The following is a 72,089-nucleotide window of genomic DNA, read 5'->3' as shown; positions in this document are numbered from 1 at the left end:
TGTTCAGCAATAATCTGTATACAACACCTCTTATACACTTAAGTCTAATGCAATTAAAATTGAATAATTTATATTATCCTTTTGAGAGCAAAGACTATTTTGAACTTTCTATACAGAGAGGGATTTCTCTAATGTCTCTTTTCTAAACACATGCACACAGAGCTACTTAAATGTCTTGCCTTATCGTGTGATAGTTAATATCTTAAGGCTTACTTAGCATATACTTTTGATGGTTAACAGGGTTTGCAATAATAGATCTCTAATAGTCTTGATAATAACAAGACTTTTTGGCTGATTCTTCATCAGACTTGGTTATTTGATGGTTGATGTTTTCAACCTTATAAAATGGCAGGAGATACATCAGGTTTGCCCCTTTTTTGTTGTTCAACTATGCTTGCTTTATTAGTATTAATATTATCTTTGATCCAAGTTCCCTTTGAAGGCCCAACTTTACAACACTGTGTGTGTGTGGGGTCTTAAGTTAAAGGAGATAATGTAGGCTGGGAATCCAAGTAACCTAGTGCTTACATGGATTGTCATGAACTACAAGAGAGGAAATTCTCAAGGGCACTATTGTCAGCCACTCAGGGTCATGGAGCCACGTCTAATCCCTCAGCTCCCTAAATTTCCCCTGGATAACGTGTGTCTGTAATATTGAGGTGAGGGTACTAGTGTCAATTTGATAATTATAAAACCATGCATGTGTAAAAATCCATTCAAACTATATACCAATGGATTTTAATGTAACAGTATACTAAAAGTTTATCACTATGGTTTCAGAATTTACACAGCAGCTAACCTAAAAAGTGGACCACAATGATCTGGAAAGGCTACTGAAATATTCCTCCCTTTACCAATTATGAATCTATATGAACTCAGATTATCTTCATACACTTCGACCAAATGACATATCACAACAAATTAAATGCAGAAGCAGATATAAGAATCTGGTTTATTCTATTAGGCCAGGCCTTAAGAAGATTTGTAAAAATTAAAGTAATGGTTTAGTTTTATTACTAAATTTCTTTTGTGATTTTGAAAACACTGTTATTTTTCATAATATACGTTATTTATGTTAATATGCAATGGGTTATTTTTGTTATTTTTAAAGTGAATTAATAAATAAATATTTCAAATGATCAGATTTAATTTCTAATATGGTATCAACAGACACAACTTTCATAAGTAAAAGCTCTTAGACACCTCAATAATTTTAAAACACCAAAAAGTGGAGAAAATGAGTGTACCATCAACAACATGGATAAATTTTACTAATGTAATAAGGAGCGAAAATATGTTTTGTGACACTAGTATGATGTGTGTTTAAAACATTCAAGGAGTGATGTCAGCAGCGTGGTTTAAGAAGAGGTCCCTCATTTGTATCCCCTCCCCCAACAACAACTTGGCATCCATGGATAAAAGTGCCTTTGTGGGAGCTGTGGGATCTAGCAGCATACACTGAAGGGACCTGGGAGGAGTCTTGCCCACCTGTGTGTTGGGTAATAAGCACACAGACCTTGGTGCCAGCTGTGGACTCTGCAGTGGCTGTGCACTGGCTCCAGCCCTTACTGACCATGGTATGGGAGCCCCTGCAAAACACTGTCTTAGACAAACACCCACAAGTGAGAAAGCCTTTACGGAAGTCCAGGTTTCCAGTCGAGAAGATCCAGCATACTGTTGGAGCAAAAAATATGACTTTGGATCCATTGGAGAAGGCAAGAGGAATAGTTTGACTTTATCTGCATCACCTTGCCCCAAGGTGGCATAGCTCAGGGCCAAGAGAGATATTCTCCCACAGAGGGAAGAAAGAGAGCCTGTGAGTGAGCACCGGGCTTCCCCAGCTGTGTGGGGTGCTCCCAAAGAAGCTCGCTTCACACTGCATCCAGAGTACGGAATCTGAATGAATCATGAGCTATACGATTGGAGGGCAAGAAGAGGCTGGGAGAGCAGCAGATAAGACTCTCAGAGGTCATTAAAGGGATGCAGACCCTATTAACTGCACTGTGGACTCCATCAAGGAACCTGCATATGAGCCCCTGGGGACACCTTGCCCACCCATGGTTCTCCCAGTTGGCCCACACACATCCATAGTGTTCTGTGCTTCTTCTCCATCTTACTCCCCACCCCATAGCCAGTTCTCTGTGCAGTCCTGATGGTGAAAGCAAGCTTTGGCAGACAGCATTCAAGCATGTGCAGAAAGCCAGCCCCAATCTACAGACCAGAGACCACAAACTTGAGCTTTAGCACCACCTTTGGGAAAACAAAAGGGAGGCTGCCAGCACTAGCCTGGCGCATTTCAGTATCAAGAGAAGGTTTACAAGCTTATGGATTCTGCCACAAGAGGGAGCAAGAAGATGGAGCAAGTGTATCCATAGAAGTCCTGAGAAAGTCTCAGAATCCCTCGGTATTTTTCTCCCAAAGTCAGTTAGTAAAGACTGGGGGAGGTAACTGCTCCTTCAAAGCAATGCAAAACTTCAAGGACCATGAACAATAAAGGAAACATGACACCATGAAAGGATCACAATAATCTTCCATAACAAATTTCATAGAGAGCTGTGATTTACCTGATAAAAAATTCAAAATAACTGCTTTAAGGAAGCTCAACGAGTTACAAGAAAACACAGAAAGACAATTAAATAACATCAGGAAAACAATACATGAGAAAAATGGAAAGTTTAGCAAAGAGATATAAATCATAAAAAAGAACCAAACAGAAATTCTGGAGTGAAAGAGTACCATTAATGAAGTGAAAAATATAATAGAGAGCATAAACAACAGAATGTATCAATCAGAATTAAGAATCTGAGTTAGAAGACAGGAACTTTGGGGCAGCTGGATAGCTCAGCTGGTTAGAGCGCAGGGCTCTTAACAGGGTTGCCTGTTCGATCCCCACATGGGCAACTGTGAGCTGCGCTCTCCACAACTAGATTGAAACAACTACTTGACTTGGAGCTGATGGGTCCTGGAGGTGGAGGAGGAGGAGGAGGAGGAGGAGGAGAAGTAGAAGAAAGGAACTTTGAAATTATCCAGTCATAAGATAACAACAAAAATAAAAAAGAGTTATTTTTTAATTTACTCTAATTACTTAACTCTAGTGTAAAGGTTAATGAACAAGAGTATTAAAAATAATTATAGCTATAATAATTTGTTAATGAATAAATAATATAAAAGAGGCAAACCGACATCAAAAACAATATAAGGGGGGAACAAGAAGACAGAATTTTTGCATGTGATCAAAGTTAAATTGTTATCAATGTAAAATAGACTGTTATAGCTATAAGATGTTTCATGTAAGACTCATGGTAACTCCAAAGCAAAAACTTCCTATAGATTCACAGACATATACAGAACATTCCAACAGCACCAGGATATACATTGTTCTCAAGTGCACGTGGAGTGTTCTCCAGGATAGATCATATGATAGGTCACAAAACAGGTCGAGCAAACTTAAGAAGATTGAAATCATACTAAGTATCTCTTTTTACCGCAGTGGTAAGAAACTAGAGATCAATAACAGGAGGAAAGCTAGAAAATTTTTAAAATATGTGGAAATTAAACAACACACTCCTGAAAAACCAAAGTGGAAAAGAAGAAATCAAAAGAGAAATGAAAAAATATATCTAAATGAACAAAAGTGGAAACAACATACCAAAACCTATGAGATACAGCAAAAGCAGTTCTCAGAGGAAGTTTACTATAATAAATACATACATCAAGAAAAAAAAAATCAAATAAACTAACTTTACACCTCAAGGAACCAGAAAAGAAGAACAAACTAAGCTCAAAGATAGCAGAAAGAAGGAAGTAACAAAAGTCAGAGCAGAAATAACTGAAATAGAGACCAGAAAAACAATAGAAAAGATCAACAAAACTAAGAGATGGTTTTTTGAAAACATAAACAAAATTGACAAACCTTTAGCTAGACTGCGAAAAAAAAAAAAAGACAGATAAATGAAATCAGGAATGAAAAAGGAGACATTGCAACTGATACCACAGAAATATAAACGGTCATAAGAGAATACTATGAACAATTGTACACCAACATATTGGATATCCTGGAAGAAATGGATAAATTCTAGGAAGCATACAACCTACCAAGACTGAATCATAAAGAAATAGAAAATATGAACAGACCAATAAGTAAGGAAATTGAATCAGTAATCAAAAACATTCCAACAAGAAAAGCCCAGGACCAGGTGCGTTTTGTGGTGAATTCTACCAAACAGAGAAGAATTAACATCAATCCTTCTCAGACTCTTCCGAAAAATAGAAGAGGGAACATTCCCAAACTCATTTTACTAGGGCAGCATTACCCTGGTGCCAGAGCCAGATAAGGACACTATAAGAAAACTACAGGCCAATATCTCTGAAGAATAGTATGGTACAAAAATTCTCAACAAAATACTAGCAAATCAAATTCAACAGCACCTTAAAAGAATCATATACCATGATCAAGTGGTGCAATAAGTCAGACAGAGAAAGACAAATATTGTATGATATCATTCATATATGGAATCCCCAAATGCCAAACTCATAGAAATAGACTGGAATGGTGATTGCCAGGGGCCAGGGATTGATGGAAATGGGGAGATGTTGGTTAAAGGATACAAACTTCCAGTTATAAGATAAACAAGTTCTGGGGATCTAATGTACAAAATGGTTATTATAGTTAACAATACTGCATTATATATGTGAAAGTTGCTCAGAGAGTAAATCTTAAATGTTCTCACCACAAAGAAGAAATGGTAATTATGTGACATGATGGAGGTGTTAACTAATGCTACTCTGGTAATCGTTTTGCAATATATAGCTGTATCAAATCCACACATCACTTACCTTAAACTTACACAATGTTACATGTCAATTATATCTCAATAAAGCTGGGGTGGGGGAAAGTCAACTGAAAAGACTTATTAAAAGTGGTTGTATATGGGGAAAGGGAATTGAAGAGGAGCTGAAGGAAGTAGTGAAAAAATTAAACAAAAGAGGGGATTTGCAAGAATAATGTGAAGAGTGTGTCATGCATTGAGGAGAGAAAAATACCCCAATTTTATGTGGTTGAGGTATTTCTTTTAAAAAATAGTCTTTTTTTTTGAAGTCTTTTTTTTGTTTGTTTTTAAAGGTAGAGTTGTAATGTGGCCCAAGCAGGCCTAAGCGATCTTACTGAAGCAATATTCCTAGTAGATAAGGTTCTACTTGTTTCCTTATGCTTTATTTTTTTATGAGTCATATTCCTGTGGAAGGGAAATTTCAATTATCTTAAAATACCTCCCTTATCTCCTTATTGGAATGAAATTCTTTTAACAGAACACAAATCTCTTTCATTTCTCAAATGGAGATATTTAAAATGCAAATAACCTTGGGAGAGGTAGCCCACAAATTTAATTTATAATAAGGAGTAAATGATTGATATTAAATTTCCTTGTTAAGGGTGTGTTTAACGGGAAGCCAAAGGAACAGGATTTTCAATTTCTTGAAATGGCATGAGGATGGAGGGGATGGAAAAGAGAAGGAGCACAGAAGGGTGAATTAAGGTACCAAAGACAGATTAGGCCCCTCAGAATCTTGATCAAAATTAGTGCTAATAACAAATTTTATTTCGGGGTTGAAACGAAAAAATATTCACCTTGCACTCATGATAATTTAGTTCTTTTGTGTTCAAGGTGTACCACAAATAAATTCCCACCTATTAATTTTCACTGTGGTTAACAACTGTATAAATATTAATTTATTCTCTAAAAACATATTGTGTAGGCATACATATTTATGTGATAGACTATTAAAATTCATAGAGATGGTAACTTACAGTTGATGATAATGGTTACCTGGGGTGGGAGGAGGAAGGGGCAAATAGGGGAGGAGCATATAGGCAGTTGTAAATTACTGGCGAAGTTCTAGATACTATATGGAGGAATGAATAAATACAATATAACAGGTCCATGAATGGACTGATGGTATTGGTGCAATATGAACTAAATGTTATCACTAATCTAATTCCACGTATCTGAAAGTTGATGCTAGCCACTGCCTTCTTTTTTTTTTTCAAAATTTTCTTTTTTTTAGAAAACTATTTTTTTGGGGGGGAGGGGAACAGGACTTTATTGGGGTACAGTGTGTACTTCCAGGACTCTTTTTTTCCAAGTCAAGTTGACCTTTCAGTCTTAGTTGTGGAGGGCACAGCTCAGCTCCAGGTCCAGTTGCTGTTTTCTAGTTGCAGGGGGCGCTGCCCACCATCCCTGCGGGAGTCGAACCGGCAACCTTGTGGTTGAGTGGATGTGCTCCAACCAACTGAGCCATCCGGGAGCTCAGCGGCAGCTCAGCTCAAGGTGCTGTGTTCAATCTTAGTTGCAGGGGCCGAGCCCACCATCCCTTGCGGGACTCGAGGAATTGAACTGGCAACCTTGTGGTTGAGAGCCCACTGGCCCATGTGGGAATCGAACCGGCAGCCTTCAGAGTTAGGAGCACGGAGCTCCAACCGCCTGAGCCACTGGGCCGGCTGCCACTGCCTTCTTGTGTTCTCTTTTATTTTTGTTTATTTTTATGTATTTAAATGTTTATGAATAGGTAATACAATATCATATTCCAGAATTCAAAAGCAATAAAAGATTATAGAGGGGCCGGTCCGGTGGCTCGGTCAGTTGGAGCTCCGTACTCCTAACTCCGAAGGCTGCCGGTTCGATTCCCACATGGGCCAGTGGGCTCTCAACCACAAGGTTGCCAGTTCGATTCCTCGAATCCCGCAAGGGATGGTGGGCTGTGCCCCCTGCAACTAGCAACACTGGACCTGGAACTGAGCTGCGCCCTCCACACTAAGACTGGAAGGACAACTTGAAGCTGAACGGCACCCTCCACAACTAAGGTTGAAAGGACAACTTGACTTGGAAAAGAGTCCTGGAGGTACACACTGTTCCCCAATGGAGTCCTGCTCCCCTTCCCCAATAAAATTCTTAAAAAAAACACAACAAAACGTTATAGACAGTGAGAACGCTCCCCCTCCATCCCCAGCCAGTCCTTCTCTCCAGATGCAACTATTATTGTCAGATCCTCGTGACTACTCTCAGAGATTTTATATATGTATGTGTGTATATGCGTGTATCTCAACAAGCATATATTCTTTTTCTCTCCTTTGTACACTAATGGTAGAACACTATATACAAAGTTTTGTACTTTTTTCATTTATCTTGGGGATGTTTTCATATTAGTACATGAAGAGCTTTTAATTATTTTTATTAATCACATGATTTCCCACTATTGGTATATATCATAACTTATTTAACTAGTCATCTACTGATGGATATTTAGATGGTTTCTGATCTTTCAATATTGCAAACATGGCATAGAATAGCCTGGTACAGTATAATTCGCACGTGTTAGAATATCTGTGGAACTAATTCTGAGAAGAGGAAAATCCTAGGTCAAAAGGGATGTATATTTTTGGTTTTGATAGACACTGCCAAATATGTACCAATTTTAAGTTCCACAAGGAGTACGCGACACCTTGTTTTCTTGAATCTTTCCCAACCTAGTGTGTTATCAATCTTTTTTATTTTTGACAGTCTACTAACTTAGAAATGCTATCTTGTGGGGTTTTAATTTGTTTTTTTCTTAATAAGAGTGAAGTTGAGCATGTATTCATGTGTTTAAGATGAATTTTTATTTCTTTTCTGTGAACCATCTGTTCAAACCCTTTCTCTATTTTTCTACTGAGTTGTTTTCTTAGAGATTTGTATGTCCCTTTGGCATACACTGTATTTCTGGCATTTGTCTTTTGATTTTTCTTATGGTGTTTTGTGTGTGTAGTCAAATTTATCATATATGTGTGTATGTACATATTATGTATGTACATACACATATATTTTCCCCTTTTTCCATGGCTTCTGAATTTTTTGTCATGGAAAGGGATTCCTCACTTCTTATATTGAACTTTTTTCTCCCTTATTAATTCTAGTACTTTTATGGTTTCTTGCATTTTTTACATATAAATTTTTATCCATTTGTCATTTGTCTTTATGTAAGTTGTAAGACATGGGTGTCAACTTTACTTTTCCCTGATGGTTACCCAAATGTTGCAATAGCATTTATTAAATAACCCATCTTTTCCCTGCTGATTAGAACTACCACCTCTGTTACTACATTTTTGTTTGTATTTAGATCTATTTCTGAATCTTCTATTATTTTCCACTGATTTCAGTACATTTTTTATCATTATAGTTTTATGTTCTAATATCTGATAGGGCTCTTGGTCCCTAATTATTTTTAGCAGAATTCTTCTGAATTGCTTGTTGTCTTATTGTTAAACAAATGAAAACCAGCTTGTCTAGACATACCCATGCAGACAAAAGAAACCCCCCTCCCCCCAAAAAAACCCCATGGCAACGTAAGGAAATTGACATCTTTGACATATTGATTGATCCTTCTCACGCATGTAGTAAACTTTCATTTGTTCAAGTATTTCCTTGTGTCCCACAGGAGTAATTTAAAGTTCTCATGTCATGGATCTTGCCCTGGAATTCAAGTCTGTCACTGTGTGGCCACTGCTGGACCAGTAAGAAGGCTCCAGACTACATTAACCACTCACGGAAACATCAGTGGTATCTGTCACTTTAAAAACAAAAAAATCAACTTTATTGAGGTATAATTTACTCACAATAAATGTGTCATATTCATAAATTTTAACTCAAAAAGTAAAATGTGAAAAAATCTTGTTCTGAAAAATACATTGACACTGAAAAGGAGGGTGCTGGGAGGTTTTCCCAAACCCATGAGTGTTCAGTTTAATCAAGGACTACTTGCTACAGTCCCTGCTGTATTGGCTTCCTGCTGGTCATCTCCAACTCCTTTCTGGAGTCTGTGACCCCAAAGCACCATGGGCTTGGGAAGTTAAAGCTGTAAGAAGCCTCTTAGAGGCTGATGAGTCCAGCTGATCAGTTCAGTGTCGTGTAGGAGAAAGAACTGCATTAAGGCAAAGGAGACCTGGGCATCCTCGTCTTGGCTGACCCATTAGTCAGCTGATGGGCCAAGACTTTTAGCTTTTTGGGGGCTCAGTTTCTACAACTGTGACAGAGGGATAAATAATAACTGCTTGGTCTACCTCTAGGATTATTATGAGTATGAAATGAGATAGAGGGTGTGAAAATTATTAGTAAAGTCAAAAGATAACGAAAATATAAGGGGTTATTATTAAACAGATAAGGAAAATGAAATGCAGACATTCTGAAGTCCCCTGTACTCAGGATCATCTTCTTTTTGATCTGGTGGCACCAATCAAAAGAGCCTTGCATATCATTCAACAAACTCTACAGAGCTAAGCATTGTGTAAAGGACACAAACAATAAAAGAAACTCATCATCTATTGGGGTAATAGATTTCTTTTTCAAAAATAAAATAGATTCGTGGGTGCTGGTTACATGGGTATGTTCATGTTGTGACAATCCATTGAGCTGTACAATGATGATTTGTGTACTTTTCTGCATGTATATTAGGTTCAATAAAGAGTTTCCAGAAAAGTAAACTAGATTCATTTTAACTTTGTGTTTTGCAAGATGCATTCACAGATTTGAATGTAGCATACAGTGTTTTCCCGAAAATAAGACCGGGTCTTATATTAAGGTTTGTTCCAAAACACACATTAGGGCTTATGTTCAGGGGATATCATCCTGAAAAATCATGCCAGGGCTTATTTTCCAGTTAGGTCTTATTTTGGGGGAAACACGGTAGTATTTTATCAGATGTTGCACTGAAATTTATTTACCCATTGTACTAGTGATGGATATTTGGGTTGTTTATAGTATGGGGAGATTGTGAACAATGCTGCAGAGAATATCCTTGTATGTGTCTCCGGGGGCGCATGTGTGTGAGTTGCTGTGGGAGAGGAACAGCTGAGTCATTGCTTATGGGTATCTTCAAATTTACTAGACAGTGCTAATTGGTTTTTGAAGTGGTTGTGCCAATTCTCCTTCCCACCCGCAGTGTCTGATATTATTCCAATTGATGTTGACAGACATTACAATTTTTGGCATTTGGACCAGTGTTTTGTGATATCACATTGTAGTTTTACTTTGCATTTTCCTGATATTGAACACCTTTTGATATGCTTATTGACCTTTTGGATTTCTTCTTTTGAGAAGTGCTTCCTCAAGACTTTGTCCATTTCTCTACTGGGTTTCCGGTTTCTTATTGATTTGGTTGGAAGATTACTTAAGAATTCTAGGACTCTTCTAGGTGGACAGATACCCTGGGGCATCCCAATGTGACCCAATGGGAAGAAGATACAGCTTTGATATCTCTGGAGTCACCAGCTATGTTTCTTCTTTCAACATGTCACCGGGAAGAATGGATTTTCCATTATGTTTTTATTATCGATTTCTATCTTAATTGCATTATAGCCAATCTTTGAAATTGTTGAGATTTATGGCCTATGTAGTCAATTTTTGTAAATATTCCATGTGAAGTATGAAGGATATATATGAGGTTGGACAATTAAGTTTGTGAACTCATCCTAGAAAAAGTGTTACATACCTCATTACTGAATATCATTATGTTTACCTTCGAAGTACTCCCCTTGGGAAGCTATGCACCAACCCCAGCGCCTAGTCCACCCTTCAAAGCAATTGTGGAACTCTTTTTCTGGAATGGCCATCAGAGCTGTCATCGTATTACCCTTGATGTCCTGAATGTCATCAAAATGTCTTTCAATATTTCCTTTACCTTCAGGTAAAGAAAGAAGTCATTGGGGGCCAGATCAGGTGAGTAGGGAGGATGTTCCATACAGTTATTTGTTTACTGGCTGAAAACTCCCTCACAGACAGTGCCATGTGAGCTGGTGCATTGTCGTGATGCAAGAGCCATGAATTGTTGACGAAAAGTTCAGATCGTCTAACTTTTTCACGCAGCTATTTCAGCACTTCCAAATAGTAAACTTAGTTAACTGTTTGTCCAGTTGGTACAAATTCATAATGAATAATCCCTCTGATATCAAAAAAGGTTAGCAACATCATTGCAACAAGTTTGCGAACTTAATTGTTAGACCTCCTATGTTGCAAGTGGTTGTTGCAGGTCTATACATGTGCATTATGTCAAGTGTGTTTCTCATGCTATTCAAACCTGCATTCCTTATTGATGCTTTTGTCTGCTTGTCCTATTAATTACTGAGATGAGTATATTAATATACCCCATTGTATTACAGATTTGTCTATTTGTTCTTGTAATTCTTTCCACCTTTGCTTTACATATTATAAGACCATGTGATTAACCCAGCTTGCCACTGCAGGAAAACAAAGCCCCTATATCTACCTGATAATGTGTCTGTATTCCAGGTATCATGAACCTTTTCCTTCCATCTCCCTTTATAATCCTATTACTCTCATTTTACAAAAGGAAGGTACCTCACTTACCCATTTCACTTTTTACTATGCCTCTTTGCCTCTGGAGCACCAAATAAAGGGTACTCTGAAATATTAATTATTAATATTAATCACGACACCATAAATTGAAGGCAAAGCTTTGTGTTTTTCATTGGTTAGACCTATATGTGTGAAGAGCACAGCATAAAATCATTATGGAATTTTTTGACATATAACTCAAGACCATTTAAAGAGTTGATGACATTGCATAACAAAATTCCCTCCATGTTCACCCACTGATATACATAAGCATGTTTTCTAATTACTTACACATATAGAAATGGAAACAGGAATAGAATTTATGCTGAACCTTGTCTCATTCTAATAATCAATAATATTTATCAAAGATAGATGAACTAACTGCAAAACAAAACCACACTCATTACATTAAGAAATACATATATAATGTAATATAATTAAAATATGTTTAATATAATGTAACATTGTGTTTAAGAAATACAAAAAATGTATAATTGTGATGTTTTAGTTAATTTTATACTAATAATAATTGCAATGACAACTCAATCTAGAATTTTAAAAAACCATTTAGAGCTTCTTGGTCACATGAAATTAAAAAATTAAAATAAAAATTTCAATACTTTAGTTGTAGATAAGGATGATAAGGTAATCAATTTATAAAAACCTTTGAAATATAAAGATATATTTTTGTAGAAAATTCTGAGGAAAAAAATTATGTAAAATTTTTGACTGTTAAAGATAGGTTAGTTCATATATGCTTTAGATGAACAGCAACATCAATCAAAATGCATGGTATTTATTTTCCATTGTGCACATTAAAAAGAACAATGTGAAAGATTTCTTTAAAAATGTCAATTCCTGTAATGTACAAAAAATAGCATGATAAAAATCTCTGAGGTCAACTTTTAAAAAGTGTACAATTATTTTAGGGCTTATTGGAGCAGAACCAGTGAGGAGTCTCATGCGGGCCCAGTCCACTGACTAACTTTTAGGCATTCAAACCCCACGGGATACAAGAAACCATATACTTCCTGGGAAGAAGTTTCCTCCCTTGTAGAAGTGTTTCAGTGTCTCAGCACATTCACCATCTGGGAATTAATACTCCTCTTTACATCTAGGTGAGGGAATGCATAAGCAAGGGCTTCATTGTCTAACCAGGGAAGGAGTGGTGCCACGAAGCAGTAAGTGCCCAGAGCTGGAAGTATTTGAAGAAGACAGAACAGTGGACCATTCTCCCTTTCAGAGCTAATACCTGATCATCCAGCTTCCTCCAGTTGGAAAGAATAAGGGAGGAAGGAAAGATGGATAGACATATTTATGAAGTGCTTACTGTGTTTGAGTATCTTACTAGCTGTTTTCCTGCATGTTGTTTGATTTCCATAACAATCCATCCTACAGATGAGGAGATGGAGCCTCAGGAAGATGACAGGCTTGCCAAGTGTGTACAGCCTGTCAGTAGTGTAGCTGGGATTTGAACTTAGGTCTGTCTGACTTGGCTACGTCCAGGGCGTCAGCATCAAAAAATGTGTGTGCCCTCGGGCAAATTACTTCACTTCTCTGAGCTCAAGCTTCCTCATCTGTAAAACAGGATAGTAATAACTGTTTTGCAGGGTGGTATTCACAGTCTAGGGAGTTAATGTGTGGATGAACTCAAATCGTTAGCATGGAGCCTGGTCCACAAAAGGCACTGAATATATGAATGTTGACCATTTGGGCACAAAGTTGGGTATTTTGACATAATACTTCTGTCAGCAAAGGAATGGTTGGTATTTGGGACATAAACCTTTGGGAGTACAGCTGTCACTTGAAGGTAACAAACTGAGCAGTGATTTGCCTTAAACTTTGAGACCAAGCAGCTGAAACTGAAGGCCGGATTTTGACTTGGGGGTAGCCAAAAGGAAAGATGGCTGTTGTCTCCCAGACCTGTCCTAAGAAATCTGATGCGAACAACTGTCCACTGCAATCCCTTCTAACTGAGAATTTCCCACCACCCACATGTGAAAACAGTGCAGCCCAGAAAGCTATGGGGGTTGAGAACGAATCACCCCAAATGTGCCTCTGTGGCAAGCAGATTGTTTTGAGCTAAAGGCAACTTTAGCCTCTGACTCAAGAGAAACTTCTGCCCTTCCCTTCACTACCTAGAAGAACTTGAATTAGGGGCCTTGCCCATAATACGAGATTATTGGAGATAACCTCTTGTGACCTACCTATATGGCAGGACAAACTTCTATTTACTAAGCATCTGTTCTTCTATCATCCTGCAATGACCCTTTGAAGCCCCCAAGGCACCTTACCTCATCCCTAGCTCAGGATGTCTTATGGGCCCAAGTTCCCTTTCTATCTCTGAACCTCTCATGCATGTGGGGTCTCTGACTCTCCCATGTATGTGGGGTTCCCATACATATGTATGTATCAAATTTGGTTATTTTCTCTTGCTCATCTGTCTCATGTCTATTTGATTATTAGATCAGCCAGAAGACTCTTGAGGGTACAGGAAAGTTTGTCCCTCCCCCACAGAGTCTATTCAATGTTGTGCAGTAGAGGATGAAAATTTCATGTTGCCTCACCCAGACAGGGCAGCAGCCGCAATGGATACCCTGCTCCCACTGTTCACTTCCACATTTTTTATATTACAAAATAGTTTCAGCCCAAAAACCATCCGTGGTCTAGCTGCAGATGGTAAGCTTTAACAGAAATGGCAAGGAGAAAAATTCTATTTCAATATCCTGGAGTAAGGCAAATCTCACTTAGAGAGTGATGGCTATTCTTTATTATTTTTGAATCACTATTCATATAACCATTGTGATCTTTGATGCATTTGTTATTCAAAGTGTGTGTGTGTGTGTGTATGTGTGTATCCTACAAAAGCAAAACATGATGAACAGACCCGTGTCGAAACATTTCACTGCAAAGATGAACGTATCAAGCAAGGAGAATCCTTAGGTAGCTGTGTGTTCCTGGAGCTATTGGTGTTGAGTGCCGCCTGTTGGTCAATGACCTTCCCTGTCAGAGAGGTTACTGGCACTGGTCATCAGTTTCTTAACCGTGGCTACATGTTAATAATCACCTCAAGCTTCTGATTTTAAAAGGTCTATGGGACTTCTAATTTCTGGTTCTACATGTGAGGAGCTTGGAAGCCACCACTCTATCCTAACAAGTAAAAATCTGAACAGATTGAAAAACCAACTCTTCTAGGATCTGTAAGAGGTGATGACACAGGGCAAACAGCTGCCCCCACAATTGGAGAGACGACAGGAGAATACAGAGAATAACGACTTAATAGAACAGACACTCACTGTAGGAACCAATGCTGGGTAGGAAACCCTGGACAGTAATGGATGAATTACTGGAGGCTTAGTGTTGGGAACGCCGAGTGTTAAAAACTCCAGGGGGACCCAGTCATAGGAGGGGGCAAAATATTGTGAGATTTACTTCCAGGAGCTTGACCAGATTCCCACAGTAAATATAAAAGAAAAATCCTCTCGTGCCTCCAGCAGGAGGAGGGGGAAGAACCATTTTCATATATGCTAGAGCAGTCTGTTCTTCTTAATACCTCCCCTCAGGAGAAACTAGTTAAGCAGAGACTACTTGCTGGGATATTATCAGAGCCTATCTGACCCGGGGGAAGGGAAATACCCAACTCCAGTCAGCTCTAGCTTTTCATGTGGGAGAACAGAAATACCTAACTCCAAACCATTCTAGCCATCCTCTCTCACTTAAGAGGGGAGGAAAACATTTTTTAAATACTTGTGAAGTTCATAGTCCAAAAGCATAGGTTCACTGAAAGACTGAGATTTAATCATTGGACTATAGAATGCTTTCCTTCCCCCAACACACCTCACCACCATATTAATAAAGGCCAATTTACAGTAATTCCTTTTATCTGGTACATCACATGCAGCTACCAAGAAAAAATTACAAGGTATACCAAAAGGCAGAAATTTGAAGAGACAGAGCAAACATCAGAACCAGACATAGCAGAGATGTTGAAATTATCAGCCAGAAATTTAAAACAACTATAATCAATATGCTAAAGGCTCTAATGTATAAAATAAACAGCATGCAAAAACATATGGACAATATAAGCAGAGATGAAGATACTAAGAAAGAAAAAGAAATGCTAGAGAAGATCCAAGATGGTGAAGTAGAAAACACTTTGCATGCTTCCTTCCATGAACACATTAAAATTACAGCTAAATTATAGAACAATCAATTTGGAGAAACATCTGAAATCTAGCTGAACAGAAGACTAAAAATATAAAGAAGCCATGCCAAACTGGTAGGAGGGGCAGGGATGTATGTAGAACAGGCCCCAGACCACCAGATCTCCGTGTGGTGGTTGAGAATCAGGAGGGATATCTAGGCCACGGAGGTTCCTCCCAGAGGAGCAAGGAACCCCAGCACTGCACACCAGGTTCCCCAGCCCAGAGTACTGGTGCCAGGAAGAGGAGCCCCCACACCTGGCTGTGAAAAACAGTGGGGTTTCTGATCATCCAGGTGGGAGGCAAGGCTGTGGGAAACTCAGCCATCCTCTTAAAGGGCCCACGCACAGACTCACTTGCTTACAGGCACTCACCCTGAGCTCCAGTGGAGGGATGGTGACTCGGGGGTGTTGTAGGCATACGGGTGGCAGACTGAGGTATGCGACTTTAGGGTGAGAACTGGAGGACAGTCGCCATTTTCCCTGTGTAGATCCTTCTCCAGTGCAGCCAGCAAACGAGCACCATCTTTCCTGTATTGAGCCTGCCCCCCAGGCCCATGGCCAAATCTGAATCTGATTGGTCTAGTGAGCTCCACGGCTCCTCCCTGTTGACTCACTGAGACCCCACCCCACCCAACTCCCTCAACACCGGAGGCACTTTCTGGGGCAGCAGCCAGCCCTGCCCGCATTGCATTCTTTCTTGGAAAACTATCAGAGTCTGCGGGCCCCAGGCGGGTGGTGACCAGTCTCAGTGTTCTTTGAGACTCTTGCTGAGTAGCTCCAGGATCAGCACTGGCACCAAAACAGAGTTTACATTAACCTGGTGACCACAACTCTTCCTACTCTAGTGACTCCCTGAGACCCTCCCTCACCCAATTTGTGTACCACACGAGGCTCTATCTGTGGCTGAACCTGATAGAGTAGGTAGAAAGGTAGAAATGAGCAGGAGAAAGATGGAACTAGCCCTGGTTAGGAGGCCCCTTCCAGCTATTCTTACTTGGGTTAAGGCCCCTTATAGCTGCTCTCACTTGGGTCACAAACACCTTGCTTGCTCAGCAAGACATTGAGTACAAGATATAGCATTAGAAGAAGGAAAAATGCTAGAGAGGGAAAGAAACCATCCCATTTATCAGAATATACACCCTGCTTCCCAGGACCATTTTTAATGAGCTTCTCAAATAAATCATGGGAAATTAACAGGTTCATGCTTATGCCCTGAGAAAAATCCTTGAGAACCAGAGGGGAGGATGGGACACCACAGCAGAGAAAGAGGAAGACAATGGAGAGGGAGAGGGGAAGACAGCTCTACACACAGAGATAAAAACCCTCACACTATGTAAGGAGGGGCTGTTTCCCTCTCTCGGGTCAGCTGCTCCATGTCTCTGAGAGTACTCACTTTTACTAATAACTTCTTGCTGTCCTCTGCTGCACAAACTCTGTCTCTTGACTGAATTCTTTCCTTCAAGAAGACAAGAACCAAGGTACAATGTCATTCCCGTAACAAATCTTCAGGGAGCTGGCAGTTGGCAGCAGGCCTCAGGCTTTTTAGAGAGCTACCCCAGGCCAAGTACTGGTGGAGACATCTGCGGTTTGTAGCAGGGCCTTTTCCACGTGCCTCCAGGTTTAGCATTGGCAGCAAACAACTGCAGATCATTTTGTAGTACCTACCACGTAGCCCCTGGCCGGTCACAGGCAGTCGGTGACCTGGGGCTGCACCAGAGCCCCTCCCAATAGGCCCCAGAACCAACATACTTGGAGGTTGGCTTCAGGCCACAGCAGAGCACTGGCAAATAGCCCCACAAGTGGCACACACAAAGGGTGGTCTCAACAGGCACCAGAGCCCACTGGGGCAAATCCCACTCAGTGGGGTAAGCCCCCTGCACAGCACCCAATAGGCTGTGGATGTGGCCAAACCCCACAGCCAACCAGCCTGAGGGTCAATCCCACCCACTGAACTGCCAATAGCAACCAAGGCTCAACTACAACAGAAGGCCATACAAGGGAAACTCCTGGAGCACCCAGAGCAGGTGACCAGGGAGACTGTGCCAGCGCCCCACAGGGCACCCACTACATAAAGTCACCTGGCTAAGACTGGCAGATGTAGCAGATCTGCCTCATACATAGAAACAAACATAGAGAGGCAGCCAAATTGACGAAACAAAGAAATATGTCCCAAATGAAAGAACAAGAGAAAAATTGAGAAAAAGAACTAAACAGAATGGAGGCAAGCAAACTACCAGATACAGAGTTCAAAACAATGGATGCTGGAAGCACTTAGTGAGAACTTCAACAGAGAGACAGCAAGCATAAAAAAGGACATAGAAACCATAAAAAAGAACCAGTCAAAAGTGAAGAATACAAGAACTGAAGTGAAGAATGCACTAGAAGGAATCACCAGCAGACTAGATGAAGCAGAGGATTGAATCAGTGATTTGGAAGACAAGGTAGCAGAAAACACCCCATCAGAACAGCAAAAAGAAAAAAGAATCCAAAAAAATGAGGATAGTTTAAGAGACCTCCAGGACATCAAGCATAACAACATTTGCATCATAGGGGAACCAGAAGGAGAAGAGAGAAAGCAAGAGATTGAGAATCCATTTGAAGAAATAATGACTCAAAACTTTCCTAACCAAAGGAAATAGACATACAAGTCCAGGAAATGTAGAGTCCTAAGCAGGATGAACCCAAACTGGCCCACATCAAGACACATTATAATTAAAATAGCAAAGGTTAACGACAAAGAAAGAATCCTAAAAACAGCAAGAGAAAGGCAACTAGTAACTTTTAAGGAAACTCCCATTAGATTGTCAACTGATTTCTCAACAGAAACTTTGCAGGCCAGAAGGGATTGGCATGGAATACTCAATATGATGGAAAGCAAGGACCTACAACCAAGACGACTCTACCCAGCAAGGTTATCATTTAAAATTGAAGGACAGATTAAGAACTTCCCAGATAAGAAAAAGCGAAAGGAGTTCATCACCATGAGACCAGTATTACAAGGAATGTCAGAGGGACTTCTTTAAGATGGAAAAAAAAAAAATCAGAACTACGAATAATAAAATGCAATAGCTATGTATTTACCAACAATTACTTTCAGTGTAAATGGATTAAATGCTCCAATCAAAAGACATTGGAGAGCTGCATGGATAAGAAAACAAAACCCTTACATATGCTGCCTACAACAGACTCACTTCAGATTGAAAGACACACACACAGAGAAAGTAAAGGGATGGAAAAAGATATTTCATGAAAATGGAAATTATAAAAACAAAAAAAGCTGGGGTAGGAATACTTATACCAGACAAAATAGACTTTAAAACAAAGGCTATAAGAAGTAATCCCACTTCAGGGTATTAATCCAAAGAAACCCTAAACGCTACTTTGAGGGGACGTGTGCATCTACATATTCATTGCAGCATTGTTTACAAAGGCCAATGTGTGGAGGCAGCCTGGGTGTCCACTGATGGAAGAAGGGATAAAGAGGAGGTGGTACATATATATAATGGAATATTGCTTGGCCATGGATGGGAATGGGTTCTTGCCATCTGCAGCAACATAGGTGGACTTGGAGGGTATTGTGCTGAGTGGAATATGTCGGACAGAGAAAGACAGATGTAATGTGATTTCCCTTATATGTGGAATCTAAAGAACAAAATTAAAAAACAAAACAGAAACAAACTCACCAGGAGACCTTCACCAGAAATACACTAGAACCTGGGGCAGCCCTGCTTCATTTGACTGGGGAACACTTTTTCCCACGAGGAAAGCACGCCATGCCATAATTCACGTCTAGTGAAGACATCAACAAGTGTTATGTATTCATTAAAGAGAATGTATTCGTTACTGTAAAAAAAAAACAAAACAAGAAATGCTAGAGATGAAAAAGAAAACACTATTATAGCAATTAAAAATGCCTTTGACGGGCTTACTAATAGACTGGCCATGGCTGAGGAAAGAAACTCTGAGCTTGAGGATATCTCAATAGAATCCTCCCACACTGAAAAGCAAAGGGAATAAAGACTAGAGGGAAAAAATAAAACAAAACAGAATATCCAAGGACTGTGGGGCAACCACAAAAGGTGTAACAAACTTGTAATAGGAATACCAGAAACAGAAAAAAGAGAGAAAGGAACAGAAGAAATGTTTGAAATAATAGTGACTGAGGATATCCCCAAATTAACGTCAGACTCCAAATCATAGATCCAGGAAGCTCAGAGAATACCAAGCAGGACAAATGCCATCAAACAAACCAACAAACGATACCTAGGCATATCATTTTCAAATTACAGATAATCAAAGATAAAGAAAAAAATCCTGAAAATGGCCAGAGGGAAAAAAGACTTTACCTATAGAGGAGCAAAGATAAGAACTCCATCCAACTTCTCTTCAGAAACCATGCAAACAAGAAGAGACTGGAGTGAAATATTTAAAGTGTTGAGAGAATAAAACCACCAACCTAGAATTCTGTACTCTGTGAAGTTATCCTTCAAAAGTGAGAAAATCTTTCTCAGACAAAAATTGAGGGAATGTGTTGCCAGTAGACCTGCCTTGCAAGAAATGTTTAAAAAGTTCTTTAGAGAGAATAAAATAATTTAGGTCAGAATCTCAGAACTACATTAAGAAAGGAAGTGCATCAAAGAAGGATTAAGTGAAGGTCAAATAAAAACTTTTATTTTTCTTATTCTTAATTGATCTAACAGGTAACAGTTTGTTCAAAATAATAATAGCAGTAATGTATTTGATTATGTTTATATATATTATATATGCTTGTATGTAAGTAAAAAGGGATATGGGAAATCTCTGTACCTTCCTCTTGTTTTTGCTGTGCACCCAAAACTGTTCTAAAAAAAATGAAGTCCCTTATAACAACAGCAACAACAACAACAAAGGTCAGTGACAGGGACGGACATTGGTATTGTTAAAAAAAGAAGTTCACCCGTGATTCTGACGTGCAGCTAGGGCTGAGAACCACCGTGCAAGGGGGATTTCATTTAGAATTACCAATTGATGATTTTCTTTGATTGATTCACTTCACAAAATATTATTAAGCTCCTATTACTTAGGTACTAAATACTATGATAAAGAGATGATGTGCAAAAAAAAAAAAAGAACAGTCCCCTCTTCTCATGAACATTACAGATAATAATAAAATAAGCACACAATTTTCAGATAGTTATTAGCGCTAAGAACAGAACAATCTGAGCTCATTTGGGGGTTAGCAAAGGCTTAACTGAGGGGTTGACTTCTGAAGAGTGAGTTGGAGTTAATGAGGTCAGGGTGATGTACTGAACTTCCTAACTAATGGCCTCACGTTGTCCTTGCCCTTGTTGGGCAAATGGCCCATGAAGCTGGAGGCAGGCCCTCTTTGACTGACTCTGATTTCTTCCCCAAGTGAACAAGCATATGCTTGGATAACTGAAGATGATTACCGATTCATTTAATTGGGTGAATATGAAAAAACATTAAAAGCAGGAAACTGTTGATTTTAGGGACAAAGTTGTATGGGTGAGGGAGGTAAGGGAGGGAGACAAGACAGAGAATTGAAAAGCAAAGAAATGCAACAAAACAAAAAGGTACTATATTTTATCAAGCCGACTGACAAAGGTGGATAATACACAGTGCTGGTAAGAATGGAAATTCTTGTCTCTGACCCAATAACTTCTCTGCTAGCAAGTTACCCTAGAGAATTACAGGCATAGATCTGTGGGGAGTCTAGCAGAGAAAGAGAATCACTGGGCTTAAACAATTAGCATCCTAGCCTCTTCTGGAGCAGAGGTTTCTTTTTGAGGGAGGAAGAGTAAGTATCATGTGGGAGGTTTTCTCAGTGGCTGAATTACCATTGATCGTCCAGTGCAGGATTATGTAAAAGCAGGTTCTTGTGTATACAAACAACCTCTCCCATCCTTTTAATTTCAGTTGAATTCGACACATTTAATGAGTGCCTTCTGACGCAAGGCTTTGGCAGGGACGAAGGACTGCATTATGATGAGAATGGGTAACACCTGGCTCTCTGCCCTCCAGGAACACAGTCTAGAAGGGAAGGCTAACTTGTGACAAATTCAAACATAGTAATTACAATGAAAGAAATATTACATTATAGGTATAAGAATGTGTGTGTAAAAGTGTTATCAGAAGAAAGGAAAAGCACAATGAATTGTAATTGGGCAAAGGGAGAGATAAGAGGTACATTCTTACCACCCCCTTTCCTCAGGCTTCTGGATTAAGAAGTATTATTATTTCTTAATGTTCTATGAACCATCCTGAAAACACTTTGGCAAAAATTCAAGCATAAAGAGGAAAAACAAAAATCAAAGCCTCCCATGACCATGCCCAGCTCCCCTCCAACCCCATCTCTCTCCCTACACATAACTACTGCTGCCAGTTTGGTGCGGATCTCCTCAGAACTTCAGGGATTTATGTACAAATTTGTACATATACAAATATGTAGGTTTTTTTGTCTCTGTGTTTTTTAAATATAAATATTCTGAACATTTTCTTTAATTCTTTTTTTTTTATTTTTCACTCAATATCTTTAGGGGAACTTTACATGTCAGTCTATTTAGACATACCTCATTATTTTTTCACTAGCATTCCATGGTGCGGCGCAGCTTTAGTTACTTAACTACTGTCATAGGATCAGACATAAAATAGGCAACCCATTAAGGTTCTACTTGATTTGTACAGTGACAACAACAAAACCCAGTCTGGGTTTAGTAAACGGAACCCTACCTTGAGAGTCATGGCCCCACTGCCAATTCCAAGATCTGAAGCAACTCACGGATCCAGAATGGAGAGGAAGCTGGGGACCCTTGAAGAACTCACAATGGCACTACAAGGGCGAACTGAGAATCTTACTCCAAATCTGTGACATAAAGACTGTTGGCCTTTGACTACATAATTATATGCTAAGAAAAGGGAAATACCAAGAGCTTAACAGCCACCGTGGTCTATCAGTGAGGGTGGGGGCTCTTAGTGGGTGGGAGAATAAATAATGCTTTGATTTGAATCAACCTCATAGTAAGCTCATTGGGATATGGCCCTTAAGGACATACAGGGTTGGTTGGGGTAGGGAAGGGAAGCCTAGCTAGAGCTCTTTGTATCACTAAAATGAAAGGAATGAAGATGAAAACAAGATACTCATTTACCAAGCTGACTGGTAAGTCAATGCATTGTTTATGGGATGGAAATCAATGTGCTTTTTTCCTTTGACACAGCAGATAGGAATTATCCCATAGAATATGCTCACAGATAATGTAGAGAGAAGCAGAGAATGAGAGAAGCTGGTTAACTTCTATTTTACTTATATCATGGAATTAAAGAACCTGTGGGATGAGGTATTTTGAACCTATCAGGTAATTATTTCCCAAGTTCCTGAGTATATAGTTGAAATTGATATACTTAGAAATTGACAGACTCTTTCCTCTGGATCCTTAATCCGTGCAGTAAGAGTTATTATGGTTGGAAAATCCAGACCTCCCTGTTTTTACCAAATTAAGGATTCTCCCATCTCTGGAAGAATTGCAGTAATTAGTGCCACCAGGAAAAACTTGAAAGATGCAGGAGTAATGATTTCTATCACATCTGCAGTTTACCTGACAATGCGGCTAATGCAGTTTAGAAGAACTTGGAGAATGGAATGCCTGTGATTTTAATGACATCTGCTTTTACAGGTGTTGTCTCTTTCATTGCCCCTGATATGTCATTATCAATTTGGCAAGTGCTTCCTTCTTCATCCCGACAGACAGTGGCACCAGCAGCAATTAGCTTTCACATGGCAGGGACTTCACAACACTTGCTTGCCTGAGACTTCTAGCAGCTCCATGGTTTTGTGCTTCACTTTTGTGCTGAGAAACCTCGCTCATCTCACCAACCCACAGGATACAGTCCTGGTCCTGTACACTGATGTCGTTAGGCTAAGAGGGGCTGATGAACAGGAAGGAATCGGTACCCTGGTTGACGGGTAAGACACCTGCATGTTGAAGATGGGAGCTAAATCCCAAGAAAAGTCAGGGAACTGTCACATCAGTAAATCTTCTGAGAGTCTAAGTCTGAATTTTGGTGGATACTTGTTCCAGAATGAAAGATATGTCTCTTCATTTTGTGCCCCCCACCCCCATAATCTCGACAGAGATACAATACTTTACAGGACATCTTTGGAGAAGTAAAAATGTGTTAGCTTTGAGTGAGGCCCAGAGAGACAGAACACTTCTCAAAGTGCTACCAGGCTGCAGTGAAAGTAATCTGCTACCTCGCCTTTTTAGCCCAGTACATCCACTGGTATTCAAAGTGTCTGTGGAAGATTGGGCTGTGCGTAGCCTGGGGCAAGCCCGAACATGAGAAGCAGTACGAAGGCTACTGTATCTATGGCCTAATATTTCCATTACTGCAATTTCTCTCTGACAGGACCACACAACTTTTTGTTGTTGTTAATAGTAAAAATTGTTTTAATTGTGTAAAATATAGACAACATAAAATTTACCATGTTAACCATTTTTAAGTATACAGTTAGTTCAGTGCCAGTAAGTACATTCACATTGTTGTGTAACCATCACCACCATCCATCTCCAGAACTTTTTTCGTCTTGCCAAACTGGAACTCTGACCCATGAACAATAGCTCTCCATCCCTCTCTCCCGCTAGTCCCTGGCAACCCCCATTCTACTTTCTGACTCTCATGAATTTGACTGCTCTAAAGTACCCCGTGATTTAAATTTTGGTATCTTTATAGTACCTTTTGCTCTGTAGAAAGTCAAGTCTTTCCTCATTGTTCTTTAAAAAATTTTCTGGACACTCTTGTACATTTGATTTTCTGGTTGAATATTTGAGTCAGCTCATCAAGTTTCATAAAAAAAAGAATTCAGATAGGATTTTTGATATTTCATTGAATCACCATAGCTAAGGCGTGACAATTTAAGATCCATTAAACATACAACTTAGTAAAACAAGTTAAGTCTATTATAACAAGTCATAAGACTCTAATGACTCCAAATGGACACTTTCTTTTAATAAATAGTACTATACTCAGGTTAATTTTATTCAGGTGAGAAAAATTTCATTCACATTTAACTGTAAGTATATTCTCAGGATGTTTTCATTATACGATATAGAAGGATGAGACTTCCCATTAAATCGTAGGACTTTCTGTTCCTCCAACATATGGTGCTAGCAGGGGAAGGACAGGGCCATAGAGGGCATTGGGGGTGGACTCTAAAAACTGAGGCTGCAATTTCAAAATTTCAAAATAGGTTTGTATCAGACAACCTAACATTCCTAACTATGTTTTAGCTATCTTGTACCATAAAATGATTTGATTCTCCCCAAATTCCATTCATCGTATGCCAACCAGCCACAGGGTGCAATTTTATTGACCCTCACAAATGCTGTAATTCCAAATGGTGTGTGGAATCTGTGTAGCCCTAAGTTATTGTCTCATAATTATACACTGTTTGATGGTAAATATACATCTTCAAGTACACTTTCTAAATCACATCTAAGACCATGCAGCTTATAGTGTAATGTGGGATAGCGCCCCTTTCCCAGAAGAGGAATCCATTAAAACCCATCCAACTCAAGTATGGAATGTGTCCTACTCAGCAATTTTAAGTAGAGACAAACAGCTTATTTCAGTACAAAGATTGGAGAGGGTGTCCTAGGAGCCGAAATCCCCATTACAGAGAGTTACTGAGGATAAACTGAAAATATGGACAGTCTTTCTTTAGACTGAGTGGCAGAGTTTGGTGTTGGAAAATTCCTGGACTGATAATCAGATCAAAATCCAATGCATTATAGTTGTATTTTTAGAAACATCCTGGATTCACCCATTTTGATGGTGTTTCTTCCATGTGGTACAGAAAATTAATTGAAAGAAGGCTTCTCTAGAGGGCATTCTAATTGTATCAAATTTGAATCAACTACTTTGTAAGTAGACGTATTCAAAAAGTATGTATAACCAACTACATGCTTAACATTAAAAATTTTTTTTACAACATACATGAGAAAAAACATTCCCCTCCATATTTCAGTTAGAACTTATGTTTGTAGTTTCTTTCTAAGGTAATTTTTAAATCTGATTTTGAACATTTTACATACATAAAAAAGAAATAGAGTTACATCCTAGATATAAAGGCTCAATGGTTTACTTTGTGTTACTTATTACTAAGGATGGGACAACCAGATTTCTTGTGCCTCCTGAGATGATGCAAAATGAAGCCCACAGCCCCACATATCCAGTACACTTAACTAAAAAGGAAAAAAAAAAAAATTGAACCTGAATCTAATCAACCAGTGGCTCCAATAACATGCTAAACAACATCACAAGGATACAACCAGTGCTTATGTCAATATTGCTTTTCAGGTTACTGGTATACATGACTGAACTAATTCCAAAAAAGTTAAAAATTTACACACTCACCATAGTAAACAAGAATACATCTTACTGCACCTTGAGCAGAATTGCTTATTATAATTAATTTTAAATCATGTACATGATTTGATTTGGGCAAATTGTATTTATTATATTAATTTGCATACAATTGAGGTTAAATGTATTTTCTGCCTGTTGATTAGCTTTTTTTTTTTTAGAATTGTCTATTCATATTTTATGCCCATTGTTCTGCTTGATCCTTGATGGTTTCCTTGCTTCTGCATATGAGGTTTTTATTTGGTAAAGATATTCACTATTTATCATATATGTTGCAATTTTTTTCCAGTTTCTAGTTTGTCTTTTAATTTATTGTCGCATATAGATTTTAAATATTTTAATGTTCTTAAGTCTACTGCTACTTTCCCTTTAGTTTCTAACATTGCTTTTAAACTTAAAAAGTTATTCCTCCATTTAGAGAGATATTCTGCTTAATGAATAGAATCTCATAGATATGTAACTACTTTTACTATTTTACAGCTTGATATTTATATATTTAACTCTTTGATCTACCTAGACAGTCTTGATATAAGGTATCAAAATAGGATCTACCATATTTTGTTGTGTATAATGTGTACTTTTTGGCCCAAATTTGTGAGGGAAAAATAAGGAAGTGCATTATAGATGGGTAGTACTAATTCTATATCTATACATGTATTTTTAATTCTTTTATTTATGCTTATGAGTTAAAAGTGTAACTCTAGAAATCAATAACAATATCCATACGCAAAATAATACCCTGGGATATGATAATCAGTTTTGTTGGTCTTAGACAAACTTGCAACAAAGAGTTCTTGGCCTTCTACGACACATAAATATCGTAAATTTGTTACCATTACATAAAATTTCTTATACCTTGTATCTGTTCTTGTGTTTTCTAATTATTTGTTACATAAAATTTCTTGTACCATAATATGTTAAGAAATCTAAGAAAAAAATGCTAAAATTCCTTTATAATACAAAACTCAAGTACCTAAATGTAAACAAATAAAAATTTGCATTAAAAAATTAAAATGAAAAATTTTCCCCCTGAAACTTTGGGCCAAAAATGTGGGTGCGCATTATATACGGCAAAATACGGTAACAAATTTTTCCCCAAATAACAAACCTGTGGCTTGAGCACTATATTGAATAATTCCTATTTTCATATAATTTTCAGTAAGTAAACTTATAACGCCATCAAGACCCTATGTTCTTTCTTCATTGCTGACTTACAAAGAGCAATTCTGCCAAAACCTAAATTTCTTTGGTCTTGATATATTTTGTTCAATTTTGTTGTTTTATTTGAGATAAAACATGCATGTCAGAACTGAGCAAGTAGCCAGCCAGGAGACCACAGGGGCTAGGATTGAGTGAAAAATAATCCAGAGTGAAGATAGCATGGTTGTGTTATCAACTGAATTATTAATATATTGTTAAAGTATTTCACTTTTCACACATCTGATATTTTGAGTTCATTCTTCTACAAATTAGTAAACCAATAAGCCAAATTGTTCAAGCTAAGTTACACAATCTTTTCAAAGATAAGAGCAGAAACCGTTCAGAAGCTGTCCATTGAGGGTCCACTGCTAACTAGACCAGAATGTGTTAAATCAAAGCTGAAGTTCAACATGAACCCCAATGTACCAGGCTTTAATAAGAAATTGAAAGTGTTCATATTGACATTATATTTTATGCTCTCGCTCCACAGGAGAGAGAAACAATCCAGAAATATCTGTCCTTGAAAGCACATAGTAGTAACATATGCTTCATAATATAGGTATGATTCATCATTAAAGCATAGAGCTAGGAAGAAAATAGAAAAGTGTGGAACAAGCGATGCCTTCCCTGGGCATGTAAAACATCTCCACCTGTTACTATCATTAGCAGCATAATGGACCACTCTGTGGTGATGCCTAGGATCTATCTAAATATTGGACCAAGATGGAACTGGCCAGGCAGACGTGCAAAATCAATACAAAAGCTTCAAGTGTCTGCTATGGTTCTCTCTGTCCAACCACTGCAGTTAACCCTTGGGATTACTTCCCGTGTGGATTTCACGTTGTCCATGAGCCTGTGGGGATTGGGAGCTAGCCTCTGAATATTCCTGCTTCTGGTCTAACTCCCAGCAAGCTTTGCTATGCACTCACTGAAGAGCATTCCAGGCGTGTCCACAGTTCATAGAGGAACTGTCTCACAGACAAGAAGTTTTCACAGACATTAATTTATTCTTGGAAAAAAAGAAATAGACAACATTTGGGAGAACCATGGCTACTTTTGTGCAAAACACATTTTTGCACATGAAAGACATTTTGCCTTTTAAGCAATATGTTCTTTTGCAGCTGAACTACTAGAACCAGATCTTTAAGACCTTGAATTACATATAGCTGAAAAATGAGTAAGAACAGATGGTGAAAGATGATTGTGCAGTTGTGGGAAGTACTGACGTTAGAGTCAGAAGAACAGAGTTTAAGTTTCTGCTGAGTTAGTTTCTAACTGTGTGGTCTTGGGCAAGTCACTTGACTTATAAACAAAAGACAAAATAAAACAGAAAGAAAAAAGGCAGAAAGAAAAGTTAATGTTAAAGCAGATACATGTAAATACTGACATTTAACACCTCCTTATTCTTTATACGATAAAATTATTTTCTGTAATCATCAGTAATAATTTTCTTGATTTGCTCTTTAGTTTTACATTTATATTTCATTTTATAACTATTTAAAAAGAACTGATATAAATTTTAAAGATATTCCATATATGAACTGAAATTTGCACTCAATGACAAAAAATTGTATCTCAATATCTTTTTATATATACATAAGAATAATTTTTGGCACGCTATTTCACTGTTTTCAATTTTAAGTACAAGTGAAACCTCCCCGAGGTCACAAAGAAGTAATTCAGGCTCTGCTTCTTCATCTTTACAACTGTGTGCCATCTTGCCTACATCAAACCTACTGTCTAAATGCAGGAATATGTCACATCACAAGCACTAGAGGCACACACTACACCAAAGAGAGGTAGGATAATTCTAAATGGTTTGAACTTAATCTCAAAGTGAAAGTGCATAGCTGAGTGTGTCAGGGCCACTGTATCACTGGGAGGTCTCCAAGTTAGCCCCCACATAGAGCCTGATACTTAAGTGACAAACAAATGCACTAATTCAAAGTCTACATGTGTAGTCTTAAAATTGAACAGCAATCACTGCTATTATTTAGACTGTAGACCAACAGCATAGTTTTTCAGGAAGAAGTATTATATCACTGACTTTGATTAGACTTATCAACGAGTATTGATAATCAAAAGCAAATCACCTTTTAGTCGGTTTTATTATTGTTTTAAACTTCTCTTCAGTGTCCCCCCATCACCTGCACCAGGGGAGTATTTACCTTGCCCTTGGTAATCCACCCTTCCAGGTCTCTTGCATTTTGCTGCTTTAATGGTGAGTTGACCATTGACTATCCCACCCCCACCCCCTCAGAACCTACCATGGCCCAGGCCTGGCATTCAGAGAGGGCCTTACATTTAGAATTTAGATGTGTCATCTATATGAGGCTATTTTTGTAGTCACAGAGACAGACCAATAGTGATGAAGGAAGAATGAAGAAGAAATGACTTTTTATGAGTATATGCCCTTCTAGTCCCAAGATTATGGCTTGATGGATATCAAGGTCACAAGAATAATTTGGAGGTTGCCAAAGACTTGTTTTAAAGTGTTTTCAACTCTGACCGAGAACTCTGACATTTAGAAAGAAATAAGAAGATATGAATTTTAAAAACATGTTTCCCTTTAAACAAAAATAAAGAAAGAAGGAAGATGTTCACCTTAGTTTTTAACTTGTGCCATTACTGGACTGCTAGGTATAAATTAATATTGTTAAAAATTCTGAAATTATCTTGAGAATAGCCCAAGTATAATGAATTGTACATTTGGGGTATTTTAAATGGGTTATTTTGTTATAGGTAAATGTTAAAATGTGCCACAATTTTTATGCAATTTTTATAACCATTTTGCCATTTCTACACAATGACAAAGCAATAGATGTAGCTGAGCCTGTTTGCACTGCTAAGGTGACCAATCCTCCGGGTTTTCCAGGAGGTAGGACTCCCAGTGCTAAAACTCGGACAGTCCCATCCAGGCAAACCAGGATGGCTGGCCACCACACCTAAGCCCTTCAGAGCACAGCTTACTCTGATGTCATAGGATGGCTGATTTCTCACCAGCTGAGTTTGGAAGTATTTTCTGGAGAGGAGCAGAAGCTAGCCAGCCATTCCCCTTCATGCTGAAACAGGCACTCATATTTGGAGCATTCAGCTAGAAGCTTGGATGCCTCCATAAACCGTTCGTTGCTCACTCCTTCCCAGATTGACCTCTCTAACTCAAATAGAGCATTTATTTGATGATAACAACAAATGCAATTATATAATGCCCTTTATATAAGTCACAGAAGTGTTTTACAAACTGAAAACAAGATGAATGTAGAAATTTTACAAGTGTTTTAGGACCTGGCAGAGATTTAGCTAAAAATCACTTGGCGGCTGCTGCCACACCCACCTGCTTCCCCCAAAATAAGACCTAACCAGAACATAAGCCCTAGCATGATTTTTCAGGCTGACATCCCATGAACATAAGCCCTAATGTGTCTTTTGGAGCAAAAATTAATATAAGACCGTCTTGTTTTCGGGGAAACATGGTAGGTGATGTAGGAGAGTAATAAATTCAGAAAGCCCTAGAAGTGAGGTTCCAGGGATGAAATTTGAACTATCTAAGACAGTTGAAGGATAAGCTTTTGAATATATAATGAAATGAAAGGTTTGGAGAGTATAAGATCCTACTAAAACTGTACCCCCTGTGAGTAAAATAACCAAAAACACAATGTTACTGACAACCCAGCTACTGTATTGTGGAGCTTTTGTGCTGAAACAGATAGTAGTAAAAGAGAATGATGGTGTTTTCATGCATCATATGTTGCCCTCCAACCAATGGCATGACCCAGGAAATCCATAAGTAATGATTTATGGCAGACCCAAGCCTTGAAATCAGCTCATTGGTGATCTAGTTTGATGAACATCCTAGCCCGTAAAAAATTTGTACACCTGAAAGATAATCATCAACATGTTAAGAGAATAAGTACGTTACAGAAACTTCATTAACTGACCACTCAAAACTTGGCCCTTTGCAGCACCAGTAAGATTTAAACAGTCAAAACAAAGGTCGTTGTAATTCATGAGTGATTGAAAACGGATCCGCTTTATGAAAATGGAGCCAAATAAGAAAGTCCCACCTCGTGGGTGTGGTTTGAACGTTCACATCGGTGTTTGTTGGAAGGTAAATTAGTACAGTAGTCCCCTGTTACCCATGGGACATAAATTCCAAGACCCCCAAGGATGCCTGAAACCACAGATAGTACCAAATCCTATATATATTGTTTTTCCCCCTATACATACATACATAGATAACTATGATAGAGTTTAATTTATAATTTAGGTAGAGTAAGACATTAACAGTAATAAAATAGAACAATTACAACAATCTACTGTAATAAAAGTTATGTGAATGTGGTCTCTCAAAATATTATACTGTAGTCAAGCTTCTTATGATGATGTGAGATGCTACAATGCCTGCATGATGAGATTAAGTGAGGTGAATAGTAGGCATTGTGACATAGTGTCAGGCTACTATAAGGACTACTTGAACACAAGCACTTTGATATTGTGACAGTTGGTCTGATACCTGAGCTGGCTACTAAGTAACTGACGGACGGGTAGTGTACACAGCATGGAAATGCTGGACAAAGGGATGATTCACGTCCTGGGCGTGATGAAGCAGCACAGCAAAAGATTTCACCACCCTATTCAGATTGGTGTGCAGTTTAAAACTTAGGAATTATTTATTTCTGTAGTTTTCCATTTAGTATTTTCAGACTTCAGTTGACCGTGGGTAAATAAAACCGTGGAAAATGAAACCGTGGATAAGGGGACATTACTGTACTGTTTTTAGAGGACAATTTGGTCTATACACTATATTTTAAATACAATGTCTTCTGACTGAATAGGGTCATTTGTAAGAATTTGGTGGATGGAAAGATTGGCACGTTTGCAAAAATACATGAACAAGGAAAGCTCATTACTAAATATTTATAACATTTTGATAGTGAAACGCTGACAACCTAGATGTCTTAACAATAGAGTTAAAAACTTTATTGTTGATCTATACTGAAAAATACTATGCAGCTACCAGAAAGAACGAGATAGGAAATAAGTCTGGGATCTATTGGGAAGAAGATAGCAAGATGCAAAGTAGCATGTATAGTATAATTTTATTTTGTAAAATAAATTTAAAAAAGCAATCGGAATACACATTCCCATGTGTGCTCATAAATAATTCAGGAAATACTATATTCACAGCATTCACAGAATGGTTAATGCTAGGGAGTGAGAGTGGAAATGCTTCGTTTCAATTGTTTAGGATGTACTTATATTACTTTTTGTCTTTTAAGGGGGAATTTCTTTTTGCATCTTTTAAGAACCAGGGAGCATATTGTCAGTTATGTTCTGACTCTGAAAATCATTGTACTTCTCTCTTGCCCTGACCACATCAGAAACAAAAGGCAGTGGTGATTGTATGTAAAAACATAGATGGACCCTATAAGTGAAATCAGGTCTCTCCACACAATTCCAAGTACAGGGATGAAAAGAAAAAGAGCTGATCTAGCCTACTGTATTTGTGGCAAAAGTTTTCAATTAGATAGCATATTGAAATCACTTATCAAATAAAGATAATATGTTATTTAAAGAATTAAAGTTATATATTTGTAGCTATTCATATTTCTCTATTTCAAATTTACATTTGGAGGATAAAGAATGCTTTTCTGCATTCCCTAAGTTATTTCTCACTTCCTGGGGCTTCCCAAGCCTTCATCTGTCTCTCTCTAGACATCATTCAATTAAAGTAAACTTTAAGATATTTTAAAACAGGAAGCAGAAGCTGTCTGTAAGTGTCTCTACAAGAAGTGGTATTCCTGGAAGTTTCCTAATGGGCTGAATGAATGGAGTAGGTCAGGACATACTTGTGGGATCCAACAAGTGACCCAACAATTATTAAGAGACTAAAGAGCAACTATCCAGAGACCAAAGGTAACTCACCAAGACAGCACTTCTGTCCCCACCCATTAACAATGCCTGTCAGTCACCTTAGCACTCTGTGAAAGCAACCAAAGAACTAATGGAGAGTATTAAAAATGCAGAGAATAACTTTCAACAATAGCAATTTAATCTTGGAAAACAATTTGAACTCTTATAAAGGGATTAAAAATAAACTTTTAACTGAAATATACAAAAACAAAAGTATTACACCTATAATAAATGTACAGCTTGTTAAAATTTCACAAACTCAATGCTCCCATATAATTAGCATCCAAATTAAGAAATACTACATTATTGAGACCCAGAATTAGGAGCCCCATCACGGCAGAGTAAACAGTGTGCCTGCATCCTTCCATGAACACATTAAAATTACAACTAAATTATAGAACAATCAACCTAGAGAACCATCTGAAGTCTGGCTGAACAGAAGTTTTACAACTAAGGATATAAAGAAGCCATGTGAGACTGGTAGAAGGGGCAGAGATGTGAACCAGGCTAGTCCCAAACCTCTCGTGTGGCAGTTGAAAATAGGGGATACCTCAGCATTAGAGGTTCCCCCTGGAGGAGCAAAGGACCCCAGCCCTACTCCAGATTCCCCAGCCCTGAGTACTGGTGCTGGGAAGTGGAGCCCCACAACATCTGGCTGTGAAATCCCAACCATCCAGGTGGGATAGAAGGCTGGGGGGAAACACAAACATCCTCTTAAACGGACCGAGCACAGACTCACTTACTCGCAGGCACTTACCTTAGGCTCCAGCAGAAGGATGGTGGCTTGGGGGGTGTCCGAAGCATATGGCTAGCAGACTGAGATGTGTGGCTTAGAGGCCAGAACTAGAGGACAGTCATTTTCCTTGTGTGGGTCCTTCACCCATGCAGCCGGGCAGGCGGCCGCCATCTTGAATGTGTTGAGCCTGCCCCCTACGCTTACAGCCAAATCTGAACCTGATTGGTCTGGTGAGCTCCAGGGCTCCACCCTGCTATTTCACTGGGACCCCACCCCATTCAACTTCCCCAACGCAGGAGGCACTTTCTTCTAGAGTGGACAGCCTCTCCCAAATTGCACTTTCTTGGAAAACAATTGGAGTCCATGGGCCCCAGTCAGGCGATGACTGGCCTCAGTATGCTCTGATACTTTTGCTGAGTAGCACTGGCACCAAACCAGAATCTACATTAACCTGGTGAACACAACTCTTCCCACTCTAGTGATTCCGAGACCCTGCCTCACCCAGCTCCCATACTGCACGAGGCTTTATCAGTAGCTGAACTTTAAGGGAGTCAGTAGGTGACAGCAGGCCTTGGGGTGTCCTGGCCTTTTAGGGAGCTACCCCAGGCCCAGTACTGCTGGCAGCCATCCTTTGTTTGCAGCGTGGCCTCTCCCATGTGCCTCCAGGTTTCTCACAGGCAGCAAAAAGCCGCAGATTTCTTTGTAGCTCCTATGAAGTAGTCCCCAGCTAGTCACAGGCAGCGGGTGACCTGTGGCTGCACTGGAGCCCCTCCCAAGAGGCCCCAGAATCAACATACCTGGAGATTGGCTTCAGATCACAGCAGAGCACTGCCCAAATAGCCCCACAAGCGGCACACACAAAGGGCAGCCTCAACAGGCACCAGAGCCCACTGGGGTGAACCTCATTCACTGGGGTAAGCCACCCTGCACAACAGCCTATACATGTGGACATGTCCAAACTCCACAGCAAATTACCCACTGATTTGCCAATAGCACTGAAGGCTCAACTACAACAGGTGGGCACACACAACCCACACAAGGGAGCACCCAGAGCAGGTGACCAGGGAGACTGTGCCAGGGCCCCACAGGACACCTATTACATAAGGCCACCCGACCAAGACTGGCAGATATAGCAGATATACCTCACACATAGAAACAAACACAGGGAAGCAGCCAAAATGAGGAAGCAAAGAAATGCATCCCAAATGAAAGAACAGGAGAAACTCCAGAAAAAGAAAAAGAACTAAACAAAATGGAGGCAAGCAAACTACCAGATACAGAGTTCAAAACAATGGTTATAAGGATGCTCAAGGAATTCCGTGAAAACCTCAGTAAAGAGACAGCAAGCATAAAAAAGGACATACAAGCCATAAAAAAGAACCAGTCAGAAGTGAAGAATATAATAACTGAAATGAAGAATGCACTAGAAGGAATCACCAGCAGACTAGATGAAGCAGAGGATCAAATCAACGATTTGGAAGATAAGGTACCAGGAAACACCCAATCAGAAAAGCAAAAAGAAAAAAGAATCTAAAAAAATGAGGATAGTTTAAGAAACCTCTGGGACACCGTCAAATGTAACCATATTTGCATTACTGGGGTACCAGAAGGAGAAGAGAGAAAGCAAGAACTCATTTGAAGAAATAATGACTCAAAATTTTCTTAACCTGGCAAAGGAAACAGACATAAAGGCCCAGGAAGCACAGAGTCCCAAAGAGGATGAACCCAAACAGCCCACACCAAGACACATTATAATTAAAATAGCAAAGGTTAAAGACAAAGAAATCCCAAAAGCAGCAAGAGAAAGGCAACTAGTAACTTACAAGATTGTCAGCTGATTTCTCAACAGAAACTTTGCAGGCCGGAAGGGATTGGCAGGAAATATTCAAAGTGATAAAAAACGAGGATCTAAATACTCCAAAAACCAAAATACTCTACCCAGTAAGGCTTTCATTTAAAATCAAAGGACAGATTAAGAGCTTACCAGACAATAAAAAGCTGAAGGAGTTCATCACTACCAGACCAGTATTACAAGGAATGTTAGAAGGACTTCTTTAAGATGGGGGGAAAAATGATCAAAATTACGAATAATAAAATGGCAATAGCTATGTATCTACCAACAATTACTTTCAATGTAAATGGATTCAATGCTCCGATCAAAACACATAGGAGGGCTGAATGGATAAGAAAAAACTCTTAAATATGCTGCCTACAAGAGAATCACTTCAGATTGAAAGACACACATACACAGACATAAAATAAAAAGATGGAAAAAGATATTTCATGAAAATGGAAACAAACAAACAAAAAGCTGGGGTAGCCATGCTTATACCAGACAAAATAGACATTAAAACAAAGGCTCTAACAAGAGACAAAGAAGGATCCAGTAAACCCACTTCTGGGTATTTATCTGAAGAAACCCAAAATGCTACTTCAAGGGGACATCCATATGTTCATTGCAGCATTGTTTACAATGGCCTAGATGTGAATACAGCTTGGGTGTCTGTTGATGGAAGAATAGATAAAGAGGAGGTGGTACATATACACAGTGGAAAATTGCTCGGCTATTGAAGGGAATGGATTCTTGCCATCTGGGGTGGCAGGGATGGACCAGGGGGGTACTGTCCTGAGTGGAGTATGTCAGATGGAGAAAGATAGATGAAATGTGATTTCACTCATATGTAGACTCCAAAGAACAAAACAAACAAAAAGAACAGAAACAAACTCATAGATACAGAGAACATTTTGATGGTTGCCAGATGGAAGGGGGGTTAGGGGGCTGGGTGAAATAGGTGAAGGGATTAAGAAGTACAAATTGGTAGTTATAAGACAGTCATGGGGATGTAAAGTAAAGCACAGGGAATATAGTCAATAATATGGTAATAACTATGTATAGTGCCAGGTGGGTACTAGACTATTCAGGGGAATCACTGCTTAAATTATATAAATGTCTAACCACTATGCTGTATACCTGAAATGAATATAAAATAATATTGAATGTAGAGAAAAGGAAAAAGGAAAGGCTACATTATCAGTATCCCAGGCACCTCCTGTTCTATTTTTCTGTTGTTAGGTGACCGTATGTGTTGGTCTGTCTCTGTGCTCTCTTGGGAAGGATTGACATTTTCACAATATTCAGTTTTCCAATCTATGAACACTGTCTCTCTCTTACAAAGGGAGGTTTTATGATTCAACAGCCTCCCTGGGAAATGCAGGAAAATCAGGAAGAGAGTGATAAGTCCATCAGTTTCTCTGGGGCTTCTGGAGGTCCCTGCAGGAAGATGTCCTGCTTCACCATATCCCCCAGGAAGGACGTGGGGTGCCCCTTGGCTTGACACTGTGGGTAAAGTTGCCTTGTGGAGGCTCCAGTTTTCTAGCCACCATTCCTGTTTCATCATCCTAATCACTGCAGGTGTTTGTTTTCCTCCTCCCTCCACAGGCCATAATCTCATGTCACTTTTTCTCCAGATCCTGCTAAGAATTTTCAGTATGACCCAGAGAAAGCACATTTGGTGGCCTTCCATCTTAGGAGCAGGGCTCTTCGTCCAGCCTCCTTCCCTGCTGGTCACTTTGGAGTGTTACTGCTGACTGTTCCTTGTGACTTGACCTCCCATTCTGGGACTTTCCTTGAAATTTGCTCTTCATGCTGGTGCCTCTTAAGGGCAAACAGGGATACTTTCTTCACCTAGAATGTTTCCCCCTAATTTTTATGATAAAAAAATTTTCAACATAAAGAAAAATAGATCAAGTGAATAGTTCATATCCACATACCAATCAACCAGACTTAACAATTGTTAACATTTGCCATATTTGCCATACTGATCTTGTTGTTGTCAAGATGTAGCAAACATCTTGCGTTATAAACACAGACAGCATCATATTTCACTGTAAGTATTTCAGCAGGCATCACTAAAAATTAAGGACATTTCCTTACGTGACCATAACATGATTATCTCTAACAATACTAATAATAATTCCTTTATATAATCTAATATCCAGAAGTTATGCAAGATTTCCCAACTGTCCCCAAAATATCTTTACAGCTGTTTTATTCATTTGTGTTTTATTGTATGTCTCTTTAAACTTGAACTATTTTACCATTTACTTGTTAAAGTCCCACTTACTGGAATTGTCTGCTTGCTTCCTCATAGAACAGTGCAATTGTTTTTCCATCCCTTCTATTTCCTTTCAAGTAGAAGTTAACTATTTTTGGCAAAAAATACTTAATGGGTGGTGCTGGATACTTCATATTTCATCATATTATAAGGCATATGAATCTAGTTCTCCCAACATTTGCAATGCTAAGATTGATCGTTGGGTTAAGATGACGATAGCTTGAGCCTAGAATTGTAAAATTACGTTTTCCTTCTCATTCTTAGCAAGTAACCTGTGAGGTGATAATGTGCAAACATGTAAAACACTGTTTCTCCACCAATCTTTCACCTAACGGTTGTAACATCTTTTGCTGATCCTTGCCTGAATCAACTATTACACTAAAGGGTTGTAAATTGATTTTCTAATTTTATTATTTCTCTACATTTATTATCTGGCCTTCCTGTATAACTAATACTTTCCCTATTTAGTAAGTTTTATTTGATTATCCTGAGAATAGTTCCTAATGAAAATATGGAATAAATGCTTCATTTTTTCCTTTAATAATCTATTTTCAAAGTAAGAAAGCAATGACCAATTTTTAAAGTTAATGTTATAGACACCATCACTGGTAACAAAGGAGTTTGCTATTTTGTTCTTATTTAAATAGCACAAGTTTACAATACAATAATGAATTCTAAATATTTCAACCAGTTCCATTAAGCATTTTTTGAAGCTCATATTGTTACACATTTGGCCAGTAGAACTCCTTCAAGCTGACTTACTCCTTTTGATAAGCTTTTACAAGCTTTTGAAAGTTTCCTTACTTTCTCACTTAACCCAGGCTCACCAGCTCATCAACTTATAAGCTGAGGGACCTTGAACAAGTTTATTATACATTCCAAGCTTTACCTTCCTCACTTATAAGATGAAAATAACAGTACCTACCTCATAGAGTTGATATGAAGAGTAAATGAAAGTGTTATTTGGCATAGTAACTTACATCCAGTCAGTAGGTAATAAACCCTAGTTACGATTATTATTGGTCTAAGCTCTCTGGCTTTAACAACCCTAGTGAACTTAGATAAGACATTTGGCTTCTCTGGGCCTCAGTTTATCTGTACAATGGGAGACTTGGATTATAAACTCTAGGTCCTTTCCACTTCCAACATTCTCTTTTGTAACCATACCAGCAGTTCTGTACAGGCTTGATAAGAAACCAAAACAACAGAAAGACCTGGGTTTTGCAGTCTTATTGCATTGGGATGTAGCTGGGTGACCTGGCCAAACTTTTTAGCCTGAGGCTCAGTTTTCTCATCTATGGAACTGGGATGCTATTATCTGTTTAGCCTACCCTCTCAGTATGCTTGTGAGTATAAAAGGAAATATAGAGTCTATAAGGTTTAGAACAAACCCAGCATTCAAAAGGGATAAGGAAAATGAGATCTGGAGAGATTAAAGTCCTTACCTGAGATCATCTTCTAATTGATTTGGTGGCATCAGCCAGGAAGTTTCACATGTTAGTCAACAAATATTTAGAGAGCCCACCTTCTTTCAGGCACTGTGAAAAATCCCTGGGCCACAAATACAAAAAGACATGGTCCCTGTGCTCAAGAATCATCCTTTATAGTGGGGACATATTCAATTTTTAAAAAGTTAAGTGAATTCAAATTAAATTTGTATCGAGGAATACTTTAGAATCCCAAGACCTTCCTTGTGGATAAATCCATGGAGTAATAAATCATTGTTCTGACATTTCTGGAAGTCAGAACACCAGCTGCATTCTCAGGCTTTCATGGGGCTGCACACTGACTTTGGTAGAGCCAAAAGTAAACAGGGGGGGGTTTTCCTGGACAAAACTAAAAATACTCCGAGGTTCATATGCTTGCAATCACTTCCCAGTTATTTCCACACCCATTTCAGGACCTTTTTTGCCATCCCTTTATTAAAACAAAACAAAAACATCCCATCGAGCCAATCCAGAGTCCTGTATAGTGAATAAAACACGCATTTTGTCTACTTTAAGTGGGGCAGTACCTGTTGAAAAGCACGCTCCCAAGGGTCAGCCTGCCTCTTCTGTGTGCTCCCAGGTCTCATTTTACAAACTTTCAGCCCACGTCTGTCTGCAGTGTAGCTGCATATGGAGTAGCTTTAACAGTCAGAGAAAGACTGGATGTGCAACATTCCTCTAACCAGCTGCAATGAAGCAAATCTCACTGGGAGAACAAAGGCTCTTATTATTGAATCATTTTAAATATTATTACACGTGATTTGGTGCATTTAGAATGCAAGGTGTGAGAGTAAAACAAAACACACAATATCAAAACATGCTCCAGCGCAACAAAATCTGAATACAGTTCCTAGCCTCACAGCTGGAGAGACGCTCCTAAGGGCCAGGTACCATTTCAGTCATTGGTGAGGTTCTGCTGCCCTCAGGTGGCTGAAGCCTTTCTCTGCCAAAGCTGCAGGTGCTATCATGCCCACATGTGCTCAGGTGGAGTGGATGGGTGGATAGGGAGATAGATGGATCCATTCATTTGCTCATCCAGTTAATAAATATACAATTTAAACTATTTTGCCAGGCACTGTGACAAGTGCTGTTAAAAAATGACATTGGAGATCTGACATCTGAAAAGTGCATTGACGTTAAGCAGGGAAGGGCTATGTTCAGAACTGCCCTGAGCACTGGTCCCAGGAAAATAGTGGGAGCAGTGGCAAGCGACCTGTGATGACAGAGGCAGGAATTCCCAAACATGCGTCTTCTCCCAGGGAGCCAAAGATACCTCATAGCCTATTAATTCAAATCCATTGCGTTAACAGGAGAAAGAACACAAAGCAGGTAAAAGTGAGCTTTAGAAACACACTAAAAGGAATATACGGAAAGTTCGAGGTGGGGACAGAGAGAGAATGGATACAACCCTTTGCCTGAAGGACAAAAAATTGAAACAGACTAAAAGAACAAGACGCAATATTTAACACGGCTTGTCCTCAAAGATGATGACACTCAGTATTAGTGAATCACTATACTATTGATGGGCATGGAAATTGGTGCATTCCATTTGACACAGCAATTCCACAATCAGGAATCTGTTGTCCAGAATTACTTGCAGAGGTGTATAGAGGAAAGAACAGATGGAGAGACCACATGCCATTCATTTTACCTCGGCTTAAATAATGGAGTGACGGACACTTAGAGCTGAAGAGCTCCTTCTTGAGGTTGAAAATTGTGCTGGGAGTTGCTAGCTCCTTTTAGGATTCTGTAAAGCCAATATGAAATTCCCAACCTTTTAATTACAATTGAACTCAAACATGCATTTATTGAGCACCTGGTGAATGTAAGACTTTGGCTGGATTGAGGAGGATGCAATGCAGAGATAACTTAGATCTGGTCGCTGGACCTCAAAAACCTTGGTCTAGAGAAGATTGACTTGTAAAATTATAAAATACATCAATTCAAGGAAATAATGGCTGTAACATAGCATGATGGAAATATGGGGTAGGGAAGATACAATACACTCTAAGTGGAGGGATGAGGGAGGGGTGGATTCCTAGCAGACGGGGTATTTGAGCTTTGAAACACAACAGGAATTTGATAGGCCTGGGTGGTCAGGAGCAGGGGAAGGAGTCTCTTCCTTTAGGTTGGAAGATTATGAGGTGTTATTTATTAAGTTTTTACTGAGCACCAAAAAAAATGCTGTGTGAAATAGAGTAGCATAAGAACCACTATAAAGGGGAGATAAAAATACATCCCTGAGAAAAAAGTTACAAGATATTAAATGATGCTGTGTGATAAGGTATCACACAATCTAGAGTCCAGAGTTGAAGCAGATTAAATATATTTTTTGGTAGTGAATTAGCCACTTGAAAAATATTTCAGTAGGAGAAAGCATGAGCTATAAGATTATTTCTATTACTGGCCCGCTTTTCCAAACTTCTCGATTTTGTAAAAAGTTATTGTCTTTATTTTTAATTAAATGAACAATGCATAATGTGCAGTATAATCTTGTTTGGAAAAGTTCAAGGAACAAGGAAAATATTTAGAGTAAAAAGTAAAATTCTCCCTTCAATATCTCCCATTCTCCCCCCAATCTCATTTCTCTTTCTAGAAGCAAGCTCTGCTATCAGCTTGCTGTTTCCTTGCAGAATGATTTCTGATGCATTCATGTAAATACATAACTGTGCTGTGATTTTACTTAAGTAGATATGTGGGTTTCTTTGCATTCTTTTTCTTACCTTACTACCATAGTTTGGAGAATTTTTTCTATGTTAGCACATAGATCACAGAGTTAATACTCATTCTTCTTAACTAGAATTCCACAGTAAGGAGATATCTTGGCTTTTTCACCATGACCATTTTGATGGTCCATAAGATGAAAGCCACTAAGGTCTTATCTGATTTACATAAACAAGCAAACAAGCAAAAACAATCCCAACTCTGGGCCTAACTAACAGACATCTTATTTTAACCTCTCACTTATAGCCCCTCACCCAATTCCCAGACCTGAGTCCATTTACAAACTCAGAGTCTCCTAAGTGAAGGAAATGCTGGAAACCCTTGTGGAGTAATTCCGTGATAACACCACAAGTATTGTGACTCTTACTCCTAGCCTTGCCTAATGGGACCGTGGTCAGCTATAGAAAATCTGCATGGACAAAGAGAAGATTCCAGTCCTCTGAGATTCCTGAACACTGGCTATGAATCACCTAACTTCTGCAGAGCCAGAATGCCACTGTAGCTCACTGGTTAGAGTGGGGCTTATAGGGGTGAGGTGATCAAAAGAATTGTAACCTGAGTCTACCTTACAGTAAGTTCAGTGAGACCCTAAACCCTTCCTGTGGTTATTTTCCTGTCTTGAGTGTACAATTGAAAGAGATATACTCAGGTGCTGGCAGAATCTTCACACTGATTTCCTGACCTTTAGAATAAGAGTGATTATGATAGAAAAAACTAAATGGAAACCCACAGAGCTTTATCCTCCCTTCCCTAAATCAAAAGAGTAAAATGGAAGTTATACCAATCCCTTGGTGAAGGACTATAGTAAGCGTCACCATGAAAGATTTGAAAGATGCATTTAACCTGCCAGCTTGGTTGGGGATGAAAATGGATGGTGAAGTGATTTAGGATTATAAACTCAATCAGATAATGCATCCAACTGCCCGTGCTTTTCCAGGTGTGGTCTCTTTTGAGGAGCATATCAACAGAGGCCCTGGCACAGAGCCATTGCCTGGGCAAATGCTCCTCCCCCATCTAGTTAGTAGATAAAACATACTAGAAGCAATCTGCTTTCACCTGCAAGCAAATGTTGAACACCGTCTCGCCACAGCGTTGATGTACGTCTAAGGTTCTGGGCCCCTGTTTGGTAAGCAGAGATCATCTACCTCACTAGCCCACAGGGTATCATGGTGGTCCACCAGCTTGATGACATCTTGCTGATAGGACCCAAAGAACAAGAATCGTGGGTACCCTACTTATTTTGGCAAGACACATGCAAGCCAGAGAGTGTGAATTAAATCTTGAGGAAATTTTGGTCGTTTCTGGAGGTCCAGTAATCTGGAAAATGTTGGGATATTCACTGCAGTGAGAAGGGAAAGGAGCATGTTTTCACCATCACCACCAATCACATAGAAAGAGCACAACACTTGTCTTTGGATTTGAGAGACAACATATTCCATGTTAGGTATACCACTCATGTGTACAAGTATTTACCAGGGGCCCCAAAGGATGCCAGACTTCAATACACTTGAACAGCCGAAGCCTAAGCATTTGCTTTTGGCCTTTACCACCCAGTCGGTTCAGCAGTGTTTGAGGCGTCTGTGGCAGAGCCGCAGCAATCCCAACAGGAGAGACACAGCACACACCCCTAGGGTTTTTTAGAGAAAAGCCATGCCTTCCTTGGCAAGTATTTTCCTGTTCAGAAAGTGATCTTGTCTTGCTTCTGAGATTCTGGTAGAGACTGAGATCCTGACCATAAATCACCAGATGACCTAAGCTGCCCATGGTGAATAAACTGGGTGTTTTCTTACCCTCTTAGCTATAAAGGTGTGCTGCCTAGTAGCACTCTATCACTAAGTGGAAGAGCATATGTGTGTGTTATTCATTAGTCTGTTTGCGCTCAGTGACATTTCTACCTTTCCGCACTCTTCTTGGCTATCCTAGGGGGCTAAAAGTCTATTAGACACACTCCTCAGACTCTCTTGCCAAGTTAGGCTTTGACAATGAAAGACACAAGGGGGGAGAGGCATATTTTGTTTGTATGCGTTTTTTTTTTTTCTTTTTCTTTTCCCCCCTCTCCTGTTTCTGGCTGTACTTCCAGACAGCAGCAGCAGTGGACAAGAGTGGGCCCCATGGTTCCTGTGTGATTCCAGAGCTGGAGTAGCAGCAGGTACTCTGGCAGTCACAGAAAGAGTGATCCTAGACTCACTTGCGGTGGGGGCAACACAAGAAGCAGGTGTCTTCAGGTCTTGGAGATCCTGCAAGTCATGGTGGGGGAAGGAGCAAGGGTAGCAGTCAGCAACAGCTGACTCATCTGTACAACAATCCTGGGCTCTGTGCAACACCATTTATTAGTTACATCTTGCTGTGTCACAAATTACCCTCAAACTAAGTGGCTTAAAACAACATGCATTTGTTATTGTAGAAATTTTGGTTAGGAGTCTGAGCATGGCTTACCTGGGTACCTCTAGCTCAGGGTCTGTCAGAAGGCTGCAACAAAGATGTCATCTGGGCTATGGTTATCTCCAGGCTTGCCCGGGGAGGATTCAACTCCAAGTTCACTCACCTGGTTGTTGTCAGGCCTCACTGGCTGTTGGCTGGAGACATCAGTCTCTCAGTATGTGGGCCCCTCAACAGGGCAGCTCAAAACATGGCAGCTGGCTTCCTTCACAATGAATAAGCAAGACAGTGAGAGATGGAAGCCATAGGCTTTTTGTATCCTAATCTCTGAAGTGATATCCTATCACTTTTGATGTATTCTGTTCATTAGAATCAAGTTACTAGGTCCAGCCCACACTGAAGCTAATTCTTGAGTACTTACTACGTGGCCGGTCCATGCACTCTGTCTCCTATTCTAAGCTGCAGGCATGTCTGAGTTCAGAGGCACTCTCTCAGCACTTGAGCCCCCCTGGAGCTTAGGAACACTAGAATGCTGCCCAGTCTGAGTTGTTGATCTGACTCGTCCACTTAACTGAGTCAGTCACAGCTGCACAACTGCTCTGGCCCCATGCTGGCTGTGCAGCGTGTCTGAGAAGCTTGAAGTTCCCCCTGAACTCTACCCTGGAAAGGGAGACACAAGCAGTCTCTGCCACCCTCAAAACCTGTCAGGGAGTTCTGTATACAAACTGCAACTCCCCTTTTCTGTTCCCAGAAACTTTCCCCTGGATCGAGGAAACAAACCTTGTCTCAACCTCATACCGCCCCTAACCTATGGTTTATGCTCTCCTGTCCTCAGGTTCCTTGGCTTTTGATATTCCAAGCCAAGCATATCCACTAAAAACACAAACAAAACAAACAAAACTTTTCACCTAAGTAGCAGCTCTTACAAAAGTGCTTTGACTTTTAACCCCACCATAAACTGGAAAAAAAAATAAATTTGTCCCTTCTTTCGATGCCTCTGTTCAATATTCTAGCTGTTTTTCTCTGAAGTAAGTGCATTAATGCGATCGTTGGTATCTCAGTGGTGGAATGAAAGGTAAGGGGCAAGGAAGCTCAGGGAGGGGGGGACCTCAGTTAATACCTCCCATATGATCCACTACATGTGTCTTAGGACGTACCCCCCTTCCCCAATTTATATTATATAATTTGTATCATAGTATTTATAATATGTTAAGGCTTTTGTTACGTATTGCAGGCTGCTTTCTAAATAGTTGTTTGATTCCAGAAGGCTGCTTTAATGTATTTAGATGAAGCCGGGTAGAGCACATTAAAGACTCCTGCACCAACCTTGAAAAAGTTGTCTGTACTAGCTGTCATCATTTCCTCTCCTCTCACTCATTCCTCAACTTACTGTAGTCTGGCTCCTGCCCAAACCACTCCACTAAAACTGTTTCTGCCAAGGATCTTGTTGCTAAATCTAAGGTCTTCTCTCATGTGACTTATCAGAAGCTTTTGACAGTTTTGGACTCCTCCTCTTCCATGAAGTTCCTCTCTAGGTTTCCCTCTTCCCACTTTCAGTCTCCTTTGCAGGTCCATCCTCCCCTTTCTCGCCTCCCCATGTTTCCCAGAGATCGAAGGCCCAATGACCTCACTTTAAAAACTCTCCTCAGGCCTGTCCCACATACCCACTTCTAGATGCTGATGCCTCCTAAACCTCCATCTCCATCTCAGCTCTTTCCAGGGCCCTACATCCATCTGTTCCTGTACAGGTCACTCCAGTAGGTCACAAGCCCATCTCAACAGAACAACGTTGAAACTAATCTTCCTCACCCCTTCCACTCCTGTATTCCCCAGCTCACACCACAAGAAGAGGTGTCCAGGCCAGAAATATAAGCATCATCTCCTCCCTCATTCCTCACATTCAATCAGTTCCTCAGTCTTGTTGATTCCAGCTCTCAAGACCTGTCAAATCTGTCCACATGTCCCATGCCCTCTGCCACCATGAGTCCAGGCCCCTATTAAGCTGGGCTTGGATTACTGGAACAACTCACTCCTAATTTGGATCCCCGCCTCTAGTCTTGCTTCTCTCCCACCCATTCTTGATACTGCAAGGAGTGAGCTTTCAGAAATGCAAATCTAATTACACAGTTCCCAACGCCTCAGAATAAATTCCAAGCCCATTGCTTCCTGAGGCAGCAGCAATAATGAGTGTCTGTGAATTTTTAAAAATTATTGTACCGTAACCTTGAGTCTTTGTGGTGTACAGTTCTATGAATTTTAAGACGTTTAGATTCGTGGCCACCACAACCAACCACCACCCAAAAAAACTCCACGCTCTCCCTTTAAGAGAACTTTAAAACTCCACGTTAAGAATGTACTCCCACATTCTTAACCCCAGACAACCACTGATTCATTCTCCATAGCTACTGTTTTGTTTTTTTCCAAAAAAAAAGGAATGTAATCTCTTAAAAGAGTAAAACAAAACCCAAGCCCCTTAAAGTGGCTTTGATGCCTCTGCTTCTCTCTCCTCACTCACCTCCAACAACTGCCCCCACCCCTTGCAATTAACTGAACTATTTTAGTTCTTGGGGAGCTCCAAGCTTTCTTCCAACTAGGTAACCTCCTCCCAACTCTTTCTGGATGGCGGGGTCCTCCTCAAGGCTCCAGTGCCTACTACTTCCTCCATTATAGCACGTTTCACTCTGTTGTAACGGCCAGGTTATCTGTCCGTCTCTTCCAACAGACAGTTCTGTCCACGCAGGGACCGCGTCTTAGGCACTGCTATACGCTTAGGTTCGGTGGATGCGCCCAGCTCCGCCACCCCCAACGCGTAGAGCGCTTATACCCGCCGGGGCGTCGAGACGTTCCGAGGCCCGCGCCCGACGCAGAGCTTCCCAGGCAGAGAGAGCATGCGCACCAGGAGGGGTCGCCCCGCCCCCTGCGTGCGGCCCTGGGGGGCGGGGCGGGGCGGGGCGGGCCTTGGCCGCTCACGTCCCTCCCCCACTCTGGCTTCTCAGGCGCGCTGGGGACGACCGTTGCAGGGCGCCCAGGGTGCTGAGCTAGGACCGTCGGCCGCCGACGCCCAACTCTTTCGGCGCTGAGGTACCCGGCCTGGTGGCCCTAGGACGTTCCCGTCGCATGGCGGAGTGCTGCGGTCGATGCCCATGAAGTCCTTAGTCCTTCTGGTTGCGCTGTTGCTATGGCCTTCGTCCGTGCCCGCGTATCCGAGTGAGTGACCGGCCCGAGGCGGCAGGGACTCAGGAGACATGCCTCGGGGAACCTCAGGGTTCCGGGAGCCGCCTGAGTACCCGCTCTTTTTTGCCCCTGGTCCTGCACGCCTTCCAAACCCCACTGTCCAGGGTCCTGCCTCCTATGCCGAGGTGTGTCCCTCTCCTGCTCGGCCTCTTCCTCCCGGACCTGCGCGCCTCGGGGCTGACCTGGCGACGCAGCGGGTCCCAGACTCGACTCGTGCGTGGGACCTCCCTATCCCCGCGGAGATGTTCCTTGGTGTTAACCCTGTGCCCCTTTACCGGTGCACGTGCAATAAAGCACGGGTGGGCACACCGCGGCCAGCCGCCCAAGGCGGCCTGCTTTGGTATCGCTGGCCGACCGAGGATGGTTTTTACATTCTTAAGTGTGATTATGAAATGTGATCTTTCGTGACATGAGAAAAAGTATGAAATTTTACTGTCATTGTTCATAAATAAAGTTTATTGGAACACAGCCACACGCATTCCTTTATGTATTGCCCATGGTTGCTTTCCTGCATTGTAACAGCAGTTCAGTAGTTGCCACAGCGACAGGATGGCCTGCAAAGCCTAAAATACTTACTGTCTGGCCTTTTACAGAGAAAGTTGAACTCCTGTGGTAAAACCTGGGGAACATGTGGATGTGGGCAGCAGTCTGAGACCTTACCGACCTCCTTTGCACTTCCACAGAGCATCCTCGGGAGCAAGGCATTCAAAACCTCAGTTAAACAGAATTATAACTTGTGACTTGTCCCTCCCCAAAGCTGAAAACTGATAAGCTTTATATACATGAATTTTTAATTAATAAACCCATTCTGTTTTTCACTCGTATGCTTGGATATCACACTAAAAATCATAGTTATATTTGTATCATTTTAAAAAATGAGTATCCACGATTCTTGGTTAAATTTTTGGTAAATCAACAGCTGCCACATCAAGGTTATGGGTCAAGGGCAAAGTAAAAATGTATGAGTTCTTAAAGCATAAAGACCAGATGTATTCCATTGAACTTTAATTTTTTGTCTTTATGTGGAAGTTTTAAAATTTATCTTTTCCTCTTTACTGAGCTACCAGGTTTCTCCCAATTATATGGAACATTTTGCTACTACCTTTAACTTACGAAGCATTTATTCTTATACTAAATCACATGTTTAAATTACCGCTATTATGAGACTTTAAAACCTTATTTTATAAAAATATGAATTAGATTTTTAAGCACATGATCCAATAGCACTCATATTGAGAGAGTTTTTTTAGAATTCCATTTTGACTTACAGTGTTTTGAGTTTATCTTGTTGTATAGCCTAAGTATTACATTATATATACATAACTTATTTCAGTCTATTAGTATCAACATTTTACCAGTTTGAGTGAAATGTAGAAACCTTACCTCCCTTTATGTCCTTTTACCATCTCCCATTCATAATATAATTGTCTTAAATGTTTCTTTTACGTAGAGAACTACATCAGATGGTATTATATTTTTGCTTCAACTGTCAAACATAATTTGGAAAACTCAAGAGAAGGAAAGTCTATTTATTGCCTTTACTCATATTTTTGCTCTTTTTATTTTATCTTCCTTTCCAATGATACAGGATTCCTTCTTTTATTATTTCTTTTCTGTTTAATGAGCTTCATTTAGCCATTCTTTTAGGGTAGGTCTTCTGGCAAAAACTTCTCTTAATTTTCCTTCATTTGAGAGATCTTGATTATCCTTTCATTTCTGAAGGACATTTTCCTTTGACAGATAATTCTGGATTTTTTTTTTTAACACTTGAAAAGTATGCTGTTTTGTTCTGACCTCCATGGTTTCTCATGAGAACTCAAATTGTCATTCAAATTGGTTTTCTCCTGTAGATAATGTGTCATTTCTTTCAAGATTTTTTTTCTTTGTCTTCAGTTTTCCAAAGTTTGACCAGGATATGTTTTGGCATGGGTTTCTTTAGGTTTATTCTGTTTGAGGTTCACTCAGCTTCTTGAATCTATAAGTTCGTATCTTTTCCAAATTTGGGGCATTTTCAGCCATTATTATGTCTTTGAATACTTTTTCAGACTCACTCTCTTTCATTTCCTTCTAGACTCAGATGACATGAATGTTAGATCTTTTTGTTATAGTCTCACAAGTCGCTGAGGCTCTGTTCATTTTTTTTCCCCAGTTCATTTTCTCTCTATTGTTCAGATCAGGTAATTGCTATTGTTCTGTCTTCCAGTTCACTGATTGTTTCCTCTGTCCCTTTCATTCTGCTGTTGAGCCTATCCTATCGATTTTTAAAATTTCAATTATTGTGTTTTTTCAGTTCTAAAATTTCAGTTTGGTTCTTCTTTATATTCTATTTCTTTGTTGAGACTTTCACTTGTTTCAAACATGTCCATAATTGCTTATTGAACCATTTTTATGATGGCTACTTTTAAATCCCTGTCAGATAATTCTAATACCTGTGTTATCTCAGAGTTGGCATCTGTTGACTATTTTTTCTATTCAAATTGAGATTTTCCTGGTTCTTGTTGAGACCACTGGCTTTTGAAAACCTGGGCCTCTTGGGTATTATGTTGTAAGACTCTGGATCTTATTTAAAGCTTCTGTTACAAATTTAAACGGGCCTCTGACACCACTTCAGCAGTGGAAGAGGAATGCTGCCTTGTTACCACAGGGTGGAGATGAAAGTCCAGGTCCTCACGCAGCCTTTTCTATGGGAAGAGAAGGTATTAATTCATACTTGGTAGCAGCACTTCTGTGGGATAAGGCACCTCACTGAAGCCCGATGACCATAGAAGCTAGGTTCTCCACACAGCTTTTGCTAGTGGGGGTCAGGCCTCAGTGTTTTCTGTGATATTTGGCTGGAATAGAGCAGTTATTAACTAAAAAATTCTGTCTTGCTAGGCTACCCCTTTCCTGGTCCTTTGGCTATGAAGCGAGCAGCCCTTTCTTGGAGCCTTTTATTGTCTGCATCCATTGGTGATTCTGGGTTGCCAGCTGTTCCAGCACCCAGTCTGGGGTATATGTGACAAAAAGAAAACCCAGGGAACTCACTGCTGTGTCATTCCTTGGGTCTTGAAGCCCCTAGTTGGTTTGCCTTCTTCTCTCCACCTTTCAGAGGCCTCTCATGCTTGTTTTATATATAATGTCCAGGGCTTTTAACTGAGCTTAAGTAGGAAGAATAGGGGGAAAGTACACGTTCTCTATCTTTTTGGAAGTGGAAGTTCAGTCTTATTGCTTTAAAACATTTTATTTGGGTCTTATGGAAGAGACAGTGTATTTTACAAATAAACAAGAACACCTAAGTGGAGCATATATGGAAATTATGGGATGGCCTGTTTTTATTTTTAATTTTGGCCAAAATATGTTGGAATTAGATTTACAATGCTTTTGTGTGTATTATTTTCCAGTTTGTGTATAAAGTACTAGTTATTGAAAAAGAGAATGAAGTCCTAATTGACTATTAGACGTCTATCTAGGTAGAATTTTAACTGAGTAGTGATTCGTAATACTCTAAATAAGAGAGAATGTAAATAAGTTCGATATTTTAAAAATTTGTCTAAGATTCTCCTTTAACGTTTCATTTTTATAGGCAGTTAGCCAGTGTACATTATTTTAGCAGCATTCTTTTTACTTGACAAGCAGTTTGATGCCAAGCCTCGAGTTTTTTTCTTTTAAAAGTCTTTAGATAAATACACATGCTATTAACTTAAAATTGTTTTACTTCACAGGCCCATAGTTAAGAATGTCAGGAAATATAACCAAGTCAATGCCAAAATAAAATACAATTCATATTAAATATTATCAGAGAATTATAACACTTAGAAACCATACATAGAACATTTTGATTGTCAAATTCTATTGGTCTGTATGATTTTATTATGTAGGTTTTATAATAACCAGTTTTTAAGACATCAGCTATTTGCTTTGTAACACACTTCAAGTGAAATCCCATATTCACCTTATATTTATGTTTTTCAATGCAGTTCTCAAAAAGTTAAGCTATATTAGCTAAAGTGCTAAACCCAAATTCTGTGTAGATTTGAATATACCCTATTTACTTTCCATTTTTGCATTCTGTGATAACTACACAATCAGCACACAAATGAAACACATAAGAAAATACTCTTTTAAAAAAGTAAAGTTTTTAAAAAGACCTAAATTTTACCAATATTCTTCTGAAATTTTAAATTGTAGCATTAAATAGGAACTCCCCAAAGAAATAATACAATTACCTAGCTTTAGTGTAACCCTATATCTTATTACACTTTGAAGTAAAGATATTTCATATTAAAGTTCTCAAATTTGAGATTATATATCTTTTAAAAATTATATCCCCCACCCCCCAAGATTTTTAAGCAAAGAAGAGGTGGGAGTGGTTTAGTTTTCCTTTTTTATTCAGTTTAGAAACCGTTGATTCTTTGAGATTAAGGCGACATGTTCTTTCTTTTCTTAAAACTTTAGTCTCAAAGGAACTAGGTATATTACTGTGCAAGAGTTTTAATGTTAGCATTTTATTACTATCATTACATTTTTTTGTAATTTTTCGCATGCCATCACTTCTTAGGAGCATAGAAGCAATTTCTTTTTTCCTTTTTGAGTGTGAGTTTTTTCTGGAATAAAAGTGTTCGTTAAAGTAGTTAATGCATAATAGTATTTTAGCTTTACTGATTAGGAAATCTCTCCAGAAACAGATAAAAGTATAGTCCTTTAGGTTTTTATAAAAACCACATTCATATATATTCATTCTTTTAAAAGACATTGTAGAAGAAAGTATTTGTTTCTTATACCTTTAACCAATTGAAGGTTTATGTATGCAATTAGATATGTATTTAAATTGGTGGTGGATAGTACATTTTTAAAAACTTGACTTCCAAATATCATTTTAAAAATTCAGTTAGTTTGCAATATATTTACATAGATGACAGAGCACTAAGTTTACTTGGGGGTGGTTTTTTAATTCAGTTTCTTTAAAAAAATAAAATAAGCCAGTTAATTTACACATGTTAAAACCATTATTTGTAGCTTAAAATGACTGACAAGACCTTAAAAAATCACATTTTTAATTTATAAAAATAAAAAATGGCCACAAAAACCATAGTTTCTCAGCAGAGGTAGAGAAATGAAACTACTCCTAACTCTGGGAGAAGAAGAAAATCTTATGAGTTCTATTTTCATATCAATAGTCTTAAATTTAAGAAACTTTATTTCAATTGATTCTTTTGTCTAGATATATAATTATATCATCTGCATATAAAGATAGTTTTACCTTTTTCTTTTGGATTCTTATGCTGCCAATTATTTTCCCTTGTCAAATTACACTGACTATTACCTCCAATACCATGTTAAATAATAATGGAGATATTAGTGTCCTGACCTTGTTTCTGTCTTTAGCAGGAAAGCTTCTAGCGTTTTTACTAAATAGGATCCAAATCATGTTTTTAATGTTCTTTTTAGGGACTTAAATGTATATTTTAAAGAAATGTAAGCAGTTACCTTTACAGAGAATATTATATAGTGTTCTGTAGCTTTTAAAGTGTTTTCAAATATCTAATTTATTTGGTTCTGTGAGATAAAAGGACAGATATAGTCCTTTAATTTTATAGTTAAGTAAATGTTTAGAGACACTAAGTAATTATCTAAGGTCATGATGCTAGAAAGTAGTAGAACCAGAACCAGAATGAAAGATTTTTTTTTTCTCACTGCACTAGGCTACATATTCATTTTACTTAAAATTTTCCTTTAGGACAATGCACTTTATACCTATGAGAATGCATAAATAAGTTATTTTACTTTATAAAATGTAACTTTTAATGGTTTACTATATTAAGTAATTGGGTGTGTGTGCTTGTGTGTGTTTTTAGTGCGTAAAATATTACATTGTACCGGTAAATAAGTCTAAAGTCCCCTTTAATGTCCAACTTTAGTCCCATTCCCTATCCTCAAAGGCAACTACCCACATGAGCTTGGTTTGTTACCCTCCTGTCCATTTTTTAAAAAAAATCCACAATTCACTGAGGAAATGTATGATACTATGACAGTGATTACAAAATATCAGCGTAAGGATAGTATCAAAATCTATGTTCTATGTCTCTCTTTTTTCACCCATCATCATATGGATCCTGAAGTGTGCAAGGCTTTTCCAAGCACGACATAAAATGCAGAATCTGCTTTTAGAATCCAGATCTCTAGACAAGTCTAGTGTCTTTCCACTATCACATTGCCTCACCAAACTGTTCTCATTAAGAATTTTTTAAAATTTGGAAATATGCTTTCATTTTTGATTAAACTTCATCTGGTCTTTCTAAATTTTACCAGAAGAGTTAAGGAAGACAGGAGAGTGTAAATATAAAGCATTTTTGGACTATTTGTGCTTGCCAAACAGCTGAATAAAAGTGCCTCCTGAACAGAAAGTTTGTTACTGTATTTCATTTTACCTGGAGAAGGAGGATTCAAGGAGGAGTTATGTATTAGACTTTGGTAAAAAGTGATTTACTGCCTTGAATTAAATCAATTTGTATCTATGATAGTGGCAAAATCAATTCAAAGTTACATGTAATACAAATTTCCAGCACTGAAAATTAAAAACTTCTGACTGAGAAGTAGGGGGTTGAGCAGAATTTCAGAATATCTTATTCAATCAGCGTTACTGTTTTCCATATTGGAAATGAGAGGCTTCACCACTCAAATGCTGCAAAATACCAGCACAAAAAAACTGTCAGTTTTGTTGTCAGAGTGAAAAGTTGATGGTTTAGACTAGAATCTGCAAACTTTTTCTGTAAAAGGCCAGATAGTATTTCAGCTTTGCAGGCCATGTGGTCTCTGTTGTAGCTACTCAACTCTGCCGGTGCAGCCCAAAGCAGCCATAGACAATACATAAACAAATGGGCAAGACTGGCTGGGTTCCAATAAAACTTTATTTACAAAAACAGTTGGGTGGATATGACTCACAGGCTATAGTTAGATCTTTGCTTGGTTGAAGGCAGTGGTAAACTACTAAATGTTTAAATAGGCTTTTTGGAGAGAAGGGTAAGTCCTGGTTTATAGCATTTTCCCCATCATTGTTGATTTCAAGCTACCTATTGGACATAACTGAAGAGGGAGGTAGAAAAAAATATACAGTAGCAAGCACACCAGTATAGAGCATTTCTACCATACACAGATACCCTAGATGTAAATAACCTCAAGAGCATAGATAATAGTAAGATGAAATAAGAAAATGATTGAGTTTTGAATATTTATTACCTTTGTTTTCAATATAATTAATTTCAAATTCAGATAATTTAATTTTTAATGATGTCTATGTTTAACATCTGGCTCACAGAATTACTAAAATTAATAATTGGCTCTGGTGAGCCAGTATGACCCTACTTCAGCACACACTGTGTTGAAGGACATAATCAAAAATTTTGTTTTAATAAGTTGCCTACTGAATTATAAGTTATATGGGAGAGTAACAGCAAAAAGATATAGAGAATTATGCTAACATGCAACTTTTACACCAATCTTGCTCATCTCTTTCAATAAGAATCTGAAAAAATAATTTTGCTCTTTTAAGTGAGAGTTGACTGTGTCAGAGGTGCTTTATTTCTTGGTTTTTTGTTTTTGTTTTTTTTTAATCCCAACTGTGAAGTGATAGCATATGGAGTAAATTTGGGTCAGTAGACTTTGTCAATATGTCATATACAATAATAAATGTTACTTATTGTTTGATTTTTTTCCCCCTTAAGGCATGACTATGACACCTGATGAAGAACAAAACTTGAATCATTACGTACAAGTTTTACAGAACCTACTACTAAGTGTTCCCACTAGGGAACCAGGCCATGACAAAAAATCAGAGCCTCCAAATAATGTTTATTCTATGGGATCGAAGGTATCAAAATTTAAGGAGATAATTACACATGGTGAAGCTTCAACTGAGAATGACGTTATGATCAATCCTGTCACTGACGAAGCTACGACTTTCTCTACTAGAGGCTTCACAATGGAAACAGGGAGCAAAACGCCGACTAAAAGGACAGCATTTTGGTCGATTAAACCAAACAATGTTTCTATTGTTTTACACTCAAAAGAACCTTATATTGAAAAAGAAGAGCCAGAGCCAGAGCCAGAGCCAGATGTAAGACAAACAGAGGCACCAACGTCCTGGCCAAACGTTACTGAATTACCCACAAGTCCTTCAAGTAGGAGCACTGACTGGGATACCTCCACAGAACTGGAAGATGTCCCTCAGCTCTCAGGGGAAGACGAGACACTAGCATTTGAAAAACACCCACTGATTTTGAGTAATGAAGACATTTTGAAACAAATTTCAGATATTAGTTCAGAGGTGCAAAAGGTATCTCTTGCTGAGAGCCTCAAGCCAGAATACAGAGAGGATATTCAAGCCTCTAAAGAGCACCTAAAACGAAGCCTCGCTCTAGCAGCAGCAGCAGAACATAAATTAGAAAAGATGTATACATCCCAGTTATTACCACTAGGACGAAGCAGTGGTGAAGCTGATGACATTGAAACTGTTATTAACGTGCTGTATAATTCTAGATCTAAGTTATCTGAATATTTAGATCTTAAATATGTCCCACCAGAGATGAGAGAAAAAGCTACGACAGTACTCAATACGTTGAAAAAAATACTGTGTATAAGTCAAATAGAAACTCAAAACCTTATTAGGAAGTTATTAAACAATAATATAAAAATTTTAAACTTACTTGACATTCCATGACAAAGGTGATTTAAGCAAACCGGGTATTCACTCACAAGAGAAATGAGCATATTAGTGATTCAAAAGTTGTACAAAAATATTTACTGTTGTAGTTCAATGTACTAACATCTTATATGTCATGTGTTATGAAAAATTTTCATATGCTCTAAGAGCCTAATAATTTAAAATAAAATTTTGGTTCAGGAGTTTGTAGTTTTTTCTCATTAATCAATTTAAAAAGTTATAAAGATCTAATCTTTAAAATAGTTAAATTTTGATTTTGCTTGAATAGATTAGTTAAGTTCACCCATTTTATAAAAGTTAAGAGAATGTATGATATATATGTATAAATATATTTTTATAAATAGCATATAAATTACTCTTTCAGAGAATCTGAGTTTTCTGTCTGAATAACATAGTTGGAGCTTGTCTCAGAACTGCTTTCATTTGGATGTATGTGTGCCTCCTGTGAAAGTGGGTGATATTAAGATACATCTCTTTTCCTTTGTTGTTTAATACTGTTGGAATATCAGTGAGGGAGGGATTATAACCTGGATTTGCAGTGAAGTCATTCTCACTTATTTCCTCTTTTTGTTTGTCTATATACATATACATTGAAGCTTTGCAAATCTTTCATCTGGGATTATGACTAACATCATTAAACTTAACTGTGTAATATTGTAATTATGGTGCAGATAATTCTATTTCATGATTTGACCAGTATAATATTTAAATGTATTGATGTATTTATTCATTCATCAAGCCAGTCATTTATAGTTTCATAGAGATTTACTGACCTTTTTCTATGTGCAGGACAAAAATGCGAGGCTTTGGGGATACAATAATGAGACCTAGTTCCTTCTCTCTTTGAGGTTATATTATAGCAGGGAAGGCAGACACTAAACAATAACCTCAACAAATTTTAAATTTCACTTGTGACAAGTTATTAGGAAGGTGTGAGAAATTTGACCTCACCTAGGCCAAAATAATGGGGAAGCTACCCAGAGAAGGTAGCGTTTCAGTGAGACCTAAGGGATGAGGCTGTGTGCACGGTAGAGGCGGCTCCCAGCAGGGGGGACAGTGTGTGCACAGGCTCCGAGTTCAGAATGCGTGTGGCAAGTTCAAGAAGTAGCTGGAGCGTAGAAAGGCAAGGCGCCGCATCTCAAAATGGAGCTATTGAGGCACAGTCAAAATGGATCCTGCAAGGTCTTAAATTGCATATTGAAGATTTTAGCCTTTTCCCTGTGATCAATGAGAAGTCGTTCGTTGGTGGATTTTGAGCAAAGGATGGGTATGATCAATTTTTTTAAAAAAAAATACCATTCTGGCTACAGTGTTAGAGGTAGGTAAAAGTAGAAGTGCCGTATACACAGGCCAAATTTAGCTTGGACTAGATGGAAAGAGGTGGCAATTATGTGGTAGAATCAGCAGGATTTGGTGCTTGAATGATATGGAGACTGAGGGAGTAGCAGAGATCAAAAATAATTCCCACATCATTAGCTACATTATAAAAAGGACTACATAAGTTTTCTTTTACAATAACGCTCTTTACCTTTCCATGGCTTGATAGCTCATTTAGTCTTAGCTCTGAATATTATCCCATTACCTGAATGTACCACAGTTTATTCAATCATTCACCTATTAAAGGACATTTTGGTTGCTTCTAAGTTTAGGCAATTATTACTAAAGCTTCTTAAACATCCACGTGCAGGTGTTTGTGTGGACCTAGGTTTTCAATTCCTTCGGGTAAATACCAAGGAGCACAATCACTCAATCATACAATAAGTATGTTTAGTTGTGCAGAAACCATCAAACTGTCTTCCAAAGTGGCTGTGCCATTTTGCATTCCCAGCAGCAATGAATGGAAGTTCCTATTGCCCCACATCCTCATCAGCATTTGGTGCAGTCAAGTGTCCTGAATTTTTACCATTCTAATAGGCATGTAGTGGTCTCGTTGCGACCTACTAGTTTTTAAATAAACTTTTATTTTGTGTAATTTTAACTACTCACCTGTTTAAGAACCTCTGGTTTGTTTCCAGTTTGGGGCTATTAAAAACAAAGCTTCTATAAACATCCATTTACAGGTTTTTGTGTGAACATAAGTTTTCGTTTCTCTGGGATAAATGCCTCGGTGTCAGATAGCTGTGTTGTGTGATAGTTGCATGTTCTGTTTTGTAAGAAACTGCCCACTGTTGTCTAGAGTGGCTGTATCATTTCGTATTAACCAACAGCAATACATGAGCTTCTCTGAAACCTCACCAGCATTTGGTGTTATCACTATTATTCAATATTTATTTATTTTAGACCAGTGTAATTCACTGGTTTTAGTATATTCATAAAATTTTACAACCATCACAATGATCTAATTCCAGAATTTCATCACTGCAAAAAGAAACCCCCTACCCATTAGCAGTCACTCCCCATCTCTCTCTCCCCCAGCCCCTGGCAACCACAAACCTGTGTTCTGTCTCTATGGATTTGCCTCTTCTGGACATTTTATATAATGTAATCATACAATATGTATGCCGTCCCAGGAAGGAGGAAAAACTGTCCCCTCCATTATGAAGGGGTTCAATGTAATTAGCTGGCTGTTCTTTTCAAGAGATGGAAGCCACTGGCTGCTCAGGTTCAGTCTATGTCACTCTACAATCAGGCAGGCAGCAGTGGCAATAACTAGACCAGCCTTGGTGAGAGGGAGCTTATCCTGTTGCCAACACATGGCCTCACTCCTGCCACTATGGCTATTCCCATTCATGGGATTATTTTGCAAGCACTGAGGCAGCCAAAGGCGGAGGTGAGCTAGCGCACATGCACGGGATGAATCTTCCTGTTCACTGGGTTTCTCAGCGCCCCCTGAAGTGGTACTCTCAGGTAGGCACTGATCGAGAGACCAAGTTCCACATACATACCCACCTTCCTGGGTCATGTACATGTGACTCACTCAGCAAACACACAAAGATTCATTATTTCCATTGATTTGCCATCTTGGTTGTAGGGGGGGCTCTAATTGAGGAGCTTTCACCTGCCCTTCCTATATAATGACTCTAATGCTGCAGGTCAGGAAAACAATACAAGGACTTGGAGCTGCTAAGAAAATCTGTCTCAATTATACACTCAAGGATGTGAAATAACCAGAGGGTGATGTATGGACCCTTTGGAACTATGTGAAACAGACTTTAGTAAGAACTCAATTTATCACCCGGCCTCCTTCAATCCCCACTCTAACCAGGAGCCATGAGGCAGGGCCACACCAGGGTGAGGCACATGAGGTACCCAGGGAGCAGACTTCAAGGAAACACTTTGGATGCCATCCCTGCACTTGCACAATCCTGAGAATGAGGACCTCCTCGAACACTGTGCCCAAGCCTCTTACTTGCCTCACCCTAGTCCTGGCCCTGCAGTTTCAGCCTCACACCATTCTGGTGCAGAGCTCTTGCATATCCCAGTATTTCCCCTTCCTCTTACACCTCCTCCCAACCCAGCACACAGGAGACTCTTAGTAATGACAAAGCTTCAACAGGCCAGGGGCTGTGACCACACCACTTACTACCAATAATGAAAGGCTTTTTGCCATCTGACTGAATGACTCAGTTCCAGAATATCACCCAAAAGGGACACCTTTCTAGATCCATTCCTAGCACCAGTCATGTTCATTTGCCTTCTCCCAGACGGCAGAGTCTATGACAAAGATGTGAATACAGGCAGTTTATTTGGAAGGTAACCCAAGAGAGCAGGAATAAAGGAATTTGGAGACAAGAACAGGAAATGCAAGATATTTTTGCGTTGGTATCTCTGTGAGCAACTAGGGTTCAATAACCCATTGAAAAATGACCTTCTGACAAATCATGAGGTATGTACCTCAGGGGAAGAGGCGCAGAGTCTTTTCATCACCATTCTTGTCCCTCATTTGTGGAGGGTAGCTCCCTTGCAATTCCAGACTGTGCATTCCCATGGGCTGACCATGTTCCCATGGCTTAGGAGAAAGCCCTGGGGCAGAAGAGTGGTGAGACTAAGGCAGGTATCTGAGAATGGAGGCTGAAATCAGAGACGGGCTGAGAGGACGTGGCGTCAGAGGACCTTTTGGTCTACACTGTCTACACTGTGCCACACCAGTGGTAATTATGATGCCACCGTATGCCATGGATCGCTTGCTTCACCATTTCTCCCAGTCAGGAATGTATCCTGTGCTCCTCACGTGTGTGAGCAATCCAATCTTGGAATCCTATTTTGAGGGTTCGTGTCTTGGGGCCACATTCTACACCACTTTAGGGGAACAGACAGCACTCTTGAATTAGGTAATTTGAGGAGAGTTAATAAAGAGGTTCTGCTAAAGTATGAGCAGGGATACCACAAAGAAGAGTGCAGTGTCCCAGGGCAAGTAACAGCAGGGACACCATTATTTCCCTTAGCCTAGAAGAAGGAGGGGAATGAGATTTACCAGAATCTAGAGACAGAGTGCTGGTGGAGACGACCACATAATAGGAGCTGTGACCTTAGTAATAAAACCACCTTAGTGAAAGGTGGTCTGCTTTTCACTCTCACCACACACAAGCAGTTCTAAACAATATCAATGATAAAGTACACGGTGCCCCACATGAGCACCTGGCGACCTTGCATGTATCCACCTAGGCCACGCAGGCAAAGGCTTGAGCAGCTCTCTGAGTCTTGAAAGAAAACTTTGTGATCCTCCTGGAACTCTGGAGAATGAGAGGCGCAGGGATGCTACTTTCAGGTACCCCCACTCTCCTCCACATCTCTCCTGGGAGGCTGCCATGACAGTTTCTCACCACCTTCTGGATTCTGATGAGGTGTGGGGCTTTCCACCCTGCTCGCCTCAGAACAGAGCTGTAGCACATAAAACTTCTAGCTGCAGTCTAGAGTTGGCTCCTCAGCAACCATCAGACCTACGATGCGCAGTGCAGTCAGCTGGCTCCTTTCGCTTTAGTGCCATCCTTCTTATGTGTAGCACAAAGACCATGGGGCGATGCCACCTTCGGCTACACTGTCTGAATCTAACAGTGGCTCTCTGTCTTTTTGCCGGTGAATCACTTAGGCCTCGGCCTTGGCCTTGTCTTGTGTTTGCTTGACATGAAATCCTCCCTTCCCATGAAAAAATCTCCTGTGAGTCCAAGTTCTAATCGATTTCTATGGTTCTGTTGAGTTTTAATATTATGTAAGTTCCAAATTATCCTTTTTTGTATTACTTTATCTTTTAATCAATAGAATATGCTACATGGAATTTAATTTGGAGGACTCCTAGTAGTAGAGTGGGCTGGACTCAGCTACACACGTTTGTTTTGAGAGTTAGTTCTTAACAGCAAGAATAACAGCAAGTTCTTAACAATAAGTTCTTAACAGTAAATAATTCCTGTTTTTGTAAACACAATATTGTACTTTAGTTGGCTACTTTCAGTGAAAACATCAGAAGATACTTAAAATTTAACAATAAAATTGTATGAAATATTAATTCAATAGTATCAAATGAATAGAACAGACATTTGGAGGAAAGAAAAATGGAAATTGCCTGACTCTTCTTCCTTTTCTCAATATTGTGGTACAGCCTACCCTGCCATCTTGACCAGAAGTCCAACAGTAAATAATTCTTCACAGTTCTTTGCCAACTCCAAGACCACACAGTCCTGAACTTCACTTGCGATTCCTTACCAAGAGGAGACGCTTGTTCACTGTTCTTCTCTTTGGCCCCAGTTTGCCACCATCCTCTTGGACCTTTTACATCCTCTCCAAAACTCTTTCATCTCTAGCTGCCTGACTTCAAGCCAAAAGTCCAGCACCTTCCAGCCCTCAACCCAATTCTACATCAAGCTTTGGGCCCATCCTCGCAGCTCAGAATATATAAAGAGACTCTGATAGGCATTTGTCAGTCACCTCAGGGTCTACATTTAGCAGCACAAAGGACTGGCAATAGCTTTGACTCTGTAGATTTTGATTTGTTTTTAATATGAAATTTTTTTAGGCAGGGCATCTTTCCCATTATAGAAAGATAATTTTCCTTCTCTGAAGGTCATGTTCCAGGATCACAGGGTGGGCCTGATTTCTGAGAGGCATCACTAACTATAGCAGTGGTGAGAGACTTCACTATCTTAATGTCAGCTGGAAATCTAATACTAAGGCTACTCAGGAGCAAAAGCAGAGTTTATTGCCAAATAACCTGGTTGCTATGGACATCTCTGTGTTCTTGCTTTGAAAGAATGAAGGAGTCTGGAGGCAGGATTCTGGATGCAAGATTCTGGATTTGTCTCTGCTACAGTGGGCTGGGTTTCCTTCCATCTTTATCCAGCTGTGCTAGCTGAGCAGGCAACCAACGCTGGGTGGCCATTTCCACTGTCTGGGATCCCTCAGTTCTGGATACTTGGTCCCCATGTAGGTGGCAGGAGATGGGGGTGAAGGGATCAAATTTCTTGCATTTGTTTCTCTTTCACAACTTTTCAGAGGCCATGCTGACATTTCTTGAAGTAGGGGTGGAAGGGTCAGATGAGCTTTCTGGTCTTGTCGCCAAGATGGGATCTGGAGGACATGTCAACCAGTACCCTTTGGGCTTCATTTTCAGGCAGGCAAGGCCCCTGCCCCAGGCTCCATTGATCTGTGCCAGTGTGATGTTGAAAATCAACATGTCCTTCAGAAAGTCTAAAATATGACATTTTGGGAATACAGCAGGCTGCCCCAACTCACCAGCAAACAAGGGAATTATTTTTTTTAGAATGGCAGTGTGAAATCTCTTAGAATCTCAGTGTGTTAAAATTGGAGATCTATGAGCTAGGCTGATCCAAGCCCCTCGGTTTATACAAGGTCTAACAATTAAGTTCACGAACTTGCCACTGTTCGCTTACAATGGCAGCATTGTACAAACAGCTAGGTGAGGTTTCATAGCCTTGGTATATCAGTGTCTCACAGCTGTGTTCGTGTCGACCTGTGGCGGTGTCCAGCTGAGTGGCGTTCATTATTGTGTTATGCCATTGTGAGAATGTCTGAGCTTGATTTAGAGCAACAAACAAACATCAAATTTCTTGTTGAATGTGGCAAGAGTGGAAGTAAAATCAGGGACACATTAGTCCAAGTTTATGGGGATAATGCCATGAAGAAAATGGCAGTGTACAAATGGATTAAACTTTTTTCTGAGGGGAGAGAATGAGTCACTGATGAAAAGAGGTCAGGGTGGCCAGTAATGAGCAGAACTGAGGAAACCATTGCAAAAATTCATCAAATTGTGTGTCAAAATCGTCAGCTGACTGTAAGAAGCATAGCAAACCAAGTAAACATCGATAGAGAAACAGTTAGGAAAATCTTAACTGAAAATCTTGGCATGAGAAAGGTGTGTGCAAAAATGGTCCCAAAGGAGCTCACCAGTGAACAAAAGCAAAGGAGAGTCAAAGTTTGCCAAGACCTTTTGGAGAGGCAAGATGATGTTTTGGGCCATGTTATCACTGGTGATGAAACATGGGTGTACCAATAGGATCCTGAAACAAAGCATCAAAGTGCACAATGGAAGTCAGCCAATTCTCCATTACCAAAAGAGTTCCATCAGTCCAAATCAAGAGTCAAAATGATGTTGCTAACCTTTTTTGATATCAGAGGGGTTATTCATTAGGAATTTGTACCAACTGGACAAACAGTTAACTAAGTTTACTATTTGGAAGTGCTGAAAAGGCTGCGTGAAAAAGTTAGACGAAAACGACCTGAACTTTTCACCAACAATTCATGGCTCTTGCATCACGACAATGCAGCAGCTCACACAGCACTGTCTGTGAGGGAGTTTTTAGCCAGTAAACAAATAACTGTATTGGAACCCCTCCCTACTCACCTGATCTGGCCCCCAATGACTTTTTGCTTTACCCAAAGATAAAAGAAATATTGAAAGGAAGACATTTTGATGACATTCAGGACATCAAGGGTAATACGATGACAGCCCTGATGGCCATTCCAGAAAAAGAGTTCCACAATTGCTTTGAAGGGTGGACAGGATGCTGGCTTCGGTGTGTAGCTTCCCAAGGGGAGTACTTCAAAGGTGACTGAAGTGATATTCAGCAATGAGGTATGTAGAAGTTTTTCTAGGATGAGTTCACGAACTTAATTGTCTGACCTCATATGTGGTCTGTTACAATGAAACCCTTGCTTGGCTTCATGTGGGATGAAGGGGTTCTCTGACCCATCTCCATTAAAAGCTTTAGCTTTACTCAGGATGCCTCTTAGCTGGAGCCCAGCAGGACCCAGCTCCCACAGCTCAGGGCACAGACCAAAGGCCAGTGTTTTCCACATGAGGTTGCATAGCACCTGCCCTGGAATCACCTGAGTGGTGGCCTGGATATACAATGGGATGAAGGTAGGGGTGGGAATTGAAGAGGGTGGGTTATTTTCTTTCCTTTTCTGTTTTCTAAAGAAGGATTTGCTCTCATAAAATTCAGACAATACTGAAATATGTATAGAAGAAAATTTAAGTTCCTCAAATAATTCCATCCAAAGAAAACTATTGTCAATCTTTTGGTGAATAGACTTTCAGATCTCTCTCTCTCTATCTATATGGATAATAAGATGCAGAGATAATTTTGCATACACAGGATCACACCGTTCACACTGTTTTGAAGCCCAATTTTTCTTGGTGAACAGTATACCATGAAGATCTTTGCTTGTCAGGTCTTACAAAAAATAAAAAATAAAAATTTTCCCTTATCATGGCTGCATCGTATTCCAATGTATAGATAGTACTCTGATTATAATGACTATGTTTATTATATGGATGATTCGTTTGTTTGACCAGTTCTTGAAGGGGTTTCTTCAGGGTCTCAGCTTGGAATCTGCCTATCTCTTGGGCCCCAAGTCTCCTGCAGTGAGCTGAGTGAGTCCGAATAGGGGGCCGGTAAATACTCCAGCTTTGTTTACAGAGCTGGTTTACAGAAATCAGGAGTGGGACTCAGGTTGGCGGCAGCTGTGGCTGAATTCATCCAACATTTATAAGGAGGCCTGTTATGTGTGAGTCACTGTGAGGCACTTCAGGTTGCATTTGTGTAGACAAGTCATAGCCCAACACTCCCAGTACTTGCACCCTGAAACGGAAGGAAGCCTCAGGGAGGTACATGGGAGCAGGGGTCCGACGACCTGAGCCCCAGTCCTGACTATCAGTGCATTCCTTACAAAGCTGTGAAAGCACACCACACTGCTCTGGGCCTCTGTACATACAGGGTTGAACCAGTCTGTTTATGAAATTGGATGGGGTGGAAAAAGTGGCATCTTTATTTTCAATAATCTCTAACTGAAATTTAGCCTTTTCTTCAATTATAAATGCAGACAACAAACCACAGGAGGGTAACAAAACTTAGGACTTTTTTGAAATAAAATAACCGTAGATTCCTTTACATCACGTGACAGTTTTGCCGCTACCTCCTCATCACTACTTCAGATTTCAAGTGGTCATGCGACTCCTGCTGGATCTTGTTATGTCATGTGTTAGCAAAGAAGCACATGGAGGCTTAAATCACACATTTACTGTTTAATATTTTGATAACTGTCTTATTATAACTGGTTTCATTTGTAATGTCTGTGTATTTTATGTATCTAAAAGCCTTATTCTAAACTTTGAGTAAGATAGAATTCTCTTTATACGAATGAAGGTGTCTGCCAAAGCCTCCCGAACACATCAATCTTAATGATGAAAAGTTAGAAGCATCCCATTTGAAATCAGAAACAGGACAAGTTTGCCCACTGTCACATTTTGATCCCCGTCAAAGCTGGTGGCTCTAGCCGGACAATAAGTTAAGAAAAGCAAGTAAAGGCATAAAGATTAGAAAGGAACAAACCCCTCATTAGTTGCAGATACTACGATTAAATACATAGAAAACCACAAACAATCTAAAAACAACTTATTAGTAATAACAAGAGAGTTTAGTAAAGTGGCTGGTTCTAAGACCAATCTACAAAAATCAATTGCCTTTCTAAACAATGTTCATAAACATTTTAAAAATGTAATATAAAAATGGTACCATTTATAATTGCAACAAAAGCATAAGGTATCTAGGAATAAATCTAACAAAAGGTTTACAAGATTTGTATAGAGAAAATAATAAAACAATGGAAAGTCAAAAAATAAAAATAAAAATAAAAGTCTTATTCTGAGGAGTTGCTTTCACAGAATTGCCCCAAACAGTTCATGGTTTAAAATAAAAGAAAAAGGGTAAGAATCCCAGGTGAGATCTCCTAGGGGCCTCCTTGCTCTAATGTTGCTGATTCTCTTTTCCCCCTCAGCAAAGGAGTAGCCACCCCACACCACCTTTCTGCCAGTCATTCACTCAACAGAGAACCTTAGTAAGCACCTACTACATCCCAGGCACTGGGCACAATGAAAGCTGTTGGTCCCACCACCGATTGAGCACCACTATGTGCAGCGCTGTTGAGAAGCACCTGGTTGAATGTGGGAGACAGATGGTCCCACTTTGGTGAGACCCTGGCCTGATGGAGGAGACAGGGCCTCCACTCCTAGGGAGCTCCTAGTGTGCTTGGGGCTGCTGGACCCCTGCCTTGGCAGAGGAGACTGAACCCTTATTGTTAAGGCTTAGATTGTCTTCACCAAGAAAATCGGCAAGGTCTGCATCAGGGGGATAAGATCTCCAGGTCCTGTGGCTGTGGCTGCTGGTTTGGACCCGAGGAAGGACAATCAAACTAGGACTTGAGCAGTAGACACCCAGCCCCCAGCCCTCAGGTGAGACAGGCCTGCTCCTTGCTGGAGGCCAGCACTGAACCCCCTCCCCCACCCTATCTCTTGCTCAGACACCATCTGGCTACACATCCAGTCATACAAACAGGCTGTATGAGTCCTTCAAAGGCATCAGACCCACTGGGCTATGGCTCCAAGAGGCTGTCAAGAAGTTTCAAAATGAGAAGGAGCCAGAGGAATCCCCAGGTAGGTGGCTGTGGGGGTGGAAGGGTCTACCGTGGAGGTAAACTCACGGGGACCAAACTGCCTTCTTCCCGGTTGGCAAGCAACAATCATTGAGTAGCGGTTGTGTACACTGGCTGGGAAGCAGCAAGGAGTGTGTGGGGGGTGAGGCAACTGCGGACTGTGTGGTCCAAGAGACTCCTTGAAGCCTGAGCACCTTAGGCCCTTCCCAGCCCACGTCCTCCATTAGAAGGTGGGAGACGATGGAAAGAGAGGGGAAATTGAGATCAGAAAAGCTCACCCCCACATCTCTGCTCCAGCACTTGCTAACTGTATGACCACGGGCTCATCCTTTATCTCTGAGCCGCAGGTTGTTCGTCTATGACTTGCGGGTAATTCCCATCCTGGGCTTCCCTTTCTCACACGGTTCTTTTAAGGACTAGTGGAACAAATGCCTGTACAGGGTAGAGTGACCTGCGCAGCACGATCCCGGTGACCATGGTCACCGTCAACGCCATCGTCATGACCGTCAGCATCAGCATCATCCGTGTTGTCTTTTGAGCCCTGATGAAAACCACAAAGCTGACAAGTTACCAGCGCCTGGTGTGAATATCAGCTCTGGGGGGTTGGGAGGAATCCAGAGAGATCAGGTCAGGGCCTGAGGAAGTAAAAATAGATCAAGGAGGCCAAGGGCACCTGAACACTTAGTAGTCTGTACTGCCAGGCTGGGAGACAGGTTCCTATGTGGAAAACCTGCTGAAGGTCAAAGGAAGAGACACCCCTAGACCTGGCCCAGCACTGCCTTGCCCTAGCGGAATTTAAAGGCCAGTGGGAAAACCAGGTGGAATCTTGCCTGGCCAACCAGAGGACCCTTTTAGAATAACACCAAGAGCAAAGCTTTCAGAAATGGAGGGGTAGGTAGAAACAAGAATGCTTTCTCCGTGGTTAATCAGGGGAAACTACCTGAAGGAGAAAACTGACTTTCAAAACTGGGTGAGTCATGGCCCAGCGGGAATCACTGGGTAGATCCATTAAAAGCTGTGTTTCCTTGGGACATTAGGCACCACTGCTAAAGAATAAACTGGCACAATCTTTCTGGCAGGCAGTCTGGCCATATGTGTCAGCATTTTAAATATATATAACCACTGGGCCAGCAATTCCATTTTTAGGGATTTATCCTAAAAAGCTAGTTGGACAGGTGCACAAGAAATACGTTAATCACCTTGTTCATTCATTCATTTAGCAAACATTTACGTTTTCCAAGTACTGTTCTAGATGCTGGCAATATATCAATAAGCAAACAAGACACAGTTCCTGCTTACATTCTGGAGAGATAGACAATAAACAAACAAAATAGATACATACTGTGTCAAGTGACAATAAATGCAATGAAGAAAAATAAATCAGGGTAAAAGACAGAGATGGAAAAGACACTATTTTATATATGGTGATTTAACAATAATGAAAAAATGAGGACAATTCCACAATAGGAAAGTAGCTAAATAATTACTGATCACACTTATAGTGGAATAGTAAGTCACCTCAAAGAATATATGCATTGGAAAACTAGTCAAGATGTAGTAAGTGGAAAAGCCAGGTTACAAAGCAGTATGTTTCATTTATGTAAAAGTGGTGTGTGTGTGTGTGTGTGTGTGTGTGTGTGTGAGAGAGAGAGAGAGAGAGAGACAGAGAGAGAGAGAGAGACAGAGAGACAGAGAGAGAGAAAGAGAGAGTGAGAGAGAGAGTCTGGAAGGACACAGAGAAAATGTTTAGAGAAGTTATATTGTCTGATTCAGGGTACTTTTTCACTTTATTCATTAACGTTGTGTAATATCTGAATCTTTAAAATTAATACCTACTAATTTTGTGATTTAAATAAGTAATTTCCATTTGAAACCAAACAGCGTTTGCAACCCCAGCCCATCTATTTCAGGGCCATGGCACAGGGAGCAGTGGCCTCCAACAAGGACGTCACTGTGGCGTTGACACTCTATAGGTCGGAGGCAACTCCAGGGCAGGGGGTGAAGGCCTGGTACCTGTGGGGACAGGACTCAGGCTCAGTGGGGAGTTTCAGCCAGCGACCCGGTTCTGGCTGAGGAAGCTGGGCCTGGACAGCCAGCGGTCTGTCTCCCTAGGGATAGCAGTTCCTCGGAACCTGGAAAAAAGGCCTCAAGGGCAGGCCGCACTCAGGAAGCACCTTACTTTGCATGCTGTTTCTGCAGCCAGTCGTCTGTGTACCGCCTTCATAACTTTCACCACATTCACTTCCCACAGGTAATACTTCCTACCCAATATTTCTCTTTATATCCAACATTACCTTAAATTTAATTGTCTTTAAAAAGGACTCTTCAGATGGCTATCTTTAATGGAAAACCAGCATCCTGTGCCACAAGTAAACCAATGTTATTAGACTCTTGCCAGATGTTTCTGCCTGCTAAGGCACTGAGCCTGAAGCAGCAGTCACTCCACTGCTTGTGTCTCAATCTCTCTCGCATGCTATCTTGTTCTCTCTCACTTTATTAAAAGGAAAGAAAGAGAAGGGATTAGTAAGGGTTAAAGATAGAGTAACCATGATGCAAGGCTTTGTCCTTACAATCAGAGGAATGAAAGAAAATCGAAAGGGCTGGCTCTCTCACAGTGCACCTCCTAAAATCACCAAAGTAGTTCCTGTCCAACACCACGGGCAACACAGCTGCCAGTCGCCCCAGACAACGGAGAGACATGGTGGAAGGCAAAGAGCCCTGGACAGACAGCAGGAGACCCAGGCTATGCCCCAAGATCTGGGGGCCACTGGGCCTGTCATTGTCATGCTCTCAGACTCAGCTCCTCTTCTGTGAAATGAGGAACTGGCCTGGATGATGGTGAAGGTCACACCTAACTCTGCCTTCTGGCACCAGGGAGGGAACTATCACAGAGCCCCGCAGCCAGTTCGGGGCTCTGCTTCCTTCACCTTCCAGAATTTGACCTTGACAATTCTGGTCTGACGTCTGCCTTTGCTCAGGCCCAGAACAGTCAAGCAGGCCTGCTCCCTGTCCTCAGGTAGCTGCTGGTCAGCAAGCCCAGGGCACGGTCCCAGGGGCGGGGTGGAGCTGACAGCCAGGCCAGCCACTGGCTTTTCTGCCTTGTGCAGCTGGGCAAAGCTTCAAGGAGGAGCAGCCACGTCAGAGGAGCTGGACACTGAAGGATGCACAGGAATTTCCCAGCTGGGTCAGAGGAAAGGGTGTTCTAGGCCAGGGAATGTACCCAGAGACATGAAGTTATCAGGAGTGGCTGGAGACGGAGCCCAGGATGTGACTGGAGGTAAGTGTTGTCCAGTCACACAGCCTGAACCTGATTTATATTGGACCACAAGAGCTGATTGTTAAATTTCCAGGAATCTTGAGGGCCAGTTATTAAACACAGTCATTGGTGGGAGCCACGATGGCAGGATTTATATCAGAAATCAACAAACACTATCAATCAGGACTTTGTTGTTGTTGCTTTTGAAGAATCAGGTTTTGAGAATACCACTGATGTTCTCCCTCAGAAAGGGGCTCCATGTTCCCTGGAATGGCTGGGGCAGAAAAGGCAGTTCCTGTTTTGTAAAGTGGCTCAGACTGGCGAGGGCTAGGAAGCCCCTGAGAAATGCCTGTCATGCCCACGCCCAGAGACCCACAACTCTCTACTCCACTCCCGCAGGTCTCTGAGATGTCCCCCGAGAGCCACCAATTCTGTAACATCAGGGGAAGAGGCTCCAGGGATCCTTGCCCCAACCTGCCTGTCGGAAGGGCTTGCTGTGGCTCTCAGTGCCCGAGTCCCTAGGGCTGACTTCCAGGGCTCCACACAATGAAGCCACACCCTCCTGTCACAGATGCACTCAGGGATGCTGGTCGGGCCCTGCTCGTACCATCCTGGCATTCTAGGGCCTTCCCAGATGTGTGCTCAGAGCACAGGAATGGAAGCCACTTAGACCGGGGTCCCCGCCCAGGAGATGACTGCCTGCATATAAAGGGGGTCCTGAACCATTGGGGTCCAGCTCTTCCTGCACCCCCCCCCCACTCCTCTTTCCTGTAACCCTCCGGTGCACAGTGCTGCATGGATGGCCCTTACGGAACCCCCACCCACAGGATCTTCACCTCTGAGCGTGCCGTGCTCATCGGGGCAGGCATTGGCATCACCCGCTTTGCTTCCATCCTGCAGAGCATCATGGACAGGCGGGTGGACAGGCCATGGCCCCTGCCTGCTTCCTGGGGCACAGTCCTGAGAGATGCCCTCCCGTCTTCTCTCCTCCTTTCACCTGTCTCCCTCTCCCCTTTCCTCTCTTCTCTGCCCTGTTCCTCCACCCTCTCTTTTTTGGGTCTTAGCTCTCTCCTTCCTCATAGGGTGGGTTCTGTCACCCCACCCTCCTCCCTGTCCCCTGCACTGGTTTCTGAGGTCCTGAAAAGTCTCCTACTCAGCCCAAATTCAAACCCCTCCGCTGCCTCCCCTAATCCACCAGAAGAGAAAGCACATTTGCCCCAACTGCCAGCACTCCTGGATGGAGGGCATCCAGGACAATGACACGAAGCTCCACGAGGGGAGCCCCACCTCCCGCAGGCAAGCCTGGGACCCGCTCACTGGGACACCCCCTGGAGCAGGCCCTCCTGCGCAGAGGCAGAGGAGGGACAGGTGACCTCGCCCCTGCTGGGATCCTCGGGTTCCTACACTTGCCCCAGTGCCCTGAGTTTTCCTGATGCCTCCTAAGTGCCCAGGCCTCCCC

The 72,089-nt window shown here is 40.3% G+C and overlaps 1 protein-coding gene and 1 long non-coding RNA gene across 2 annotated transcripts; one reads left to right on the top strand and one right to left on the bottom strand.

Annotated features, from left to right (window-relative positions):
* Positions 1–36,901: 36,901 nt before the first annotated feature.
* Positions 36,902–47,434, bottom strand: LOC109444437 (uncharacterized). Its single transcript, XR_002136855.2, has 3 exons — positions 47,383–47,434; positions 44,725–44,823; positions 36,902–37,553 (listed from the first exon to the last, which is right to left on the bottom strand). It is a non-coding gene; the product is annotated as an uncharacterized LOC109444437 (long non-coding RNA).
* Positions 47,435–47,514: 80 nt separating this feature from the next.
* Positions 47,515–58,577, top strand: SPESP1 (sperm equatorial segment protein 1). Its single transcript, XM_019725638.2, has 2 exons — positions 47,515–47,765; positions 55,493–58,577. The coding sequence occupies exons 1-2, from the start codon at positions 47,696–47,698 to the stop codon at positions 56,485–56,487; spliced, it is 1,065 nt and encodes a 354-aa protein (XP_019581197.2). The 5' UTR covers positions 47,515–47,695; the 3' UTR covers positions 56,488–58,577.
* Positions 58,578–72,089: the final 13,512 nt, after the last annotated feature.

This window comes from Rhinolophus sinicus, linkage group LG03 (assembly GCF_036562045.2).
Source record: "Rhinolophus sinicus isolate RSC01 linkage group LG03, ASM3656204v1, whole genome shotgun sequence".
Classification (NCBI taxonomy): Eukaryota; Metazoa; Chordata; class Mammalia; order Chiroptera; family Rhinolophidae; genus Rhinolophus; species Rhinolophus sinicus.
Note: the sequence above shows the minus strand (reverse complement) of the source record. Positions and strands in the feature narration are given on the sequence as shown.

Coding starts and splice junctions, on each gene's coding strand:
- SPESP1 (XM_019725638.2), top strand. CDS start 47,696: ATGCCCATGAAGTCCTTAGTCCTTCTGGTTGCGCTGTTGCTATGGCCT. Junction 47,766..55,492: donor GTCCGTGCCCGCGTATCCGA/GTGAGTGACCGG, acceptor TTCCCCCTTAAG/GCATGACTATGACACCTGAT.